The sequence below is a fragment of the Cydia strobilella genome, chromosome 26 (assembly GCF_947568885.1).
Source record: "Cydia strobilella chromosome 26, ilCydStro3.1, whole genome shotgun sequence".
NCBI lineage: Eukaryota > Metazoa > Arthropoda > Insecta > Lepidoptera > Tortricidae > Cydia > Cydia strobilella.
Window position 1 is genome coordinate 5,859,238 of NC_086066.1, and position 62,259 is coordinate 5,921,496.

General features: G+C 38.4%; 3 protein-coding genes across 4 annotated transcripts in view; 2 read left to right on the forward strand and 1 right to left on the reverse strand.

Annotated features, from left to right (window-relative positions):
* LOC134753303 (large ribosomal subunit protein uL4) overlaps positions 1 to 11,936 on the forward strand; it is a 20,284-nt gene extending 8,348 nt beyond the window's left edge. The window contains exons 5-11 of the mRNA XM_063689155.1: positions 69 to 193; positions 2,559 to 2,657; positions 4,405 to 4,540; positions 7,744 to 7,879; positions 8,934 to 9,093; positions 9,816 to 9,887; positions 11,785 to 11,936. Coding sequence (XP_063545225.1) covers positions 69 to 193; positions 2,559 to 2,657; positions 4,405 to 4,540; positions 7,744 to 7,879; positions 8,934 to 9,093; positions 9,816 to 9,887; positions 11,785 to 11,913 — 857 coding nt within the window. The 3' untranslated portion in view covers positions 11,914 to 11,936. The remainder of the gene's footprint in view (positions 1 to 68; positions 194 to 2,558; positions 2,658 to 4,404; positions 4,541 to 7,743; positions 7,880 to 8,933; positions 9,094 to 9,815; positions 9,888 to 11,784) is intronic.
* A 13,929-nt stretch (positions 11,937 to 25,865) lies between these two features.
* On the forward strand, positions 25,866 to 32,399 carry LOC134753315 (uncharacterized). Its single transcript, XM_063689166.1, has 2 exons — positions 25,866 to 26,000; positions 28,886 to 32,399. The coding sequence occupies exon 2, from the start codon at positions 28,892 to 28,894 to the stop codon at positions 32,024 to 32,026; it is 3,135 nt and encodes a 1,044-aa protein (XP_063545236.1). The 5' UTR covers positions 25,866 to 26,000; positions 28,886 to 28,891; the 3' UTR covers positions 32,027 to 32,399.
* Positions 32,400 to 39,103: 6,704 nt separating this feature from the next.
* LOC134753419 (adenylyltransferase and sulfurtransferase MOCS3) lies at positions 39,104 to 60,637 on the reverse strand. 2 transcript variants are annotated; one of them, XM_063689311.1, is made up of 11 exons: positions 60,455 to 60,637; positions 58,861 to 58,952; positions 58,181 to 58,314; positions 57,528 to 57,648; positions 55,437 to 55,587; positions 54,445 to 54,531; positions 53,581 to 53,692; positions 51,486 to 51,596; positions 50,760 to 50,866; positions 42,123 to 42,333; positions 39,104 to 39,710 (listed from the first exon to the last, which is right to left on the reverse strand). In XM_063689311.1, the coding sequence occupies exons 1-11, from the start codon at positions 60,554 to 60,556 to the stop codon at positions 39,559 to 39,561; spliced, it is 1,380 nt and encodes a 459-aa protein (XP_063545381.1). In that variant the 5' UTR covers positions 60,557 to 60,637; the 3' UTR covers positions 39,104 to 39,558. The 2 variants fall into 2 exon arrangements, with proteins under 2 accessions (XP_063545381.1, XP_063545380.1); XM_063689310.1 differs by lacking the exons at positions 39,104 to 39,710; positions 42,123 to 42,333 and adding exons at positions 47,508 to 48,326; positions 49,343 to 49,623.
* Between the last annotated feature and the right edge of the window lie 1,622 nt (positions 60,638 to 62,259).

Below are 62,259 nucleotides of genomic sequence, written 5' to 3' on the forward strand. Positions count from 1 at the left end.
GTGTATACCTAGTTCCACGGGTTCTCTTTATTATAAGATTTGATTGCTAAAACCGTTTTTGTTTGCAGGTCACATCATCGAGAAGGTCCCCGAGATGCCCCTGGTGGTCTCGGACAAGATCCAGGAGATCAACAAGACCAAGAACGCTGTAATCTTCCTCCGCCGCGTCAAGGCCTGGTCTGATGTCCTCAAGGTCAGTTCATCTTCTATCTACACTTTTCCATCTGTGATATTGGAGTAACAGAGATATGTGAATTGATTTTTGAAGTTCGTGGTAGACCTGGAACACATTACTGCTGTTGCAGAAAATGTGGAACACATTACTGCTGTTGCAGAAAATGGAACTGACTGGATAACTGACACTGGCTAGTTACCTATATTAAAATGAAAATGACCTGTCATCACTTAATAGGCATGTGGAGCTGTGGACCCGCCTAATGTATAATAAAGATAAAGATAAAAGATATTTATTCGTGACGATCACAACACAAGTAAGAACATGTACAGACAACAACAGCAAGAAAAGAAGAAATCATCAAGTGTGCATCACGAAATGGACCCAATGGTCTTCCGTAGGGCCCATTCGGAATGATGATAAATGACTGATGAAAATCTGAGACTATAACAGTCCTGAGTGCTGCATGATAGGTCATAAGAATGTAGTCATAGTTATAGGTAATACTTATTATTTCTATGCCTATTCAGGCAGGATGTGCTGATCAAAAATTGTTATATTACATCTTCATTCAAGAAATAAATAAATGATTATGATTATGAGCAAAGATAGATATAACTCCGTAATAGATGGATACAGTCTAAGGAAAAAACGTGCCCCAAAATTCAAGAAAATTTGATTCTCGTTCAGAGGGCGCTACTAGTTTTGGCCTACAGTCGTATAGATGGCGTTGACGGTTTCGTCTGTTATCTAACAATTTTAACGCATATCAGAGAAAGAACATGGGTCAAAATCATAAAAATAATTAATGCAAATAAAAAAAAATCATTTATCTATATTTAAATACATTCTATCTTATTTTTATAAATCTTCATTTTTAGTTTTAAAGTGTGTCGACAGATGGCAGTGAATTTACTAGGGTTACAAAATTTACTATGACAGTACCGCTCTAGTATAAGTTACTCTATGTTATGAGTGAAAATAATTTCAGCTATAGTCACTTAAAAGTTTTTTGTTTAAACTCATTGGAATGAAAGGCGCCATCCGGCAAGTTAGTATAGTATGTAATTATGTAGTCCCAACACTTTCCTCTCCCAGATCTATATGTATTTCTGGGAGCTCAAGATCGTTGGAAGATAAAACTTCTTTTGACAACAATCGGATTTGATTATTTCTTCTCTGACATAGACAATAGAAAACAATTCATTGTTATTAGCCGGGTCCACACAGACCGAGCTTACGCGCGACGCAATTTCCTCACGCACAAAACGGCCAGTGTAGACGTGCCTCGGCCGAGGCGCGCGTGTTGTATCGACATTTTTAGACGTGCCTCGCGCGCGCCGCCTCTGCCGAGGCACTGGCCGTTTTGTGCGCGAGGAAATTGCCGCATGCTCGCTCTGTGTGGACCCGGCTAAGGTGCAGTGCGTTCAGGTCCTTCACTAAACGCAGCTCGCCGAGCACTGAGCGGACGGCCGTGCGGGCGGGGATCGCTGATACCATTGTTATTATTAGTTATTTTTAACAAATTAAAAGTATTTAAATCATTCGCGTTTTGAACACATATTAAATAAGAAATCACATTTACAATCGGGTCTAATCATCATCATATATTTAAGTGTTACACTCTTGTCGGTGGAACGATTCCCATATGTGTCGGTCCTCTGCCTTCTCCTTGACAGCCTGATACGTCACGACGTTGTTTTTCCTTTACTTGATCTATGTTTCTCCTTGGTCTCCCCCTCCGTCTCCTTGTTGAGTTGAGCTCTCCCTTCAATTATGTTTCTGATAAATTCGTCGTGGCGTAGCAGGTGTCCAAGCATCTTTCCTCTTTTTTCTATGGTTCTGAACAAACTCCTCTCCTACCATGCGTAAAATCGTAATCACCACCAGGAGTGTGCGAGTGAGATAAAAAATCTAGTTTTTGTTGTGGGCTCTAAATGTGTGACTGAGACAGCATCATAACGAGTACTGCTGCCTTGTAAACTTTAAATTCGTCTTCGGTTGAAGCTCGAAGTATAATTACATTTAAAAATGGTAGTGGTGGTGGTAGTGGTTTAAAAATGTGATGTCTACCCCAAACTTTTTCATGCACTTTTCGTCGGGTAGTCACACAAATCTCTGTTTTGACATTTTGCTGGGACGTCAGTTAGCCGCGACCACGACCTGTGAAACCTGTGTCGAAACGTCGGTAAATAAAGGTAACAAAATAAATTCGCGTTAGACCCGATTATAAATGTGATAAATTAAAAGTAATGATTAATGATCAAAAATAACATTTTACGGATGAACCGATTTAAGTTCCGTTATTTTAATCATAGCCTTAAAATGATTGTTTAGTTATGTTTATATTTGGAATGATAATCAAGTGTACGTGTTTTGTCAGGTGTACAAGTCGCAGCGGCTGCGCGCCGGCAAGGGCAAGATGCGCAACCGCCGCCGCGTGCAGAAGCGCGGACCCCTCATCGTCTACCACAAGGACCAGGTACTACACTACACCCGACACCCGACACCCGACCCAAGTAGCCTAAAGGCTTGGCCAAACACAAGGCACGACGCAGCGCCGCGGCCCATGCTAACAGGTTAGCGTCGTCAAACAGACTGCGTCCCGCCGGCCCCTTGCGTCCACACCACGCTGCGTCAGCAGTGTGTTTGGCCAAGCCTTAAAGCTCTGGTGTCCTAGGAAAGCGGTGCCGGCATATAGCGGCCGTAATACAGCGGTGAATGACGTCACCAGAACGTTGTCTATGAAAATCAAACGGCGCGGTTTCCTAGAGGGCGGAGATTGACACCGTAACGTCAAGAAGCGGTGCCGCCATTTGCATGACGGCCGTCTTGACGGTGTCGATAGGTTCGTGAACGTTTTATTTGATAGCGGTGAAGCCATTTCTACTGAAATCTCAAATACGATTATTTTCCTCTTCTAATGATTTCGTTGTAGGTCACAAATAGGTCTACTTTATTGGGGACGTGACGCGTATGGCATGGCTTCATAACCTGCAGAAATCTGTATATACTTAACGTTTAATTTAAGGCTAAGTTTTCAAACGTTATTACGCCAATTATCGACTTCTTAGCTTTATCAGAAGTGTTAAAAAAATTGCGTCACGTACACGACACTGCTGGAATTTTATACCCCCTAAATGACAGTTCGAAAATTGACAATTGACTGCCTAATCCAACTGTTATATTTGGGCTTTTTTTGTCAGAGTGAGGGGCCATTTTAAGGCTATTGGCATTATGCCCAGTATGTCTAATAATGAAATACTGGGAACAAATTCTTTACACTTACCAAGTTGTGACTAAATATTTTTAAAATATCTGCATGTAAGCTTTCTCTCTTAGATTAATTCAATTTGAAGATATATTAAAATTGCAAAAGTAATCAGATCTCATTGTGGTATAACCAAGCCCTCGAAAGCCTTACTCTTCCCGCCAGTGCGGTTTGAGTTACGAATGTCGAGGGTAGAGTGATCTTCCCTTAGGAAACATCAACTCGGACTCCAGTCCGTTGGTGTGTCGACGTGTGGAAGACATTTTTGCTATAGCTACTCCCAAAAAGATTCAGTTTACTTTTTTATTTTATAGAAGAGCTGAATATCATTGTAATATGATTTAGGTATACAGCGGAAGCCCTGATAATAAGCATCCCTACATTCTGTCTGTCAGTTACCTCTTCACACTTAAACCGCTGAACCGATCAAGATAAAATTTGGGAGATAATTTGAGGCCCGAGGCAAGTTCCAAGATTTATGAATTATCATCATCAACCCACGCGGGGGGCAGAAGCTCAGTTACAAAATATAACTATAAATTAGTACCGATTATGGCTGCCACATAATTGCTTGACACCTTAGGGTCAAAAAATTCCTTGGTACATCAGTTCAGCATGAACTTGTCAGAAAATATTTAAAATTCGCAGTTAGGCTGGCTTCACGTCTCAGTACTTTCGTACACGTTCTCTATACCACAGGGCTGACACACTATACATCAAAAATCACTTGCGTTCCTATGTGTGAACGGCACGTCTATTCTGTACACGCGTCATGCGTCATTGTGTGAGTAAGTTGCTTGTTGCTTATAAACAGTACTGAGTGGCCGGCAAACGGCCATCAATCTGTTGTCGCGGGGCGAGGTAGTTCGAGTCGGGGCGGGGCGGTGCGTGGCCGTTCTGCATGATAATATAATGATAGCTTATTCTGTGTCTATACTAAAGCAATGTTTGTGTCCAGGGTCTGACCAAGGCCTTCCGTAACATCCCCGGCGTGGACCTGATCAACATCGACAAGCTGAACCTGCTGGCGCTGGCGCCCGGTGGCCACGTCGGCCGCTTCATCATCTGGACGCAGTCTGCCTTCGACCGTCTTGGTAAGTCGCAATATATCACAATAATTAACATAGACTGTGCTAGATAAAGAGTCCCCAGCAAGCTCGGCCGAATTGCACCTTCCCATATAAACGTAGTTCCGCTCGCATTTTAAAACTACGTGTTGTATTGTAATGAAACTTTGCACATACGATGAAATGAGGAATATCTAGGTCTGAAATTAGTTTATATAGCTCCAGTTTATAAAACAAATGAACTAGAGAAAAAACAAGTTGTATGGAAAAAATTAAATTCACTGTATTTTTTAACTATGGTATCTGAAGCTACATAAACTTATTACAGACATAGATATCCCTTATCCTATCAAAGTTTCAGAGCAATCTAGCTAGTCGTTTTAAAATGAGAGCGGAACTACGTTTGTATGGAGAACCGAGCTTGCCGGAGACCCTTAAGATATTTTGATGCCCTAAGCATTTTTATACAATGTCATTGTCATCTATACAAATACAAATAATTTATTAAAACAAGTGTTGTACAGTGGTTGCTCCTAAAAAATTGTTATTAGAAAAAAGTAGTTTACAAATGGCTCAACTAGGATTTCCTGCGTTTCAGGCAAAAAAGGACAATATGAATAATTTTTTAACTAGACTTATATTGGCGTCGAAATATCGGGAGCTCACAAATAATACAAAAGGTAATCACGGTCTATATCCCGGTCAATATAAGTCTAGTGAAACTAACCGTGAATCATTCAAAACTCTAATTTTTTAACTATTCACTTAATTGTAAATGATAAGTAGTACACAATAAAACTCTTATCATCTTAAACAAATAAGTAGGTTCTTAAGTATTATATATCAAAGTACAGTATCTATGAAATTCAATTGATTCCTGAGATCTTGGTGTCTGTCTGGACTTATGGCCTAAGCAACAACTGCTTACCTAGTCGGCTCATAAGTTCTGTCATATACATAGTATCATATAAAATCAAAAGTTTAAGTTTATTCCGTATAATTTGTACAGCGTTTGAAAGCTTATAAACTAGAGAATCTAAATGTATAACATTTATTCAAAATGACCGCCATAATTATCTACACAGGCTTGAAGTCTTCGTGGCCAGTCGTCAATGGATTCACGCACCACTTTCATGTCGATATTGGCCACTGCCGTAGCAAGAGATTTTTTCAGCGAGTCTAGATTTGCATGAGGTTTTGAGCACACCTTTTCCTCTAAATACTGCCATATTTTATAGTCTAAAGGATTAAGATCTGGGCTAGAGGAGGGCCAATCTTCATGCCGTATAAAGTCGATTTTATTGGAGGCGAGCCAGGCTTGTGTAGACTTTGCCTTATGGGCTGGAGCAGAGTCCTGCTGGAAAACCCAATGCTGGTTTAGAAACATCGTATGGGATAGTGGTTTCACAATATTAGTCAACACCGTGTCTTGGTACACTTTGGCACTAGTTTTTACTCCTTTCTCACAAAAATGCATACTAGTGACGCCCGCATAAGAAACTCCCAGCCAAACCATCACAGATGAAGGGTGATGACCTCTTTGAATACGGGGAATGCTATTAGACGCTTCTTTACTATTGCGAGCGTACACTCTATCATTTTGTTTATTACAGTTTTCTTCTATGTCAAAAAATTTCTCGTCCGAAAACAGTATACAACGGTGCTTATTTTTAGCGTACTTCTTCAATAAAGCTTTAGATCTTTTAAGCCTTAAAGCTTTAAGCCGACCATTGAGAAGATGGCCAGTTTTTCGTTTATAAGCACGAAGTCTCAGGTCTTGATTAAGCACTCTTTTCACCGTGTTTTTGCTCAAACCCATCTGGAGGGCCATAACTTTTTGTTTCCTAGCGGGATTTCTGGCAATGCGTGCCCTAATTGCTTGTACAACCGCTGGAGTCCTAGCTGTACGCGGACGACCGCTTCTTTTCTTGTCATTTAAACTAAAGACCTCACTGTATCTTTCTATGGTACGATACACAAATCTTAGAGAGAATTTTAAATTTTCAAGTAGCTTAAAAATTTTAGTCGGCGAGTGACCACAACGATATAGTGCAATTATTGCGGTACGGCTATCTTTAAGCGTCCACTCCATGTTGAAGAAAACAGAAAATTGCAAAATTATACTACTCAAATATTTAATAAAGATTCGAAATTCAAATGCAGAACGGTTTTTGTTTTAGGAGTTCCAAATTTAAATTTTAAAGGCCAGTGACAGAACTTATGAGCCGACTAGGTATATTGCTTATTGGGTTGGCCTAAAGCAAAGGCAGCGCGTCCGGGATGTTTGCGGACGCGAGCGTTGACGGTTTCCACGCCACGCTCCGCAAGCGTTGCGCCGCGATGCTCGGTAGGGTGCGTGACAGCCGCCACAGCCTCCTGGCCGTCGTGGCTAGCAGGTGGGACAGTGGCCTTCTGAAGCACTGGTCCGCCATGCACGTTAGCCTCATTAATAAATTGAATTTAATTTAATTTAAGATGTGTAATTTAATTTAATTTAATTGGTTCATTTTATCCAATAAATTTAAAAAAAATTAATTTAATTATTTATTTTAATTCTATTTTAATTGTAATTTTATATTTAAACAATGCTATAATTTTAATTCTAATTTTATATCTAAATTTTTTAAAGTTGATTGTATTTTAATTCTAATTTTAATTTTAATATTTTAATATTTGATATGTAAATTGTATATGGATTCCGAATTGTCCGAAATAAATGAATTTTATTTATTTATATTTTTAAAGGGGGTGCAAAAAAAAGACAAATTTTTTTTAGTAGGTACAATAACATGTCTGTTCTGGCGATCATCGCGGTCAACCTAACACACTCCTCCTCGCTTCGCTCGTCGTCGCACCTATCTTGTCTCTATTACTTAAATTTACTGTTCCAAATGATTGATTTTTATTTGTCAAGTAGTGGTTTCAACTTTCGGGTCAAATATCTCGGCCATTTTTGATTTTAGAATAAAGTTTTTACTACAAAACATGCTTATTTTAGCGTATTCTCTACGATAAAACAATAAAAAATAGGTGTCATAATAACATCACTCCGATGAAAATTTTTCTGTGTCGGCACCCCCTTTGCTTTAGTCCAACCGCTTATTGGTTAATAGGCAGATCCACACAGACCGAGCCGCGTCGCGAGGAAATTGCCGCGAGTAGCAGTTCAGACGTGCCTCGGCCGCCTTCTACATATCTATTTTGATTCTATTCTTAATCCATTTGTGCAGACGCCCTGTTCGGCTCATGGAAGACGCCTTCCAAGGAGAAGAAGAACTTCAACCTGCCGCAGCCCAAGATGGCCAACACCGATCTGTCCCGCCTGCTCAAGTCCGAGGAGATCCGCAAGGTGCTGCGCGCGCCCAAGTACGTATCTATGAATAACATCACGTTTAATATGATTCCTGCAATCCGTTTGGTTTCATACATTTCATGAACACTCTTTTCTGATTAGGCGGGCCCAGACTAAACGAGCCGCCTCGCGAGGAAATGAGGGCTACGGCGTTTAATTTCGCCGCTAGGGGCGCTGGTGTAGATGGAAAGACCTTCAAAATATCAAGTGCATAGAAGTTTGGGGGGTTTCAAGCTTTTATCTGGAATTTTCACTCCTTATTCATAATTGTGGTAAATTTTTGTCCATCTTTGATTAATCACGGTAAACAATAGATATAGCTCATTAAATGTTAGTGGTTAAAAAAAAGTGCCAACTAAAATATATGCAAAACGGAACAGGTTGAAAAAATGGCACATTTAGACGTTAAAATAACCTAATAATAACCTAATAATAATAGGTGTTAATAAGACCTTTGTGTTGATTTTATATAAATAAGCATAGAAGAATTTTGAGATCTGTTTTTCTACATTTTTTTACATAATCCCACTCTTGACATTTTCTCGCAATCAGAACCGAAATTCCTAGCCACAGCAGCCCGCTACCTAGAATCAATATCCACGCCCACAACTATTAATATTAATTAATTTAGTGATAAGCATATTATTTTAGTTTTAAGTACATATATGTTTATAACCCATAACTTGCATGTTTGGTTTAACTGTAAATGTAAAGTTGTTTAATAAATAAAATAAAATAAATAAAATAGACCTACATCTACAGTGGCGCCAACTGGTGAGCACAAAAACGGTAGCCCTCATTGCCAGCTCAGTCACGGACGTGCCTCGCCCGAGGCAATGGGCCGCGGCACTTTTACACAAACCTAGCTGCTTTTGTCAATTTCGTCGCGACGGGGCTCATTCTGTGTGAACCCGCCTAATAAACTCAAATGATGATACTCTCTTTCAGAGCATTGGGTTATGAGAACCATGATTACTCACACGTTGACAGTTTCTGATCAAACCTCGTATACCTCCCACCACCTTACACACCACCAACACTCGATTGTAACCCCCTATTCCCCCGCAGCAAGCGCGTGGTCCGCGCCACACGCAAGCTGAACCCGCTGACGAACACGCGCGCCATGCTGCGGCTCAACCCGTTCTCGGCGGTGCTGCGGCGGAAGGCGGTGCTCGACCAGCAGCGGCGCGCCAACCAGAGGGCGCTGTCGCTTGCTGAGAAGCGAGGCGTGAGTATCCCATACCATACAATACAATAGTCTGTTAGCAAATAGAAATAAAAACCGGCCAAGTGCCAGTCGGACTCACGCACCGAGGGTTCCGTACTTTTTAGTATTTGTTGTTATAGCGGCAACAGAAATACATCATCTGTGAAAATTTCAACTGTCTAGCTATCACGGTCAGATACAGCGTGGTGACAGACGGACAGCGGAGTCTTAGTAATAGGGTCTCGTTTTTACCCTTTGGATACGGAACCCTAAAAACTAAAAAGAAAGTCAAAAAAATTGTCTTATTTTTTAGGAATTTTTAACACAAGTTTTTTAAAATTATTAACCATAGTTTTAGCGTTTTAACCATAATTTATTACTGACAAGAGAAAGATTTCAAAATAGCTTTTTTATGGGGAATAACATTTTCAATATTCAGCAAAATGGAAAAGAAAAATTTCCGAGAACATGTTGCACATCTGTAAATGTTTTCTTGTTTCAAATTGTAACCAAATTAAAGTGTGTTTTCTTGCATAGATCAAACATGACTACTACTATTCTCTTTTACCTAAAACGAAATTCTAGTGGTTCTAGTACTTTTTAAAATGATGATACTCTCTTATCAGAGCATTGGGTTATGATATCCATGATTACTCAATCACGTTGACACTTCCTGATGATAATTCTATCATTATCATCGTGTAATGTTGATGAATCATTCTACAAGTATAGCTTGGTTTCAGATCAAGCTGCCCGCTGATGATGAGGCAGTCAAGGCACAAAAGCTGAGGGAGAAGAGGACGAAAGCTATCAAGGTGGGTCTCTTTCTAGCGTTTCGTTTCGCTTTAGAACCACTTCTCAATCTAAAAAGTCACAAACCTCACTGATAATTGCGTGTTATTTGCGATACATTGCCGGATACTGTGGTGCAATTCCATCGATTGATCAATGCCGCAATGTATCAAAAATCGCATGAGAAATCGGTGAGGTTATAGAGGCCCTAATCCCGAGGATTAGAAGTAGAAATTAAGGCCCCATTCGCACGAAAGCTTAAAAAGCGTTGCGTGTGGGACGCACCCATAGGTAAGAGCGAGAAAGCGATGTCTCTTTCTCGCTCTTACTTATGGGTGCATCATACACGTAACGCTTTTTAAGCTCTCGTACGAATGGGAACTTTAAAGAAAAGAGTAGGGTAAAAACTGACGGTCATGTCTCTTTAAAAAGAGGCTAAAATTAACCTATTCTCTAAGCTACATAAACGGAAATGGCCCAATGTCTTTTTGCGTCTCACATTTTGCTTAATAAGAGAGTGAGACACATTGCCATTGGACCAAGAAATGGGTACAGGTGGAATACCATCCTAAGGAATATCCCTCGAAAGCCTTACTCTTCCCGCCAGTGCGGTTTGAGTTACGAATGTCGAGGGTAGAGCGAACTTCCCTTAGGAAACATCAACTTAGACTCCAGTCCGTTGGTGTGTCGACGTGTGGAAGACAAATAATTTACATTTTTAGATTAATTACGTCACACGTCTAGGGGGGGAGGGGGGTCACGAAAATGTGACATGTTGTGACAAGGGGGAGGGGGAGTCACAAACTTGGGGGGGTTGCCAAATGTGACCAAGTGTGACAAGAAGGGGGAGGGGTCAAAAAACCTCGAAGTTCGTGTGACGTAATTAATGTATGAACCCCTAGTTAACAAATACTTGGTGTCCCTGTCGTCAGTTACTGAATTAAGTAAGGTGTGGGAAGAGTCCATCTAAGCTAACTAAACTGACTGTACAACAATAAAGTGTTTAAATACCCCTTTAAATATCATATTAGGCGGATCCACAGAATCCACACCGAACGGCAGCCTCCTAGTAGAAGTGCTTAGGGCGCATTGCCTCAGGCGAGGCACGTCTTCACCGACTGAGCTGCTTCGCGCGGCAATTTCCTCACGAGGCGGCTCGGTCTGTGTGGTTCCACTTAACTTGCGTCAAAAGTAAAAATATCTGTCGAACATTCTCTATCTCTCCCTTAAAAAGTATATATTACTCAGTTATCCTTTACTCTGTGGCTGACATGTTGCTGTCATATCCATACTATCCATACTAATATTATAAATGCGAAAGTCCGTCTGTCTGTGTGTTCCCTCTTCACGCCTAAACCGCTGAACCGATTTAGATGAAATTTGGCATAGAGATAGGTTGAGTCCCTGAGAAGGACATAGGATAGTTTTTATCCCGAAAATCATCCCTTAAGAAAGTAAAAAGCGGGGTGGAATTGAGATAATTAACGAAGTGCCTGCTAATTTGTGTGCATAAGATGCTCAAATTTAGATTGCTATGAGATTTTCTCCAGGCGCTATTCTTACTCTAGCTGCGGTTACTAAGTACCTATGTTAGACGTATGTCTACGTTATGGCAGACGAAGTCGCGGGCAAAAGCTAGTATATTATATTTTTAGTTTCTTTTATATATATTTATGTATGTCTATTTTAATTTTCTTATTTGTGTACGTTTATTTACTGTAATTGTGTGTATGAAAGTAGACTTCATAACGTTTTATGCAACACCTACTCTTCTTGACTAAATGATTTGTTTCCGCTACCCAAAGGTTGTCTGGAAGAGATCGCTCTTCAGCGATAAGACCGCCTGTTCCCTCTATCCTTAATCAATTGTTGTGGTGAGGTGTGCCAATAAAGAGTATTCTATCTATCTGTGTGTCTCAGGCCGCCGTAGCCAAGAAGCCCAAGAAGCCCGTGGCCAAGAAGACCGCGCCGCCGCCGCCCAAGAAGAAGGCCGCCAAGGACGACAAGAAAGCCAAGAAGCCCGCGGCCAAGCCGGCGCCTAAAAAGTGATTAAATGAAGATTTATAGACCTACACATGTGTTTCATTTTAAACAATTTTTGGGGTCCGTAGTCAACTAGGAATCCATGTCCGTCTGTCTGTCCGTCCGCATCCGTGATGGCAAAAATAGATATAACTCTGTAATAGATGGATACAGTCTTAAGGACTCTAAGGAAAAAACGTGGCTCGAAAATCAAGAAAATTTGATTCTCGATCAGATGGCGCCACTACCTTTGGCCTACTCTCGTATAGATGGCGTTGGCGGTTTCGTTTGTTATTTAACAATTTTAACGCATATCAGTGAAAGAACATGGGTCAAAATAAATATAAAAATAATTAATGCAAATAAAAAAAATCATTTATCCATATATAAAAATACATTTTTTGATATTTTTAGTTTTAATCGTGTGTCGATAGATGGCAGTGAATTTACTGTGCTCACGCCACACATCAGTTTTCTTACTGACTATTATTTTCGTAGTAGACATCTAGCGTCAAGTTACGGAATTATCAATACTGCTACTCGACACTAGATGTCACTTGTATCGGGGTTGGCAACTGTCGAATGTTTGCAGAGATGGCGCCATCATAGCTTGCCCCTTTTTCTATGAGATTTGGCAGGGCATCCAGGGCCATGGAGACTGTATAAAGGAGCCAAATCTCTATGTTATGTATGCTAAATACAATGTCTCATATAACTGGTAGGCAACGCACTTGTGACACCTTTGATATCACTAGCATTTACTTGGCATTAGATTGACAAGTCAGAGCAGTTAGAGCTTTAGTTACAGTTTTGCAATAACGAACTAAAGCTTTTTGAATTTAGAACGTTAAATACTGGGACCGTGAATATTGGAGAGTATGCCATATAGGGAGCGTGCATAAACTGTAGGGGACAGCACAGGAGACGTTAGATTTTTGGCGCAAGGCGTATATGTGTAGTTTATGCTTCCAAAGTAGCCCACAAGATGGCAGCACTTGCTTTGGCGTGAAGTGTCAATGTACATGTGATCATGGAGACTATATAAAGGAGCCAAATCTCTATGTATGAAAAGTGTCCATCAAAAAACAGTAATTAGGCGGCGCCAGCGCCACCATACACCGAAATACTACCAAAAACAACCTACGTAATTTGGTCGGGTTATTTGTTGCCTTATATGGTTCATGTTATACTTATGTCCCAGAGCCTAACTAGCGCCACCGGAGAGATTAGGAACTATTATTTAAAGCTTAACGCGGTCACTTTTACAACAATTCTGCCATAAGAGATTGCGATCCTTTCTATACCATCCATAATCCAGGGCATTAAAAAAACAAAAATTTGACACAATTCTACATAGACCTAGCATTACATAGACCAGCTATACGCGTGCGCCCGTAAGGGATAGACATAGATGACGTCATAAACGTGGGGATACCATATTGGTAAAAATTACCCCAATATTTGATATCACGTTGGGGCGATTACCCTGGAGGCAAAGTTAGCTTGTTTGACGGTAATAAAAAATTGTTAAATAAAATGTCAATGGGCCGTTCTTTTTAGGCGTATAAACAATAAAATACCTCCTATAATTCGCGCAGGTGGTACAAAACTAAACATGTTTAGTAAATAAAACGTAAAATAAAATGTATTATGGGTTTTAATTTAAAGAAATCACAAATCGCAATCACACAAATTAATGTACACCACGTTTAATCTTCACAACATTTGTTTATTTATTTTTTGGATTTAGAAGTAAGAAAAAACTTCGAGGTCAAAATTACCCATAAAATTATGATATTTTCATCTGGTATCCCTAACATGATTGTTATGCAGCTAAATTAAGAAGATGTTTAAATATGGCTGACCTCAGACTCTTACCTACCTACGTAATTTGGGCGGATAATTTTACAAATAATGTTTTGTTAATTTGCGTAAATAATTGTGATATTTTTATTGAAATCGTTTGATTCTACATTGCTTTGAGTGTAACGTAATTTTACGATGTTATTCTCACATATTGCGTTAAGGGCAAGGTGTAAAATACCGTACTTACGTGTGAAAGGTTATGATCTCATATTTTTGCTCAGAGCGGCTATTACAGCCGATTACAGAACAATTCACCAGTATTTTATCAAAGTTCAAGCATTCAAAACGCTAACCATCACTATATTTCATAAGAGAAAGCACAATTTCATACAAAACAACGATAATTAAACAAGCAACGAACAAACATGACATGTCACGTACTTATTTGTTTGCCACAACCTCGGTTGTGGCAGCGGTGGAAAAGTGAAACTATGACAAGGACAAACAATAACAGCGCTTTCTCTGCTACTCCTACTGAAAGATACATAAGACTATCCCGTTCGGTCATTTTCCCCCACTCCTCATGACCGATCCAGTTATACTAGATTCATGCAATTCTAGGATTGACAGGGCAAGCTATGCTGGCGCCACCTGCTAAACACTTCGACCGGCCAACCCCATTCTAGGGATTGACAGGGCAAGCTATGCTGGCGCCATCTACTAAATATTTCGACCGGCCAACCCCATTTACAATTAATATTATAAGCAGGAGTTGTCGCGACAGACGCGAATTTATAACGCCCAAGACGAATTTCCTTGCGGCAACACCTAACAGCGCCCTCTAGGTGGAATTGTGGTAAGTTAATCCGATGTGAAGGTTAAAGCAGTAAAAAGACAATATGGCGCGTGTGAATGAGCAAGGCGCGCGAGTTCTCGAAAGTGATATAAAGTGAGGAAGTCTACAGCTGTCCAGAATCATCTAAAGCTAAGTATTTTATCTGCTTAGTGGCTCGCAGTGGTGGTATGGTTTCTCTATACGATTATCTCCTTATTTGTTTCGGCTTGCCACGGTCTCCGCCGTGGAAGCAATAAGTTTGTGTGAGTACAACTTGCTACGGTCTCCGCCGTGGAAGTTGTGTGGAGCCCATCTTAGGTAAGGCGGACTAGGTAATTTATAGATTATGTAGGAGAGGGGTGGCTTCGGCTGCTGACGTCTCCTTTATCAATATGTAAGAGTGACCACAACGGTGGCCGACTCTAGAAGTTCTGTGGCCTTGGCTGCTAGGTTCTCCTTTATCCTGTGCAGGAGTGCAGAGATGACTACGGTCGCTTGGTATTCCATTATCAGCACGTATTATGCATGTACTGAGCACACACTTTGCGAAGGGCGGCTACATTGGTAGCTGATATATCCTACATCCGGCCGGGTAAGATGTGGCTCGCTAGTAAAGATGTTATATTTATGTGTGGGGTTAATTGTTAGGAGAATACCATGTTCATAGAGCAATTTCACCCACAGATCTCGGTGCGATAATACAGCCGCCATAAATTAAGCGAAGCAGAGACTGAGGCTCCTCTGGCCCTGGAGTAGAGCAGAGGTCCAGAGAGAGCGAGGATGAAGAATCCTTCATAGTATATGAAGGTATGTATGCTAAGCATTCTATAACTTTTACACCCATAGTAACATTATATTTGTTGCCGCCTTTCCCCTTTTTACGGTCTCATTTATATACCGTAGGCGGCTAGGGGAGAGGCGGCCACAATGGTGGTCAATGCTGGGATGCAGCAGATAAAGAACCAAGGCTTATATTATACATATAAAGAATGCAAAGCATACATCTTCACTATAGGCATACATTTACAATCGAAAATTATAGATGGCGCTACGAGTAGCGAAAGTTTTATATTTGATGTATACGTTTTAAGGTATTTTCTTACGATGTCTGGTTCGGCATTAATTTGGGCTCGATTAAATAAAGAGGCTGGCATTAATACTTACTAATTGAAGATAATTTGAGTAAAAAAGGTCATGTTTTTATTCGCGTAACCGGCAGAAAATAGACATTGTACGGACTGCCAACATGAAGAAATTGCATCATGGTGAACGGAAATGGCAGAAAGACGTTTCTATTAAAGATGTATTTATTTTCCAATTAGAAAGGAGAAGCTAACTAGCAAAAAGAATATACAGAGATAAAAATAAAATTTACTGAAGCATTTGTCTGTATTTATCAATTATGATACTTATTATTTTTATATTAAGTGATACTATTGAGTAATAGTACCTTAGAGTTACCAACATAATCGCAAGAATAGACTAGGCTAGACACCTAGGAAAGGCCCGAAGTCAGCGACAGGTGTTGCCACTTCAGGAAGACTACCCAAGAAGTCGGCGGAAATACATGGATCATCGGGACTATCAAGATAACTAAAGAAAAGGAAAAAATTTAGTTACTAAGTGGATTCGACTTTGAAAAGTTATGCGATAATTAATTACCAATTAGACGGTTAGGTAGTTACGTTGTAGCAAACTATACCTAGTGATAAAGAGGTAATATATTTAAGTTTATGAATTTAAGATAAATTGATTGTTTAATATTTTTAAAAGATTAGCACATTCAAAAGGAGTATGATAAGAAGGTAAAAAAGAATCATAATGACTAATTGGTATCTTATAAGAAATATACGCGTAGTAAATGAGAGTTTGTATACTCTTTATTTGCTTCGTGTATCATATTATACCTTTTATCTGGTTCCAAGAAATAGAGTCTATCATCATTTACAAGGAATTAGCTTAGAAAACGTGAGAATTTTCAACAAGAGTTCGAGATTCGTTCCGTATTTGATAAAAATTTAGGGAGAAGTTGAGTCGACTTTGGCAACATTGACTGCTGAACCTTACACTTTACTCGCTTCGCCATTTTAAATTGTTGGTGGCCGGTCCTGATACAGTCGCAAGCTTCCCCAAGAAGGCTCAAAATTTAAAGGTAATTATTGAGAATATTGTAATAAAAGGGGCTCCGACAACGGGGCAAGCGTGTATATATGTAGGATCTTCAAAAATGTGTACATTTACGTTCATAGGTACAGGGAATTCGCCGCCGCCAACCATACCGGACAAGACAACCTCGGATTTGACAAAAACCCCTGATTATACAAAGTTACTCGGACTAGACTATCTCGGTAAGTTTTTAAACATTTTCTTTGTAGTGATAGTACCTTATTCTAAAATATAGGTACAGGATCATCATTTACACCGGCGTGGTCGAGGACAACCATGCGGTGGCCATGATTATTTTAAGGTTAAAACAAAGAAAAGTATTAAATTTAATGAAGTTTCTTTCGTTATTGTGTGAATTACGGGTCTATTTCATCCTTTTATTGAATTGTTTTAACTTTCTAGAAATTTACGAGATGAAATAAGCTTATACGGTATGGTAATAAAGTTCAGTCGTAGAAACTTCTAGAACATGGCGGATCTTAATATTTTCACAAGTTACAGGACCTTTTAGAACATTCTCACGGGTTCTAAGATAGATAGTTCGGTATTTTTCCATTTCATTATACTCTTATTGGAAATTCAAAATACAGTTAACTTCCCTTCTAATTGATCTTATGAGTTCATAAGTAAAGTTTTATTTGAGGTTATTTTGAATAATCACAGATATGGAAAGATTTAGTACCTGTCATTTGAACTAAAATTACTTGAGGGAATTTATACCCAATTTATTTTACATAAATTAGCTACGAAAGGCCAGGTTATGTTATATTATATCATTCATAACAATTGTGCTGTGTATAGATATAAGCTGACACTTTCTTTGCAGGTATTATAATTATAATTATGTGTTCCTGGATTTATTGAATAAGTGTTTCTTTCAAGTGTTCAAATACCAATAAATAATCAAACAAGTGAAGCAAATAAAATAATAATAATTATTTCAAGAGTTCAAGTGGTAGCTAACGTTAACGGTAGATCTTGTATTGTGGTAACAGTGTACAAACGTCATAGTCACTTACTGATTTTAACAAGGCCTCAGGCTTGGCCTGGTGGAACCTATAAATGATATAAAAGAAAGATAGGTCGCCGAGCACATTCATATGTCAGTATGTATGTTATGTTGTTAATCACTTTTATTTTGTCTTCTTTCATGGTAATTTTGAAGGAAACTTTTATTCGATTAAGTCAATGATTTTAATTAGATAAAGTAAATTGGATTCAACTTTATCTCTTTAAGTTTCAAATTTGAAAGGCTTGTAAGGGTCTTTAGTTGAACCTTGATTTCAATATTTGATTTTATTAAAATAAATAATGAATGAAATTACTAAAAAATTAATAAAACTAAATTATTATAAAATAAAATTATTGAGTTAATATCATTAAAATTTTAGATTAAAGGAATTTAGGTTATATAGGTTTGTCTCTGTACTTTACAGGCTTAGACAAGACTAAAGCTTAAACAAAACATCAAAATGGACGACATTCTTTTAAGAAGGCTTAGGCTCATTAACGACAAACTCACTACGGACTTAGAAATAATTCCTGATATAGTAAATTCAGAAAACTTAATGCAGGCTCAAATTGCATACAGTAAATTGGAAGCGTCTCTGAAAAGGCTTGGCAGCGACCTGATAGAATATTTCAGACTAGCTTCGACTCCCGCGTCCGATGAAATCTGCTTAATAAGTGAAGTACAACTTCAAGCCGAGGAGACTTTAGCGGAGCTTAAGGTGAAGATCGACCAAGTGACTTCGACGAACAAACCTTCCGAGAAACTAACAGAACCGAACTCCTCGTGCCGACTTCCTAAACTTCAACTGCCGGTGTACAGCGGGGACGTACTAGCCTGGTGTGAATTCTGGGACGTCTTCAGAAGCAACATCGATTCAAGGAACCTGCCTGAAGTGGACATCATATCTTAAGACTTCAGTGGCAGGAGATGCCAAGAAAGCCATTGACGGACTGTCAACTACTAATGCCAACTATGATATCGCAGTTTCGATATTGAAAGAGCGGTTTGGCAAGACGTCTCATTTAATAGATGCACACTATGCTGCACTATATAAGGTTAAGATGGCAAAAGGCTCCGCTGAAGATTGCAGGAAGACATTCAACGAAATTGAGAAGCATCTTAAAATTTTAGAGTCGTTAGGTGAAGATATTAACCACAATCATCTACGATTCATGCTATTGGAGAAATTTCCTTCGGAACTAGTATACGAAATAAAACTAAAAGTTAATGATGAATCTATACAGGAACTCAGAGGCCAGTTAGATAGAATTATCACCGCTAAGGAGGATTCAGAAAGGATCTCGGGCAGGAAACGCCCTCATGAAACGGAAGATAGTACCGTTGGAACTCTTCATATAAACGCAAAACGTGCGAAATACGCAAACCAACCCCAACCACAACACAGTAACCAGAAGAAACAAAACCAACAAGGAGGCTTTGATAGAAGATCGGTGCAGATCAAGAAGTTTATTGGTTTTAAGAAACAGAATAAAGGGAACAGACCGAACCAAACTCAAACTTCAAATAAAGGTCAATCCGAACCTCAGCCAGGCCCCTCTGGAGAGAAGAAAGAATGGGTATGCGTCTTTTGCAAAGGGAATCACTTTAATGACAAATGCACTGAAGCTACTACCTTGGTAGAAAGAAAGAAACGACTAGGAAAACGATGCTTCCTATGTTTTAAGTTAAATCACTTTATGAAAGATTGCAAGATCGGTCGTAAGTGTACCGTTTGCCACGGTGAAGTACTGCATAACCGAGCTTTATGTCCTTTAAATTTTCAGAAGGAAGGCCCGGTGAAGAAACAGTTGTGACTGTCCTAGAAGAGGGTATTACAACGCTCCAAACAGCAATAGTTTATGCAAACCCCTTAGATGATAAAAATAAACAATATAAATATAGACTTCTTTTAGATCCCGGTTCTCAACGCTCCTATGTCACGTTTCAAACGGCCAAAGAATTGAAGCTTCCCGTCGAAGAAGAAAGTCATTTAGTAGTGTTCACCTTTGGTGATGATCCTCCTAAAGAAATACACAGCCCTATAGTCACTCTACAGTTGCTGTCAAGAACAAATAAGAAGATAGTTATACGGGTTAACTGCGTAGAACGTATTTCAAGAGGGTACATACCTAATGTCAAGATGAAGGACTTACCGGAGACATATGTACTAGCGGATGACGGTTCGTTAAGCGGACCAGTACAGATTCTGGTCGGAAACGAGTACTATTGTAACATAACCTATGAGAAGAAAGTACAATTGGACAGTAACCTGTTTCTGATCGACTCTGCCCTTGGTTGGATAATAAGTGGTAGAACAGAATCACAACTTAGTGACGAACCGTACGTAGTGACTTACACTCAGACTTGCATTGAAACGAAGCTTCATCAACCAGACCCACCTCTTTGTGATGCTGACATAAAGAGCCTTTGGGAACTAGAATGTATAGGTATCAGTGATTCCCCAAGAGCAACTAGAGAAGAAGAAGCGATCAAGTATTTCAACGATACTACAGTTAACCTAAATAATCGTTACACGGTAAGCTGGCCTTGGATAACTTATCCACCTGACTTACCTAACAATTTTGGAATGGCCTTTGGTCGCTTATCAAGCTTATTGAAGCGTATGGATCAAGACACGTTACTAGCGTATAGCGATACTCTTAAACAACAATTAGATAAAGGTATAATAGAAATAGTACCTACTTCAAGAATGTCAATGGGTAACCTCGTGCATTACTTACCTTTCCACGGAGTACATCATCGAGGGAAACCTATGAGGATAGTTTATGATGCTAGCTCTAAGAGTAGCAAGGATACGAAAAGTCTGAACGAATGTTTGTACAGAGGACCACTCATGTTAGAAGACCTCACTGGCTTACTTATAAAATTTAGAACCCATCAAATAGGTTTAACCTCAGATATTGAGAAAGCTTTTTTACAGATGGCGTTGCATGAAAAGGATCGTGATGTTACCAGATTCTTGTGGCTCAAAGATACCTCTAAACCGGTATCTCAGGACAACCTACTATACCTTAGATTTTGTAGAGTACCATTCGGCGTCATTTCTTCACCGTTTTTACTTAATGCAACTATCAAACACCACCTGTCCAAAGCGGAAGACCAACAAGTCAAACAGAAAGCGAATGACATATATGTAGATAACTTTGTATCGGGTTCCAACACTACGGATGAAGCGATGGAGCTCTACAGAAACCTAAAAGGGTCTTTTCAAGATATTTCAATGTCACTCAGGGATTGGAGTTCGAATTCTAAGGAATTCATGAAGAAGGTTTCTGATACATATAAAAAAGATAAAGTAAAGGTACTTGGGTTAGAATGGGACATCAAAAGGGATACTCTTCAGTTGAAGCCTAACTTGCAAGAGGAAGCGGTAACAAAAAGAGGAGTACTGAAGACTATCGCATCAATCTACGATCCATGTGGTTATGCTGCACCCTATACCCTAGCGTCTAAACTTTTTCTACAAAGACTTTGGAAGGCTGGAGTATTATGGGACTCACCGTTATCAAGCGAACTAACGGAAGAATGGAACATAATCCGACAGAATTTGAAAGCCATTGGAGAAGTGTCGGTGGACAGATGCTACATAAAGACACCAATGGAAAGGAACTACCAACTACACTGTTTCACAGATGCCTCTCTACAGGCTTATGCAGCATCAGTTTTTTTAGTTTGCGGTTCAAAGAGAAGTTTCATTATGGGAAAATCCCGTCTGATACCGGTAAAAGACCAGGAGAGTCTCAAGATACCCCGTCTGGAACTTTTAGGAGTACTGATTGGCAGTAGGCTAATAAAGTTCGTTCTTAAGTTTCTTCAGCAGAAGATAGTAAGGCAAGTCTTGTGGACCGACAGCCAGATTGTTGTAGAATGGTGCAAATCTGATAAACTGTTGCCACCCTTCGTTGCCAGGCGGGTAGAAGAAATCAGAAAGAATAAAGATCTGGAGATCAGATACCTTTCAACAGACCTGAATCCAGCAGACGTAGGCACCAGACCCACCTGTTCGAGAGAGGACAGAGAGAAATGGCTGACTGGTCCACAATTTATAGTAGAAGATCCTAAGACGTGGCCAACTACAACTAGCAGTGGACCAACCAGTTCTCTCTTGATTGGGGAGGGTCTTGGAATCCAAGAAGAAGAACCGATGGAAACAGTTGATCCAGACATACCCGATGTTAGTCTGATGGAAACGAGACATAGTGCAACCGCAAAAGAAGTAACCGCACAAGAAAATGATCAGACGCCAGATGATAAGTTTCTAAGGTTGAAAGAAATTCAAGCTGAATACTTTCCTCTAGAGGTAGAAGGAAAAGTAACTAGTTTAAGTTTGAATTTAGGCGTATTTAAAGACATAGATGACTTACTAAGATGTAAAGGTCGTATGAAACATGCAGACTGGTCATTTGATAAACGCTACCCTATACTTATACCGAAAAATTCAGACTTCACCAACGAAACTATAATGAAGATTCATCGAGAAAATATGCATGTTGGCGTGAGTCACACGTTAAGCAAGATAAGGGAAACTTACTGGATACCACAAGGAAGAAGCAAAGTTCAAAATATTTTGAGGAAATGTCCTGAATGTAAGAAACATGACGGAGGGCCATATAAACTACCGGAAACTCCTGCTTTACCGAAAGAGAGGGTTAATTATAGTTCTCCATTTACATACGTTGGCACAGACTACCTGGGACCACTTCTAGTTAACAATGGGAATGGCAGTTGCAAAAGGTGGATTAGCCTCTACACATGTTTAGCTGTAAGAGCCATTCATCTAGAAGTTGTAAAGGACCTAACGGCGGAAGAAGGTTTAATGGCCTTACGTAGAATGATCTCAACAAGAGGAGTACCTTCTTTGATAACGTCTGATAACGCGGCTCACTATAAGTTACTCTCAGAGATTCTTCAGATCCCATACTGCTTAGATAAGGAGATAAGATGGAAATTTATACCACAGTTAGCACCATGGCATGGAGGTTTCTACGAAAGATTGGTCGGTTTAGTTAAGAACTGTATGAAGAAAACTTTACAGAAACATCTATTGAACGACAGCCAGCTCGTTACAGCGGTAAAAGAAATTGAAGCAGTTCTGAACACAAGACCATTAACATACGTGGATTCAGAGCCTGATCATGTACTAAAACCATCAGACTTCCTTACCATGGGAAAGTGTATTACTATGGAAACGTCGAATAAGGATCCTACGTCACAAGGGACGGTGACTAAAGATAACCTAATTAAAGGTTGGAAGAAAGCACAGATAATTCTACGAGAGTTTAAAGAGATGTTTGAGAACAGGTACCTCCTAAATTTGAGAGAAAGATATTCCCACCACCCTAAAGAACCTAGGGTGACTTCAAAGTTAGAACCGAAGATAGGTCAAATCGTGCAGATTAAAGGTGACACGAGGAATAGGATCAACTGGAAAGTTGGGAAAATAGTATCTTTAAGGGAAAGCGCCGATGGATTATGTAGGGTTGCCACGGTACGAGTAGGAGATACCGAATACACAAGATCTATCACGCATCTCTACCCTTTAGAGATCGAAGAGGGAGAAGAACACTGTAAACAAACATCACCTTATAACGAAAGCGCAGAAGAACCTCTGCAGCTTCCTGACCTTCCACCTCCATCTTGCGGGAACGTTGACGTCCAAGACGTTGCTGAGTCTCCTTCTGAACAAAGATTCCCTCCAGTAACAGCTAGAGATGATCCAGAAGAAGAAGTTCTACCCTATGCCTCGCCAGTAGAGGAAAGGAGTTCCTTCAAACAAGTAGTAGAGTCTACATCTAGTAAGTTAAACGAGCCTAAGCCTAAGTCTATGTCCGAACCAGAACCACTCGCGGTCGTCGACCCCGAGTATTACGACCACACTGATCCCGAGCTACACCACTTGGAGGAAATTGCGCCAGAAGGACAAGAAGACGAATCAAGACCTAAAAGAGCCGCAGCTCTTCGGGCCCTTGAAAAGATTAAAGAATGGACCAGCAATCTAGTCGCTGTGCTTCTGCCTGAGGCGGGGAGTGTCGCGACAGACGCGAATTTATAACGCCCAAGACGAATTTCCTTGCGGCAACACCTAACAGCGCCCTCTAGGTGGAATTGTGGTAAGTTAATCCGATGTGAAGGTTAAAGCAGTAAAAAGACAATATGGCGCGTGTGAATGAGCAAGGCGCGCGAGTTCTCGAAAGTGATATAAAGTGAGGAAGTCTACAGCTGTCCAGAATCATCTAAAGCTAAGTATTTTATCTGCTTAGTGGCTCGCAGTGGTGGTATGGTTTCTCTATACGATTATCTCCTTATTTGTTTCGGCTTGCCACGGTCTCCGCCGTGGAAGCAATAAGTTTGTGTGAGTACAACTTGCTACGGTCTCCGCCGTGGAAGTTGTGTGGAGCCCATCTTAGGTAAGGCGGACTAGGTAATTTATAGATTATGTAGGAGAGGGGTGGCTTCGGCTGCTGACGTCTCCTTTATCAATATGTAAGAGTGACCACAACGGTGGCCGACTCTAGAAGTTCTGTGGCCTTGGCTGCTAGGTTCTCCTTTATCCTGTGCAGGAGTGCAGAGATGACTACGGTCGCTTGGTATTCCATTATCAGCACGTATTATGCATGTACTGAGCACACACTTTGCGAAGGGCGGCTACATTGGTAGCTGATATATCCTACATCCGGCCGGGTAAGATGTGGCTCGCTAGTAAAGATGTTATATTTATGTGTGGGGTTAATTGTTAGGAGAATACCATGTTCATAGAGCAATTTCACCCACAGATCTCGGTGCGATAATACAGCCGCCATAAATTAAGCGAAGCAGAGACTGAGGCTCCTCTGGCCCTGGAGTAGAGCAGAGGTCCAGAGAGAGCGAGGATGAAGAATCCTTCATAGTATATGAAGGTATGTATGCTAAGCATTCTATAACTTTTACACCCATAGTAACATTATATTTGTTGCCGCCTTTCCCCTTTTTACGGTCTCATTTATATACCGTAGGCGGCTAGGGGAGAGGCGGCCACAGGAGTTGAAAATAGAGTTCCGGTTAATCCACCAACACCAAAGTTCGTTTGTGGAAAGTTATATCCCATCAAAAACATTACATGTAAAGCTCGCTCCACACTACGCGGGGCGAAGCCGCGAACGCGAGTGTGGAGTCGATTTCGCTGATAAGCTAACTAGACTCCACACTCGCGTTCGCCGCTTCGCACCGTGATACGCGCATGAGTGTGGAGTCTCCTTAAAAAGATGCAAGTGGCCTGACACTCTTTGATAGAGAAAGATAGTCTTATTGCGATTCCTATAAGAGGAAAGAGAAAATAGTGCCGTGCTTTGTCTTTATCACCGACCGAGGCGATGGTGAAATACCGAAATATATAAGAGTGAAAGAGAAAACGGATTATGCTGCCATACCTGAAACTGTCAATACATGAATATGTCTTTCTCTTACCCCTGGTCGCTCGGTTTCATGTCTATAACTACTTGTATATATATACTATGTCTATGATTAAGCATGAGTAGTGGGGAGAACTGTCAGAACGGGATAGTCTTATGTATCTTTCAGTAGGAGTAGCAGAGAAAGCGTTATTATTGTTTGTGCTTGTTACAGTCTCACAATTATTTTTATTCCGCACCGTAAATTTGTATTGTTTATGGTGGGCTACAAATCTACTCGACCAATCATATTTTTTTATTTTTTATTCTTCAAGTCAGTTACAGAGCATTACAGTATTACTACCAAGGCACTGCGAACTACAAAACAAATAAAAATACAAAGATACAATACCCTACGAGAAAACACAAAAATTTAAGTATTTAAGATTTGGGCGACGACATAACAGCGTGGCTCCGTTGCGTCGTCTGACTTGGTGTAGAATTCGGCAAGTTGCCCCGGAACCGCCGAAACACCACACCCTTCGGCCAGAAGTCCGCGCTAGCGATGGTGTCCTGCAGCAGCCGCGGCACGCGCACCATATTGTCGCATTACGTATGTTCTGTCCCTCACGGGCGCACGCGGTAGGCCACTTCTATAGGATCCTACCTTCTATGTCATGGCGGCACTTCATGACGTTACTGTCAATCCAAGACATCCAAGTGTCATTCTGTTGTTCTGTCAGTCACAGTCACTTTTGACAACTTTTGACTTTCACTAGTTTCACTTCTTCTGTCATTTGGTTGGAAACTTTGTTTGGTATAAGGCGCTGTCGCTCTACGCACTAGTAAAATAAATGCATGGAAATATTATGTTGTGACCGGCTGACCGGTATCCAGATACCACAAGGTAATTCAAGTTTGCTTTACTGTATTGTAGTAATAAGACACCTAAAGCCTAAAATAAGGTGTCGTGAAATAGAATTGCGTAGTTAAAAAGTGTGTGCATGCCTGAAAAGATAACACAAACATTGTTGTTTTGTGTGGAACTCGGGAGTGGTGGGACGTGCAATCAACTGAATCAACCATTAGGAATAAAAATTGAAAACATTTTTCCTCATCTTTCTATTAATGTTCGATATTTGAGGTAATATTTTTTTTGTAGAATTATACAAAATTATACGCCGGATCTATGTAAAACAGTTCTTATGTGTTTAATTTTATTCGTATTTAGTCTATAAGACTTGTTGATATTTTCATATGTTGATATAGTTTGTTTGAAGGACTGTCTCATTTCAAACATAGACAAAGAAAATCATACTATCTTTGTCTTACACTAGTACTAGCACCCAAAAGAGAAGTATGAGTATAGTTTTTTTTTGTTCTTATTTGGTTTGACCAACTATATTTTCATACTTACCTACTGTAATTTATCACATATTGTCGTCTTGTTGGGACTTGGCCCAAGTCCCAACAAGACACTTGTCACTTGGGACTCATTTTAACTCAGTGAAGGCAGTATGGCTTAGAGCTTTAGCCTGTCCAGATGGACTAAAAAAAAACAAAAAAAAACTGAAGTTACTAAATAGATAGTGATGTGAAATCAATTCTGTACAATGTTAGTGAAGTACTTGCATACTGTTCAAGCATGAAGATATTTTTGATTCAGCCATTCTTATATAGTAACCCTTAATTCAACATCAAAATACTGGACTTTGACTGTAATGTACTGTATTTACCTCAGTGTATCATACGATGTAATGTATTTCCAACGATTCGCCAACACAAACATCACACGGTACGTCCGGCTCTGCTCACGGTACAATATCGACTGACCCTAACTGTCAGTGACGTCACCATGACGTAAGCGCTCGAAGCGTCAATACACTACATCCCTTCCTTTGTTTATTTTTCGAGAACTAAGTTAATCATCATCAGTATTTAACCGCCTCCCGGAATGCGTCAGAAATGCATCTTCCACCGCCGGTTTTAAATCTAGGCTAAACAAGTGGCTTCTTACTAATATGTTCTATGACTACAATAAATTTTTTGACATGCCACTTACCTTATAATATAATGATAAATTATGAATTTGAAATATATAAATCAATACATGAAACATATAAATAATTATAAATTCTAAATATAATATAGTTAGATGAATGTAACAAATAAACATATATGTGATTAATTGTAAATATAATTGTCATTAAGACTGTCTGCCTAAAAAACCTCAACTTTACCACGTGTATGTAGATTGTAGGTTTAATATGTATAACACATAATCAGACCTGTAACGATTGTTATTAATAAACTTTCATTTTCATTTACAATAGGATAAGGTATATCTAGTCCCGTAATTAGTTTATGTAGCTTCAGATACCGTAATTAAAAAAAAAACCATACAAAACTTGTTTTCGCTCTATTTCGTTTGTTTTATAAACTGGAGCTATATAAATTAATAACAGGACTAGATATACCTCATGTCATTGTATGTGCAGTTTCATTACAATCCAACACGTAGTTATAAAATGAGAACGTAACTCCGTTTGTATGCGAAGGTGAAATTCGGCCGAGCTTACTGGGGACTTAAGATTGTCTTTTTATTAACTTTTAGCAAACATAATTGGTGCAGTGTAGTAATAAGTCAAATACAACATCTTATCTAAACAGAAGAACCCTTATGTAACAGTGTTATTCATAATATAGGTCCTTGCTTAGATATTGAGAGATATCTCGCAGCATAAACTGATATGATGTACCTACCACTTTGAAATTTGAATCATACCTATATGCTTCAATTGTTGTAGTTTCAATATGTAAGTTTTTTTTTTAATTCAACACCTAATTGGGTGTAAAGGTTTTCAAAGGCATTCAAGTTTTAGATTGTTCCTTAGTGGGCCACTACAACATTAGGTATGTGATTTCACCCATCATATCAGTGTCCGTTTTCGAAATCATCCGTAACTCGGAAGTGATTCTGAACTACCCGAACAGATCAAAATGATAACATTGAATCTACAAATGAATATTGTGGGCTCTGGGCTCTTATCTATGGAACAGGAAGTAGGAGTAAATAACTGTCCTTGAAATCATTAAGTGCTGTTTGTTTAAGGATAGCATTTTATGTTATTCGAGTGTGGCTTGGTGTGTTGTACTTGTTATTACTTAATACGAACAAGGAGGCAAAAATGGCCGGGAATTTAATATTACTAAACAAAGTTAGCCATTTTATAATAAAACTATACCAGTTACATTAAATTTAACGGATTACGGTAAATGTTGTGTGTTTATTACGCATGATTTTCCAATGCGTCTAGTTTTTAACACTTGATTATTGTTTTTTAACACCCTTACCTCGCACGGTTGAGAGGGAAGCGGCATCAGTTCAGTGTCTAATCTCTGTGCGAATAAATTATCGACATTTACATCACGGATGTTTACTACATTGAAGCAGGTATTTTTAGAATTAGGTATCTAAATCTCTACCCTAAGCATATATGGTTAGGGTAGAGTAGATTGTTTATTCTATAGGATGGATGGCCTGATGAAGTGTGCATTTGGCGGCAGTGTGCACCGCGGCACACAAGTATTTTGACCTCACTTGTTGAAACTCACCACTCACCTGGGTCATAATCTTATCTTGTGACCGTTTTGGGGTCAACTGTAAGCCCGCAAGAGTTTTTTTTATAAATAATATAAAAAATAAATAAATATAATCCTCAACATTCAACAATGAGAATGAGAAGAGTTGAAGGATTTCGATACATAATATGATATTTTGTTTGTACACAGCTCAAGATGGGTGCGTCAATGGAAGTGGAGCCGTGCGTCAAAGGCTCCGTCGCGGGCCATGTCTTGATGGACGCCTTCGGTATGGTCCAGGGCTTGTCCCAACTGGCTAATTTACCTGACCCCCCAACAGACGCCATTCAGGTGCTCCTCTCCAGCGTCCAATTCGACCAAACTGACCAACCTGGGACAGCCAGTGGTCATGTCTCAGAACAACTAAATGGGAAACGTAAAACTCCGGAAAAAGGAAAGAATATTTGTGAACTTTGCTCTCGAACTTACGCCAATAAATGGGGTTTAAAAAGACACGTTGAAAAAGCACATCCGGTTAAACGTAAAAGGCTCGTGGAGACTGAAGTTTTTGAATGCGAAGAATGTGAATACATGTGCGCCTCCCATGCGGCACTTGAAACACATTGGAAAAGGCATAACTCTACAGAAAAAACAAAATCTCCGAGATCTAAGTGCGCTTTTTGCGACAAAGAATGCATAGCCATTTACGATCATTACATTACTAAACACAAGATTGAAAGTCCCGAGCAAATAATGTTTGACAACGGGAATGTACTGGTACATTCTTCTATAAACCCAGACAAAGGGAAGGCTCCGTGGTTTTTAAAAGAAAAAGAAAAAATGAATCGGTACACTGACGTCACCTGCCGATTATGCGAAGCGGAACCTTGGTTTGAAAATCGAGAGATTTTGGAAAGCCATTATGTGATGAACCATATGGTTGACCCGAATATGTTAGAGAACCTTAAACACGTGTTTAGGGCAAAGAAGGGGGCTCATTTGATCCATTTGCCTGCATCGCAGCCCCCGAAGCGCAGGCAGTCCGATATAAGAACTCCAATTAAAAAAAAAGTGTCTATTGCAGGGAATGAACATAAGCATGGCAGCAAAGTTAACTTTGAAAGAAATGACCAAGCGAGCGAACCCAAACGGAGTGGTGGATTTCCTTGTCAAGAATGCAATGAAGTGTACACCACGGAAGCGCTTTTAAATAAACATAGAAATGAAATTCATGTTCCTAAAACAGAAAACAAGACAAAACAGAAAAAGTATCAATGCTGTTTCTGTAACAAATATATTGTAGGCATTTATAAACACTACGGGAAAGTACACGACATTGATAATCCTGAGCAAATTCTGTTTAACAACGGAAACGTGCTAGTGCGTGCTGATATTGACACGAAATGTGGTCAGGCCCCGTGGTTTAAAACTCAAAAAGAAAAGGCGGAGAATAAATACACGCCGAGCACTTGCAGATTGTGTGAGGCTGATTTTTCGGGCGCTGGCGTAAGCCTGGATAGACATTACTTAAAAGGACATAAAGTTGATCAGGATGTGTTGAAAAGGCTTGATAATCTTCAGTGCATGTTCAGAGCTGACAATAGGGCGCATTTGGCTGATTTGCCCACCAGTACTACGAAGGCCAAGCCCCAGCGGAGAGCTTCATCGTTCCAAAGCACATCTCGCCCAGGAAACTTTGAAATCAAACTCAAATCTGGACCTAACGCTGAATGTGATTCGAAAGCAGGGGAGAGTGAGCAAAATGTGACTGGACTGATCATATATCAGTGCGCGGAATGCGGGGTAGCCGCGACCACTTGCGATGCCTCCATCGAGCACGCTCAGCTCCACCACTTTCCTCTCTACACGCCCATACCACAGACCTGCTCCGTCTGCCAATTCTCCTTCGAAGCTCAGTGCTTCGCTGATCACACATTGAACCATCTCAATAACAATGAGTACAAAATAGTAAAGTTCCATCCTTCTAAATTGCTGGACAATTGGTCTGACATGTTTGAAGGTTTGTCCGAAACTCACGCGGGCAGAATTCAGTCTTCCAGTACTTATCAGCACACTAGACGTGTTAAAATGAACTCGAATATGGCTTCAGGAATACCTCTGTATCAATGCGGCAAATGTGAGCAGTATGTTCGTCCGAAAGACGTTGAAGGGCACTGTTATAATAATATTTGTATGGAAAATCAGGATCCAGGCCATTTTTGCTCGGAGTGCGAGATATACTTCTTCACTTCCGTAGCTCTGACGGAACATGAGAAAGACCATAAAACTTATGGACCCGAATATTTTAGAACAGTTACTTTCAACTGTATGGAAGATGAACTTATAAACAGAGCTTTGCAAAACATCCAAAAGAAGTCAATTTCTAAGGAATCTTCTCGAGATAACACTGAAACACAGCAGATGAATAGAGGGAAGGAGATTACAATTCTCGAAAATTCTGTGGTCAGTGTCTTTTGTGATTATTGTAAAAAATCGATCATATATTCAGAGTTTGAGGCTCATGCAGCCACTCACAATCAAAGCGCAGATAGTTCGCAATGTGAAGAAAATCAGAGAACCGAAGAAGAACCAAATAGTGTAGAATCTAACGTTACAAGTCATAATTCTGGAGAAGTTATCCCTCAAACTGACGTTAACGATGAAGAGAATCAGGAGACCGAAGAAGCGTCACAAGAGCGAAATAATGTAGACTCTAACCTTGATGGGCATAATTCTGGAGAAGTTACCCCTCAAACTGACGTAAACGATACAGTGACCAACGGAGGAGGTACAGTGGAGCCATGGAATAGCGACACTGAGTCGTGCAGCCTCTTGGCCCCCGTGTCTTCCTTTGATGTTCGTGTAGAAGTTCATGTAGAGAAACAAGAAGATAACGATACCAATAATTATGAACTCCAAGATATTTTAGATGAATTTAGTGAAGAAATGGCAAATGATTTAAAACACGATATACAACTTCTGAGACTTAAGTTATTCGGCATGACTTATATACCAGATGAAAACATAAATAATGAAGAGTTGGTAGACGCGAAGAGTGAATCAACGGAACATGGAGAAACAAGTGACGATAATAAAGTTCAGAATATTAATGATAAAGATAAATTGATTGAAACAACTGAAAATGAATTAAATTCCAATGATACAACTAATACTGCAAATCAAAATGCAAACGATTCAAATGATGATAATGATATCATCATCGAAATAATTAATGATAGTGATAGTGATGATGAAATAGAATTTCAAGCTGAACATCGAAAATCAGGTGCTAAGCCATCGTCAAGGGACATTTTAACTAGAATGCTGTCCAGTCCGAAGAAAAATGTTTAATGGATGTGTTATTTGATGTTATACTGTGATTACTTTTGGATAAAGTGATGCAAAATTGTGGAATTTGGATTACAAATGGCGCAAAGGGACAAAAATATGTAAACACGAGCTTTTTTCTCAAGTGAGTAAAGTGTTGACCTGTTTTTGTCCCTTTGGTAACGAATATATATTTATGGCATTGCTTGGCAGTAAGTACATATATTTATAATGAAAAAAGTACTTATACCTAGTGCCTTTAAAGTATTTTTGTAAAAAAATATATAACCGGAAGGTTTATTTTATACTTTATACTCGTTATGCATAAGCGCTGGTGACCTAGCGGTAAGAGCGTGCGACTTACAATCCGGAGGTCGCGGGTTCAAACCCCGGGTCGTACAGTCGCCATCAGATATATCAGAGCGCCCGAGGTGCTCAAAATATCTGAACACGCACTCTAACGCCTTGACAATAGAGGCGTGTTCAGATATTTGTGAGCACCTCGGGCGCTCCGATATATCTGATGGCGACTGTACCAATGAGTTTTTCGGAACTTATGTACGAAATATAGTTATATTAGGTATTTCTATAGTTGTTTACTTATATTTGTTATGCATGCGGTGTTTACCTGTAAGTAATTGTGACACCACTCCTTACATGTTTTAGCTTAGTACATTATTAATGTATCGATGTCAACAATAGGGTATTTGACAACATTAAAAATATATAACGAATTGCTGTCATCCTGAAAGATAATAAACTAATAAAGTATATTTCACTATATTTGAATGTAAATTATGTTTAGTTTTTGGAAAATAAACGAAAGAAAATTAAATATTTTTTTGAAATTTCATCAGGGACGTGAACGCTCTGTGATTGGTCAACGCTCGGATGACGTCACACGCGGGTAAACATTCTCGATTGCCTTGAGTGTTTTAACTGTTTTATTTGTATTTAGTTAATTTTAGTTATTGTTCCACAGTTTTCTGATATATTCCGATTTATCCGTATATCTAGTAGCACAATATTCATAAGAATCTCAAAATGGAGCCGAAATATGTGAAAGCTGATAGCGCAACCTACCAGACTTAGACGCATTAATGGTTGCACTTTTCTTTAAAGATAATCCGGATTACTATGCTGCGGAACTTAGAAATGTAAAAACAGCTGTGTGAGTATACGTAGAAATTGTTTATTTACGAACATTTCGATTTCGATGATACGAATACGACGACGATATATATATAGAATACGATGACGAGAATAGTATCTCCATACTGCACTTTAGTTTGAAAGAAAAAGTATGCTACTAACTACCTACTAATGCTGAAAGAGCTATGTTATGAGGTTACGTAGTAATACATTAAATACCTAGATCTTGTTTCTTTAAATACAACAAAATCCGCTGCTTTAACTACCATATTTATTTACAGTTAAATATTACTTACAACGAAGTGGTCTTCACACATAAAAACATTTGTATGCGCTAAAATGCTCTTTGGGTCTCTTCGCGATAGTTTTAACCACATTTTTCTTTTTTTGGGATTCGTTGGAACGGAAACAAACAATTTGTCTGGATTTTTATAGTCGTACTTGAACATTGCGGCACTATACACCATTTATATACCATTTTACAGTGAAATAATCAATTCAATGCACATAAACCATAAGATTTACTAAGGTCATTGACTGAGTCTACTCGCGTGTGACGTCACACGTGTCACGTGATTAGCCCCTTTGCAAAAACAGCGTTTAAGGCGCGTTCAAAATAAATAAACTTTAACATTGGTTTTTTATATTTAATACAGTAAATTTCAAGGAAATATCAATGTAGTGTAATTATTAAGTCATAAACAATCAATTAAAACCATTTTCAAAAATTAGTCAAATAGCCTATTGTTGGTAAACCTTAAATAAATAAAATAAAATATTATTTAATATTTCAAAAGTGAAGAAAAAATGAAGGTGAAGGAAAACATCATAAGGAAACCGGACTAATCCCAACAAGGCCTAGTTTCCCCCCTGGGTTTAAAGGTCAGATGGCAGTTGCTTTCGTAATAACTAGTGACTACGCCAATTCTTGGGATTAGTTGCCAAGCGAACCCCAGGCTCCCATGAGCCGTGGCAAAAATGCCGGGACAACGCGAGGAAGATGATGATAATCGTTATGTATGCATTACAAGGCTTATACGGCGACCATCGAAAATCCAAGTCTCGTCTATTTGCCTCTATCGCTCAGTTGGAGCACGGAGCTTTGATTTTTGGTGATCGCCGGTATAGGCTCAGGGTGCCTAGGGTAGCGAACGATAGAAAGAAAGAAAGAAAGAAGAAAGAAAAAGCATTTATTAGCACAACATAACAAGACTAAAACTAGAAATAATTAAACAGAATGAGGTTGCGCTAAATGGTCCTTACTCAGCTTGGTGTCACGGTGTGAGCCAACATGGCACACTCCGCGACGCTGATTTTCAGTAAGGCCCAGTAGATGGACTAGTAAACACAATGTAAAAAATAAATAAGGGAAAGCTTAAATACAAATAAAAATCAAATTACTTAATTAAAATTAGCCTATACCTAAGTACGATACGCTAATGTCTCTCTGTCACACTAATATGAAAGAGTGATAGAGATTACCGTTTCGTTCGCTACGGCGCAAACGATTCGCATCTTGGCTAGGCCCTCAGGGGTCAGCAAACAAAGGCACGAAAATTATATAAAGTCATTAAATCCAAACGGAGATTCCTTTTAAATTCTTTGTTTTTGACCCCTGATTTAGAAATAGAATTTACTATTTTTAACATAGTATTTTTTGAAAGATATTCTATGTAATCTATTATTGTGGATTAAACAGGATGAAATTTTAATCACCAAACTCTGCTATATCTTATGGCTGTTTCATACATTCTGGCTGATATGGTGCCGCTGATTTATATGGGACAGTTTGTGGATTATACAGGGTGAAATTTTAATCACCAGCCAAACTCTGCTATATCTTATGGCTGTTTCATACATTCTGGCTGATATGGTGCCGCTGATTTATATGGGACAGTTTGTGGATTATACAGGGTGAAATTTTAATCACCAGCCAAACTCTGCTATATCTTATGGCTGTTTCATACATTCTGGCTGATATGGTGCCGCTGATTTATATGGGACAGTTTGTGGATTATACAGGGTGAAATTTTAATCACCAGCCAAACTCTGCTATATCTTATGGCTGTTTCATACATTCTGGCTGATATGGTGCCGCTGATTTATATGGGACAGTTTGTGGATTATACAGGGTGAAATTTTAATCACCAGCCAAACTCTGCTATATCTTATGGCTGTTTCATACATTCTGGCTGATATGGTGCCGCTGATTTATATGGGACAGTTTGTGGATTATACAGGGTGAAATTTTAATCACCAGCCAAACTCTGCTATAATATTATGGCTGTTTCATACATTCTGGCTGATATGGTGCCGCTGATTTATATGGGACAGTTTGTGGATTATACAGGGTGAAATTTTAATCACCAGCCAAACTCTGCTATATCTTATGGCTGTTTCATACATTCTGGCTGATATGGTGCCGCTGATTTATATGGGACAGTTATTAGGGTTCCGTACCCAAAGGGTTAAAACGGGACCCTATTACTAAGAATGCGCTGTCTGTCTGTCTGTCACCAGGCTGCATCTCATGGACAGTTGAAATTTTCACAGATGATGGAAAAATGTGAAACTGTGACAAGGACAAACAATAATAGCGCTTTCTCTGCTACCCCTACTGAAAGATACGTAAAGACTATCCCGTTCGGTCATTTCCCCCCACCCCTCATGACTGATCCAGAAAAAAGATTCATGGTTCATTATGACCCGTAAAGTCACTACGCACAGAGATGGCTGGTTATTAAAATGTCACCCTGTAATGTGTCACAATGTCAAACATAAGATATAACATGCATTTGCTAGACAATGCATTTATTTTAAATACCTATTTAATTAGATTAGAATATTAGAAATAAGTTTTTATCTTTACATCAGTATGATATTTAAAAAGCATATGAATCTTCGTACGAGAGTCTAATGGGGTTGGCCGGTCGAAATATTTAGCAGATGGCGTCAGCATAGCTTGCCGTGTCTGTCAATCCCTAGAATTGTCAAATTTTTGTTTTTTTAAAGGAATTTTATGCCCTTTAAGCCAAATCTCATAGAAAAACCGACCAAGTGCGAGTCGGACTCGCGCACGAAGGGTTCCGTACCATTACGGAAAAAAACAGCAAAAAAAATCACGTTTGTTGTATGGGAGCCCCATTTAAATATTTATATTATTCTGTTTTTAATATTTGTTGTTATAGCGGCAACAGAAATACATCATCTGTGAAAATTTCAACTGTCTAGCTATCACGGTTCATGAGATACAGCCTGGTGACAAACGGAAAGAACGGAAACGGAAGTCTTAGTAATAGGGTCTCGTTTTTACCTTTTGGGTACGGAACCCTAAAAAGGGGCAAGCTATGATGGCGCCATATATGCAAACCTTTGACAGTTGCCAAACCCATTGCCTTCTATGCTCTATCACTACTACCAAAGATAGATATAACTCCGTAATAGATGGATACAGTCTAAGGAAAAAACGTGCCTCGAAAATCAAGAAATTTTGATTCTCGTTCAGAGGGCGCTACTAGCTTTGGCCTACTGTCGTATAGATGGCGTTGACGGTTTCGTTTGTTATTTAACAATTTTAACGCATATCAGTGAAAGAACATGGGTCAAAATCATTAAAATAATTAATGCAAATAAAAAAAATCATTTATCCATATTTAAATACATTTTATCGTATTTTTATAAATTTTCCTTTTTAGTTTTAAAGTGTGTCAGTGAATTTACTGGGGTTAAAAAATTTACTATGTACCGCTCTTGTATAAGTTACTCTATGCTACTACTCAAACTCGGATGGTTGATGAAAAGTCAACCACTTAATACGATAAGATAAAAAGACATTTCATAAGATTTCCCGCGCAATACGCCATTTTACCATACTGGTCTATAAAGTCGTCCGTAACATCGCGCGTGTGCACGGAGCGGGCGAGCGGGAATAGCGGGATAACGAAAAATTGTATGAGCGCCGCTAACTGATGCGGCGCGTAGAGATGGGTAATATAGATATAAATAGTTATTTGTTATACAAGGGTGCAAAGTTGTATTTTACCCGCGAGTGTGGAATTGATACACGAGCAAGCGAAATGATTCTATAGTTGAACCACGAGCGTAGCGAGTGGTTCTAAAATAGAATCCTGAGCGTAGCGAGTGTTTCAACACACGAGAAGTAAAATACATTTGCACCCGTGTGTAACACAAAACTTTTCCCCTCACTATAGCGAGGAAAGTGCAACATCCACAGGCGTTAGATCATCTTCGTCACTGGAATCACTATTTTTTTTACGATAATACGATATTATAACAGAAAACTCTGGAAGTTGTGCATTTTTACGTGTCGGAGCCGGTGAGAAAATTTTTGTTGACAATGTTGACATTTCTGACGATGCGTTTTGAAATATGCAATTTCGAAACGACTCAACTTGTGCGTTCAGAATTACATTCAACATCATTTAAAAACAAATGTTTTTTATGGAATTTAAGGTTTATAACTTAAAATCATTAAATAAAGCCAAATTTGGTATTTTTTATTAAATTCTCAAACCATTTATTTAATGATAATTAATATCGAACGAACCATTATTATGAGCGTTTTACGTTTTGTTATCTGTCAAAAGCTACTTAAACCACAGAACTAGGATGACATAAGCATAAATTTTAGGACTGTGACTTAAACACGCTCCATCCAAGGTCAAATTACTTTCCCCACTAGTGGATAAAATGCGTTTTTCCCCGCTTGTTTTAAAGGATAAAAGACGGCTTTCCAAGCTAGTGAGGGGAAATAGTTATTTGTGCAACAAGAGAGGAAAGTTGTTTTTTCTTGCGAGTGTTTATTTTGAGTCCCGAGAAAGCGAAAGAAGCGAGCGAAGCGAGTGATTCTAAGTTAAAATCTTGAGCGTAGCGAGGGACTAAAAAACACGAGATGTAAAATAACTTTGCTCTCGTGTTGCACACATAATTTTTCACCTCAGTAGTGAGAACATATTAAAGGTTAAAATGTATTTCCAATTAAGTACACAGAATAATACAGAGAAAAAAAAATGGATTAAAAGTATGAAGTGGCGGTACATGGCCTTCACTAAATTAAAAAGCTACTTTGTTTCACTCTCTGGAGTGAGTAAAGTGCTACTTTCCTCACTCCAGGGAGTGACGAAAGTAGGCTTGTTCGAGCTGCTGAGGTGAAAATAGTTTGTCTTACCGCCAACACCGAAAAATCGAAAAATATTCTCTCTCACCAAAGAAAAATGTATTTTGGCTGTTTCATACATTTTGGCTGGTCCATTTTCTATGGGAGGGTAAAATCTTTTTTCGCGATTTCGTGGTTGGTCCCATAAAATATTAAAAGTTGCTCAGTATAATCCCAAAACCTCCCTGGCAACGGGAATGCACTTATTTTTTAGCCACCCTGTATATTTTGCATTGCTACGTTAGTCATAAAATTAATCTCTTTTTTAGCGGGGCCTATTAATTTGGCGCACAATGGGGTAACTTTGCACCCCTAAGTAAACTATAGGTCGGAGCAAAAATACCCCAAACAATGGCTCCTTATTCATAGCTTCGTTTTGCTTACAAACTAAATTTATGCATCGCCAAACTGTAACCAGTTTGTAAAACAACAGAATTGTTGTTGTTGTATAAAACAACATTCCATAAAATTGATTTTAGTAGGTACTGATAAAATATGTTACATAAGATGTTCTTCTTAATATTCAATTCGTCTGAATATTTAATAATGATGAAATAAACAGTTTAAAAACCGGCCAAGTGCGAGTCGGACTCGCGTTCCAAGGGTTCCGTATATTACACAATTTAAACAATGTATTTTTTATGTGAAACGTGAGTGAAATGTCTTTAATTAAAAAACCCGTAGGGGTCAGATCAAAAACTAAGTAATAAAGTCCGACTCACGCTTGACTGCAATGTCTAATAGGTTCAAAATTTTAGATCCAGTAGTTTCGGAGATAAAGGGGGGGGGGATGGTCATTTTTTGCCTATTTTCTTGAATAACTTCTAAATTGTTTGTCCTAAAATTATAAAAAAATTACATTTGTGATTCTCACAATGAGCTCTTTCATTTGATATAAAACACGATATAGTTTGAAAAACTTAATTTTTTAATTTTCTCATTTACCCCCCAAAAGTGGCCCCCATGTTTAAAATTCATTTGTTTGCGTTACATGTCCGTCTTTGGGTCGCAAACTTAATTGGTCCAGTAATTTCGGAGAAAATAGGCTGTGACAGATGGACAGACAGACAGACGCACGAGTGATCCTATAAGGTTTCCGTTTTTTCCTTTTGAGGTACGAAACCCTAAAAACTATTCAAAATTTCCTTAAAGTGGAGCAAAGTAGGTCCATTTCACGGTAGCAGACGTATGTTCTTAATAAAACTTAGTTTGTACTTTAGATAGCCGTTTAATAAACAGGGAAGTCGTGATCGACATGTTTAGCCCACGCGTGCAGACCGCCGACGACGTCACGGATGCGTCCAGCGTCGTCCGGCAGAGCGTCCAGCACCAACTTGGCTGCTATCTGTGAGTCGTTGCCGCGGCGGCAGATGAATGTCACTGGAAATAATTGTGCCATTTTCAACCAAAAGGGTACTTATTGTCGCTTGTCAGTAAGGCGCTATTTCCATATCTACCTTATCGACAAGCGACAATGTGGTACTTTTTGGTTGAAAACGTCACAATTGTATTCGTTTTAATTAATTACAGAAAAATACGGATCATTGTACATGTTTTATGTTGTTTCACCTGTCCCGTTGTCTGTCTTTGTGTCTGTATTCAAATCTTGAAAGTTAAATTTAACCCACTTTCCTGTTTCCAATGAAATGAAGCTGAAAATTTGCATGCATATGTAAGTTGGGTGACAATGCAATATTATGGTATACCATCGAGCTGATCTGCGGTGGCAGCATGGTTCCATTTTTATCGCCTGTCACTATGCCTGTCACTTTCGCACTTACATACTTGTTGGAACGTGACAGGCATGGTGACAGGTGATAAAAATGCGACCGTGCTACGGCTGCTGATGATGGAGACCATTGGAACTCTTTGATAAAACAACGGAACCTAATTGTGTTTGGGGTTGTTAGTATTGTCTCGATGAGTATTACTTGCCTGTGGAAAGAAAAGTAGTCAGCGATAAAAGCTTGTATCAAAAATGAAATTTTTGACGAAAAACTTATTCTTAAAAAATTAACATATTTGATTAGAGCATTTATTAATCAATATAAAATACAATACAATAGTACATTTCGATGCTAGTGCGGAAAGTATGTCATTACTTCACGAGTACCGAGATATCTTGCCACGAGCCGTAGGCGAGTGGCAAGACTTGGGACGAGTGAAGAATGACATTTCCGCACGTGTATCGAACGACGTTTTTTAATACAGTTGCGAAAAAATAAGAAAAGCAACAAGTAAGGAATGGAATTCGAAACTTTTATATTATCTATTCTGTGACACTGACATCATTGACATTATGAAGAGGTGTTTTTCTAGCTTTTATTCGACTAGAATAGATTTTGTTACTATAGCTGGTCAAGCAAATCTTGTCAGTAAATAGGAACAAAAAAAAACTATACTCATCCTTTTCTTTTGGGTGCTAGTACTAGTGTAAGACAAAGATAGCATGATTCTCTCTGTCTATGTTCGAAATGAGACAGTCCCTTGACAAACTATATTATTGAACCCACTTCAATGAAAGTTTTTTTTCAAATGCATGTTCTATAAGACAGAAACAATTGTGAACATTAAAACATTGTACTATTATTACCTAAATATCGTTATTTACGATTATTTGTGTATCGTATATTTATAAAAACAATATCGAATGTTGCCTTTGGAAACTTAAAAAATTCTTGCAGTAAGAAAATATGAGAGAAAATACGCCTCTTCTTTGACAGGCGTTCCGTTCCATTCAGACAACTTATTAAGAACGGTTTTTCAACATTAAAAAATAAACGTGTCATGATACTTATAATGATGAAGAGGTAAGTAATAAAATATGAAATATGCATATTTTTCGTATTCTTACATTAACAGTAGGTTTTTATGTTGATTACGACGTTTAAAGGAAACTAATATTAACACTCATCAATAAGTAGTCATGAATTGGAACAAGTAAAAATTTAAAAAAAATTGGAAAAGTAAAAAGCACTAGTTCGCGAAAACCAACTTTCCGCACGCTAAACAGCCACGAAAAGTAGCACTTTTTGAACAACTGTATTAAAAAAGGTATTAATAATAAATAACAATAATTAAAACTAATAATAAACTAAACGTCTAATATGCGCCTCCACCCTGCATCGTACCCGGCTCAAAAGTTCCCATGATGCCTGCAGCATTCCCTCGCTGCACTGCAATTGAGATCTGTTGAACCAGGTACGATCCAGAGCCGGCGGAACGCTGTCTATTTGACGTCGCTAACCTGTTAGCATGGGCGGCGGTCGCTCCGCGCGACCGCGGCGCTGCGTCGCGCCTTGTGTTTGGCCGAGCCTTAATACGGCAGAGTTATGACCGAAAAAGTAAAATTTGTGTCAACTCTCTTTGGTCTCCCCTATAGGTAACTCTGGGATTGTTATAATAAATAATAATAATTCAGCCTATACAATACGTCCCACTGCTGAGCACAGGCCACCTCTCATACGCGAGAGGGCTTGGGCTATAGTCCCCACGCTGGTCCAATGCGGGTTGGGGACTTCAGTGACCTTTGAATTTCTTCGCAGATGTATGGTTTTTTCACGATGTTTTCCTTCATCGAAAAGCTGGGATGGTTAACAATGACTTGGCTCTAACTCACATTGACCTTATGATTATATATGTGTCATTTTCAACCAAAAGGGTACTTATTGTCGCTTGTCGTAAGGCACTATTTCCATATAGCTTCAATTAGAAATTAACCTTATCGACAAGCGACAATGTGGTGTCTTTTGGTTGAAAACGTCACATATAAGTAGTATACTATAGGTTTACCTTGCCCATCTCTCTGCCGTATTTCTTCCAGTAACTTGTCCAATACATCCCCTCTAAGGGAATCTACAGGATAGTTAACAGCGCCATCTATATGGCACATCGAGAACTCTGAAGTGCTTCGCACGTCGATCAGGAGCGAGCGAGATAGAAGACAGGGCAGCTCGCTCGCTGAGATACGGTGCAAGGAAGGCAGGATCTTCAGGTCAAGGTCCTGTAAAGAAAAGAGAAAGGGTAATTGCTAACCAAACCAAAATTGGTATTGTTTTTTGTTATACGACATTTTTATACAAATTGACTAAGCCCCAAGGTAAGCTCAAGAAGGCTTGTGCTGTGGGTACTCAGCCAACGATGTATATAATATATAAATACTTTAAAAACAACCATGACTCAGGAATGAATCCTTTTTATTAGTCTCACACCCACCGCCGAACAGCTGCCAGGCGCCTGAATTAATTAATAATGAACAATGATATGGCACACTAACTAGATTTTGTTGCTCTATAAATTGCAAATCTATTTCCGTAGCTAGCTTTCCGTTTATACTTTGTTCTTCTTCGACCTAGCGTTCTTCCGGCCTAGCGCCAGGGTCCGCTTTCCTACTAAATCTTCTCCACTTTGCCCGGTCTTCAGCATCCTTATGAGTGAGATTGTTTTCTTCCATGTCCGCTAATACGACGTCCAGCCTGCGATCTAGGGCCTTGGCACAGTTTATATAATAGTTCTTACGACCAGATACTTATCTCTCAAAGAAAACGCAAATACCTACCGTTTTGATACCCACACAAAAATCCAATGGAGTGACCTTCAACGCGCCGCTCCCCGCACCGCGCGCACCGGCACAACGCTAGGGTTGCCGACGCTTCTTTCAAATACTTAGGTGTCTTAGGTAGATACCTAGCTATAAATGTGTCGTAAAAAACATGACCTGCATCTTTAAAACAATTTAATAGTACCATAGAGTAACTTATACTAGGGCGGTACTGTCATAGTAAATTTTGTAACCCCAGTAAATTCACTGCCATCTGTCGATACACTTTAAAACTAAAAATGAAGATTTATAAAAATACGATAGAATGTATTTAAATATAGATAAATGATTTTTTTTATTTGCATTAATTATTTTTATGATTTTGACCCATGTTCTTTCACTGATATGCGTTAAAATTGTTAAATAACAAATGAAACAGTCAACGCCATCTATACGACAGTGGGCCAAAACTAGTGGCGCCCTCTGAACGAGAATCAAATTTTCATGATTTTCGAGGCACGTTTTTTCTTTAGACTGTAAACATCTATTACGGAGTTATATCTATCTTTGATAGTACCTACTACCTACGTAGCTTGTAACTATCGTAAAAATAATAACAGTAGGTATATTGAGAATGTCTACTTACTTCCCTCATCCGTCGAAAGAGGAAAAAACTATATTTTTTTATTTGTTTTGTTGTTTCTGCATCCATCCACACTACAAGCTGTGTTATTTGTTCGTGACAAAGTCATTTCTTTGGCATAGCGCGCGGTGACGTGCGTGCGTGAGCGCGTGTGGCAACCAACTGACTAGCTTGAGTCCCGCCGGCGGGAAGCGAGTCGTAGGTATAAATCCGAACTCGCGCGGAGAGTTCCATAGGCCTGGCCTTGGACAGTGAGGTTGAGGCATCTGTTTCCAACGTAGTCCATCGGTCTGCGGCTTATATGGCCATACCACCGGAGACGACTTTCCTGCAGCTTATCCGCTACGTCACGGATTCCGAGGGTGCAACGGATGTGTTCGTTACGTATGCGATCTAGTCGCGTAACGCCATACATCCATCGCAACGTCTTCATCTCCGTGACGTGAAGCTGCTGGACATGTCTTCCGAGGACAGGCCTGGTCTATTCTTTGTTACTAGTTTTTTAGGGTTCCGTACCCAAAGGGTAAATCGGGACCCTATTACTAAGACTCCGCTGTCCTTCTGTCACCAAGCTGTATCATCGTGATCTGTGATAGCTAGACAGCTGAAATTTTCACAGATGATGTATTTCGGTTGCCGCTATAACAACAAATACTAAAAACAGAATAAAATATATATTTAAGTGGGGCTCCCATACAACAAACGTGATTTTTGACCGAAGTTAAGTAACGTCGGGCGGGGTCAGTACTTGGATGGGTGACCGTTTTTATAGTTAATGGTACGGAACCCTTCGTGTGCGAGTCCGATTCGCTCTTTGCCTGTTTTTTTGTACTTTTCTGTGATTGAAAAATATCAATCAATAGGTGACCTAGTCTAATAATAGGTTTATATTAGCAACTTAGGGAACAATATTCTTATCGAATGTTTTGATTTGGATTTTTTAAGTAGTCACACTACTATAAATAAATTATAAACTGTTATAGATGGCCTATACTAAAGAAAAAGTGACGAAGCTCCAGTGAAAGCCGAATTCAATTAGCTAGTTTAATTAAATTTGTATGCCAGTTTGTAGGCACAATGTGGAGATCCTATGTAATTACATATTGTAAATAGTTTTAAGACCTCTGTAACCCATATTGACAAATAAATTATTAATCAATCAATCAAAGCTAAACGAATGTACTTCTCGATCTTGGACGAGAAACGAGTCTCCGCCCGGTGAACTCAATGATTTTTATTATTCTCAATATTTTAAAATAAAACTACATATCATCACAGTCATTTATATAATTTATATAAAATTAAATACAATACAAATATATTAATCAACAATAGTGTCAAAAACATTTTGAGTTGCAATATTGTCCCGTGACCCAAGAGACAACATAAAAACGGTTTTTTCGAAAAAATAAATAAATAAATCTAAAGATATATAATTGTTCAAAATAAATATTAATTACCTTAAAGTACTTAACGTATATTACGTTTTACTGGCAAGCTTTTTTAACAATTTGTGGTGGCGCCCTCTATTGAGTTTAAAATCTTCAATCATTTCACATCTTTGGTATTAAAATTTAAAATCTCGTTAAAGGAAGGACGCTTATCACGAACAATTTCGTACATGGACCCGCCTGTTCCTATTTCTATTGCACGCGCATAATTATATTGCTGTCTCGCTTGCACATTGTCACCATTGGCCGTCGTGGACATTGGCGGGGGCGGGACAGCCATATAATTACAGGCGCGCCCTTTCTGTAGTCACATTTATACTTTAGTCGTTTTTAGGGTTCCGTACAAAAAGGGTAAAAACGGGACCCTATTACTAAGACTCCACTGTCCGTGTGTCCGTCTGTTTGTCTGTCACCAGGCTGTATCTCATGAACCGTGATAGCTAGACAGTTGAAATTTTTACAAATGATGCATTTCTGTTGCCGCTATAACAACAAATACTAAAAAGTACGGAACCCTCGGTGCGCGAGTCCGACTCGCACTTGGCCGGTTTTTTAGCACTTATTTCTATCTAGAACGCCGATATCGATTTCATAATGACATTCAAATTTCCAACATCTCCGAAAAAGAAAGTGATTCGATCTCATTTCTATCAGTCGATAACTCTTTACCTATTTGAAATTAAATGTTAATTACAAACAGTTTGACTCAATGCCGCAACGTCGTTTAATCATAGAGAGCTTATACATAATTATAGTCTGTATCTTTAGGTATTTAAAAGAATGTAAACAAACCACAATTAGGTATTTTATTAGGAAAGTAAATTCTAAAAGTTAATTAATTTAACTCGATGTGCGGCACAGGATCGGTCGGAGTGGCGAGCCTTGGGGGAGGCCTATGTCCAGCAGTGGACGTCTATCGGCTGACATGATGATGATGATGATGATATTACTTACTCAACGTAACAACGAAGCTGCTTTAATCATGCTATTTTGTTAATAGGAATATATTGGGATGATTTGATTAATCAATAGTAATTTCGTTTTGTAATATATGATATTACTTCGCCCTAGTAAAGAACCTAACAGGAGAATATTTAGCCATTTGAAAGTAGATGAAAACATTACACGATTAAATGAAAAAGGTCAAAGCCAGAACGATGAGGAACAGATCCAGGCAGTTTTATATTTGGTTGGTTAACTGATAAATATATCTAGTATCCGAAAATGTAAAAACAGATTGTTTACATTTATTTAACTAGGTACGTACCTAAAGATACAGACTATAGGCATTGAAACACTCGTGTGATGGTTTTAAACTAGCTCTTTAGTTTATGTGACTGCTAAATTATTCCTTTCATTATGTAGCAATCACATAAACTACTATATTGTTTCACCATTGCAAATAAAAGGGAAACACATATAAGAGAGCAATCAGACCAGCTTTAATGTATGGATCCGAATGCTGGGCCACGCGAAAATCAGATGAACAAAAACTCCACGTCACAGAAATGAAGATGCTGCGGTGGTCTGGTGGTGTAACTTTGAAAGATAGAGTCAGAAACGAATACATAAGGGGAACATTTAAAGTTGCGTGTATTACTGACAAGCTTCAAGAAAATCGCTTACGGTGGTACGGTCACGTCATGAGGCGAAACAAAGATGTTGTGGTCAAATATAAAGAAGAAAATATAGAACACGTAAATGAAATTAAATTTCTTGGCATTCAAATAGATAGTAATGTGGTATGGAGAGGGCACATATGTAATCTGTGTAAAAAAATAAACCAGTATGTCTATGTCATAAGAAGACTGACAGAAACGGTTTCGCAGCAGTCAGCTCTCACTGCTTATCACGCTTATGTATCCTCTAATCTCAGATACGGAATTATACACTGGGGCAATGCTGCTGATTGTGATATCATGCCTTTATTTAAAGCCCAAAAGAAAATTGTACGAGCTATGTTTAAAGTTAACCAAATGACAAGCTGTAGACCTTTGTTTAAGAAATTAGGCCTGTTACCACTCCATTCTATGTATATTTACGAAGCATGTGTATTTGTAAAACAATATATGGACCGATTCACTGTACATGTAAATACTCATCCTCGCCCAGCTACAAATACGCTAAAAATTCTTCCCCCAGGAAATTGTATTTCAAAAACAAGCTTTTATACAAATACCATCTACACAATGGCCCCTAAATTGTTTAACAAATTACCGGATCTGCTCAGAAATGAACAGCTGTCGACATTTAAGATTAGGTTAAAAAAAATATTAAAAGATAAATGTTATTACAATATTGATGAATTTCTGATGGACACTTTGACAAATGAATGATCGACTTATATAATTACCCATTAATCATTATTTATTTTAAATTATTAATTACAACTTATTGATTATTTTTATTTTAAATAAAGTGACATTTCTAATAATATTGCATGCGCTAGGTAACCAAAATCATTGTACGTCGCAAGACATATTACAGAGAACAAATTGTTTATAACACCTGTATTCATTACCTGTAATGCACAATTGATGAATAAATGAGTCTAAATGAGTCTAAAGAGCATATGACAAGAGCCGTAATGGAAATAGAACAACCTAAGAATGGCCCAGGACGCCGACCGACTACCTGGATGGGGATCATTTCCAAAGACATGAAGACGACGGATTTAAAACCAGAGATGACACAATAACGCCCAGAGTGGCGTTTACGGACTAGGAGGGCCGACCCCAAGAGACATGGGAAATAGGCTCAGGAGAAGAAGATTGTTTCACCATTGCGTAGTATAACTAATATTCATAACACTCTGTCCCAAATCCAAATTCAAAGTGTCCAACTGATAACTACTGTTCATCACATTATGTTGACTCACTATATCACACACATCACTCTCATTTTTAGGCTTAAAAATCTTCAAATTCTTAGCCAGAAACACTTTTGAAAACGTCTTCCTGGACGCCGGAACCAACCCTTTTGATTTCATATCTTTTACGTAGTGATTATATAATTGGTACTGATTTTTAACGCTACTTACATCTAAGTATAATAAATGACTGTACATGGGTGTAGATTTGCAATATGGACATTTGATTTCGATTTTAGGTAAACTATCTATGTATGTTTCTACGTTTAAAGCTTTTAGAGGCTTTTTAGGTTCTTTAGGTTTATCTTCTTTGACGAGCCAGCATCTGACCATGGCTTCTTTGACTCCTAGAGTGTTAAGGAAGGTTGTTCTGCAGACGGGCAGTTTCTGCTCATTGTATATAAGGTGGTATAGCTTCGAATCGCCTTTTCTGGATATTTCGCCTTTGTGTTTCAGTCTTCTTCGTTTTGCGGGTATATTGTCCACTAGAGATCTGGAAAAGGTTATTCTATTATACCAAAGATAGATATAACTCCGTAATAGATGGATACAGTGTAAAGAAAAAACGTGCCTCGAAAATCAAGAAAATTTGATTCTCGATCAGATGTCGATCTTCATTTTTAGGGTTCCGTACCCAAAGGGTAAAAACGGGACCCTATTACTAAGACTCCGCTGTCCGTCTGTCCGTCCGTCTGTCTGTCTGTCTGTCACCAGGATGTATCTCATGAACAATTGAAATTTTCACAGATGTATTTCTGTTGCCGCTATAACAACAAATACTAAAAACAGAATAACATAAATATTTAAATGGGGCTCACGTACAACAAACGTGATTTTTTTGCTGTTTTTTTCCATAATGGTACGGAACCCTTCGTGCGCGAGTCCGACTCGCACTTGGCCAGTCGATAGATGGCAGTGAATTTACTGTGGTTACAAAATTTACTATGACAGTACCGCTCTATCTTATTATATCCTCTTTGATTATACGAAATACAATGTCTCAAATAACTGGTAGGCAACGCACTTGTGACACCTTTGATATCACTAGCACTCACTTGGCATTAGATTGACAAGTCAGAGCAGTTAGAGCTTTAGTTACAGTTTTGCAATAACTTTAAATAAACTACAGGGTTTTTGAATTTAGAAGGTTAAATACTGGGACCGTAGACGTCGGAGTGTATGCCATATTCTGGCTTAACCTTTTGGACGCCAATGACCGATATATACGCACCGTAGGTTCAACGCCAAATACCGATTAATCGGTCATACACCACAGAGCAACATAGACCTACGTCCACATCAGTTTCAGTTTTGACACTTCGGTGACGTGGCGTCTGGATGACTGCTTTTGTGTTTGACACGGCGTCGAAAAGGTTAAATACGAAACAGTTGCATTCATACTTCGCGCCAATTAATATAGGTTTCCTATGCTGTCACCTATAGCTTACACACGCTACCTTTTAAACAATGTAATCACAATTTAAATAATTATAACATGTATATACTAACCGTACAAAACTCTTCTTCCCCGCCCAATCCAACTCATTCCAAAAATAATCAAATATCTTGATCCTAACATCCTCGCTTAAGCTCGGGCACTTTCTCGCCGTCCCTTTCTTACAGAACGGTGCCGAGCAGGACGGGCCCATCTTTCTCTCCTGTTTCAACACGTCCTGGACCCATTTCGCTCCGTCCCTGTCTTTTCGGAAGCCGTAGTAGCTTTGGCCGGACATGCGTTTTTCTTTTTCTTCTTTTCTACGTTGCGATTTAATTTTGGCGTCGGCTTTTTTCTAAAAAAATAAACAGAATAGAATAAATTACGTGACAGTAGTAGAAAAAATATTATTAATTTTTTGAACTTGCAATAATGATGTCCCCTGGGTGACATGATTAATTGAAAAACAAAAACCATAAAAATAATTATAATAATGACATATAATATAAAATATAAATTACTTATATTAGAAAACAACCATAACATAGAATATACTTTTGTTCATTAAAAAAATGTGCCTGAATCGCTTAAACTGTGTTTAATATATTAATTGTACTCTTGGGTCACGGAATAAAAAAGAACAACAAACTAGTGGAACATAGTCTTTGATAATACACAAACAATTATATAGAAACAGGAAATTCAATACCGCGAATGTGATATTACGAAATACTATCAAATTATTATTTTTTAATATAGAAACTTAGCTTACCTTTGACATTCGCGATTTTGAACATCTGCTTTACACACACACACACACACATTAAATTTATTATATTTACATGGTAAAATTAATATTTTTGTCTGTTTTTATATGATGTGCCATTTTAACTTAAAAACCGCCGATTTGTAAAATATTTTTGCTGCGAGTTAACCGAAATATTCTCTAATAAAATCACAAGCGTATGGAATGTCTTAACTTAGAATTTTGAATCTGCGAATTTTGAAAAACTAAGCAAGTTACACTTCATTCATTCACCATGATAAAAATTTCAACAATATACATTCACAATAGGGTCTTTGACTGTATTTAAAATAATTTGCATGAAATAAAGTACCAAAAGATTAATAGAGAAACGTAGACAGCAGTTATTTCTAGACACAATTTCTATTTTAAAACCCGTATAAAACTATAAAGAGTAGGTAATTTGATTGTGACGTCACATGCTAGTGTTTCACATAAATTCCATAGTAGCAAACACTCGCAAAAAAAACCAACTTTCCTCTCTTGTTGCACAAATAACTATTTTAGCCGGAATGCGAATCCGCGTACGAGGAAACTATTTGAAAAATATAATTGCGGCACATGAGAGGTTAGTTTTTTTTACATTGCTTCTACAAGTAAATTGCAGTAAAGCTTGCAGTGTATTCATACGAACTTAAGTTTGCCAACTTCTGCGAACTCGAGGGAGACAGTGTAATATAAACTACCTTATCAGACGCCTTCGCCTTGCAGAAGGCCTCGTAGTCCATCAACCGAGTGATGGTCGGGGTGGCCGAGCAGGCGGCGCATTCCGCGTTGCGCGGACGGAGTTTCACTGCACATATAAAATAGAACATTTGTGGTATTTTCTATAAAAAGGGACCTTAATGTCGATGGCGCTTACGCCATTATAAACGATGCTCGGATATAAATACAATGCCGCGCGACGCTGTGCGGCGTAAGCGCCATCGACAATAAGGTCCCTTTTCATAGGAAATGCCCCATTTATTCGTCAGAGCTATAAGCGTATTAACTTATACTTGTATTTTCGTACACATTTTACTTTTTATGATTTCAAGTAACTTTCATTTATTTAATCTTTATTGCACAATACATGATGGTACAAATGGCGGACTTAAGGCATTCTCTACCAGTCAACCAATGGGTTAAACCAGAAAAATTAAGTAGGTGCAGTGTCTTTTAAAGTAAATAAATTTATAACCAAGACAATAATATATGAATATAAACTACATTGATATACTTACATATATACTTAATACAAATAAACATACATACATTCATATATTTCCATATATACCTAGTGTGAATGTGAATTAATAAGTTGATGAAGAAGAATTTACGTGGATTTCAGCATGACGTTTTAAAATGTGAGAGTACCTTCGATTGTATGGCGGCGGCATATTCGTGTGACTCGTTAAGGAATAAAAACTTACCATTTCTGAAGGTACAGTCATCGCCATCGAAGACAAGCATACGCTCCACTAACATCTTATTGTGAGGATAACTCACTATAAGCTTAATGGCCTCCAGCGCTTGTAGCACGCCTGAAACAAAGCAATGGTATAGGGTATTTGACTGCATCCTCCTTCCTCCTCCTGCATACTCCTTTCTTCCACTAGTTCGTTGTTCTTTTTTATTCCGTGACCCAAGAGTACAATTAATATATTGAACACAGTTTTAGCGATTCAGGCACATTTTTTTAATGAACAAAGAATATTCTGTTTTATTTGTCTTAATTATAATTATTTTTTATGGTTTTTGTTTTTCAATTATTTTCATGTCACCCAGGGGACATCATTATTGCAAGTTCAATAAATTATTTTACACCATGCATGAAATAAAGCACCAGAAGATTAATAGAGAAACGTAGACAGCCGTTATTTTAAGACACAATTACTATTTTAAAACCCGTATAAAACTATAAAGAGCAGGTAATTTGATCGTGACGTCACGTGCTAGTGTTTCATATAAATTCCATAGTAGCAAAATCGTTTTGACAGTTCGAAAAAAAAATTTGATTTGACTAGTAGTCAAATACCCTATAGGAATAATGGCATTATGCATTTTAGAACATAATCATACATGTCGAATATTAGCAATAAAATAAATAAAAAAAATTCGTTTTTTTTTTCGGTTTTTTTTCCGGTTCTATTTAGAAAAATTAAATACGTCGCACACAATGCCACTGATGAGTTATGACAGTGTCAATGCCATAAACAAACACATTAGACATGCAACCCTAACCTACCTGTTTAAATTCCTAATTAAGCATATTGAAAAATATATTGTTTTTTTTCCAAAGAAACTTGAAAAAAACGAGCAATTTTCCCGGTTATTTCAACGCTAAGCACGGGCCCCGGTACGCCTAGCGCACGTATTACCAAAGACTAACTCCGTATAAAATGAATACAGTCTAAGGAAAAAACGTGACTCGGAAATCGAGAAAATTTGATTCTCGCGCAGAAGGCGCTTTAACAATACCAAAGATAGTATTTGTTGTTATAGCGGCAACAGAAATACATCATCTGTGAAAATTTCAACTGTCTAGCTATCACGGTTCATGAGATACAGCCTGGTGACAAACGGAAAGAACGGAAACGGAAGTCTTAGTAATAGGGTCCCGTTTTTACCCTTTGGGTACGGAACCCTAAAAAGGGGCAAGCTATGATGGCGCCATATATGCAAACCTTTGACAGTTGCCAAACCCATTGCCTTCTATGCTCTATCACTACTACCAAAGATAGATATAACTCCGTAATAGATGGATACAGTCTAAGGAAAAAACGTGCCTCGAAAATCACGAAAATTTGATTCTCGATCAGAGGGCGCCACTAGTTTTGGCCTACACTCGTATAGAGAGCGTTGACGGTTTCGTTTGTTATTTATAATTTTAACGCATATCAGTGAAAGAACATGGGTCAAAATCATAAAAATAATTAATGCAAATTAAAAAAATCATTTATCCATATTTAAATACATTTTATCGTATTTTTATAAATATTTATTTTTAGTTTTAAAGTGTGTCGACAGATGGCAGTGAATTTACTGGGGTTACAAAATTTACTATGACAGTACCGCTCTAGTATAAGTTACTCTATGACAATACCAACCTTTGGCCTATTCTCGGCTAGATGGCGTTGACGGTTTCGTTTGTTATTAAACAATTTTAAGACATATCAGTGAAAAAACATGGGTCAAAATAATATAAAAATAATAAACAGAAAAAAATAAACATTTATCCATATACGTGTACATTTTTTATATTTTTATTTTTAGTTTTAATGGTGTCGATAGATGGCAGTAAATTTACTGTGACTACAAAATTTACAATTTTTTTTTTTTTTTTTTTATTGAAAACACATTTACATGACATTACAGTATAAAACTAATGCGCCATGAAAGTTAATTACATTTAAATTACAACTAGTACTATGGTATATTTACAATACTAAATTACTATGACAGTACCCGTCTATCCTATATATTCTCTTTGGTATTACTAAAGGGTATACACTGTATGTAGCTCACCTATTAGTCCGGGTACGGGACCTGCCACCCCATTTGCGGAGCAACTGCCGACCGTTTCGGGGGGTGGGGGGGATGGGAACAGGCATCTATAGCACGGACCCTGGTACCCCTCCTGACAAAAAACAATACAAAATTATTATTTTTATAATATAAAAGGCAAATGATCAAATGTATCGCCTGATGGTAAGCAATGACTGTCGTCCATGAACAACTGCAACACCAGAGGGGTTACAAGTGCATTGCCGAGCTTTAAGGTGGGAGTAAATACATTTAAGGTTTGAAGGCTGTATCGGTCTGGAAACTCATTTTAACTTACCATAAGTAGAATAATACACAAAATGTAAGGAAATTTAGATAAATTAAGAAATAACAGGCGGACTTAGGTATTGCTGATGAGTAATGGCTCCCAGACAACCTTTGTGTATTGCGTACTGTACGCGTGAACGCTGCTCGCACTATTAGTGCTTGAGAAAGGAGACCTGGGCTCTCCGAAACATGTCGCGCAAGTGACTAAAACAAGCGAGTCTAAACCGTGAAATTATTTAATGTATGTCAGACGACCGGTCTGGCCTAGTGGGTAGTGACACTGCCTGTAAAGCCGATGGTCCTGGGTTCGAATCCCGGTAAGGGCATTTATTATTTGTGTGATGAGCACATATTTGTTCCTGAGTTATGGGTGTTTTCTATGTATTTAAGTATTTATATATTATATATATCGTTGTCTGAGTACCCATAACACAAGCCTCCTTGGGCTTACCGTGGGACTTAGTCAATCTGTGTAAGAATGTCCTATAAAATTTATAAAAAATTATTATTTATTTATTAATTTATCTGATGTTACGTTATTTTACACTGAAATATTACCTTTTCGTTGGGATCCTTCGGTCCTCGATAACCATATATCGTGAGCTGACCCTCCATTTTTAAGGCACTTCCGGATATGAGGGGCAACTGCCAATAAAATCAAAGCTAAGTTATTGATTTACATTTTTTTATTTTATTATATTTGCACATATGAAGGGGGCTTTAATTAACTCGGCTAATAGATGAAACTACCCAATAGTCGGCCCTTTAAAAGTACTACTTTTTTGTAGAAAAGTCAAAATGACGAAATCAGGTTGAAAAGGGAAATCAATCAGCTGGAATTGTTGGGTAATTTTATACAAAATTAGAATAAAGATCGGTAGATCGGTAGTATCTGGGCATTTTCGATTTTCTTTCATCAGTTTTTGATAAAAATTAGTGGAGAGATAGCCTCAGAATAAGCTACCTTCTTCTTCAAACCAAATTTTATCAAAACCTGACGAAAAAAATTCATTCAAAATATTGCCCCTCTGGGATATAAAGGATATAAAAACATTGAGTATACAGGATGTCCTTAGCCATTGGACAAAGCCGACATGTACATATGCATTAGGGTATTTAGAATCAGTATACAAAGTATCATAACAACCGGTGTAGCGGTTACGAAGAAATTAACAAATTAGGATTTTTTACTTTGGAGCAGCCTGTATGTGTTAATAGCTCCTGAGGTAATAAATAGTATGAAACCTTCTTCGACCTTTTCGATTATCTTTTTTATTTATGTCACTAATACGATTCTGACTTTTGACTAATGTCATCATTGCCGCACATTTTCGGACAAATTGTCAAAAACACTGCCAATGATTAATACAGTATGTTTCTTTTTGTTGTCGATCATTTTGGAATTAATTTTTGTTTGAATAACATTTTCTTTTTCTTTTGTTCTAATAAAAAAAAATATCGTTAGAGCATTCCTGAGAAGTAACCCTACGTGGGATTTCAGGGTTTGTCCAATGGCTAAGGTCACCCTGTATACTTTATTAGGTTCATACCTTAGTAAGAGAGCAGGCGTCGTTCAAAAGGTACCTAGTTGGTACATTGTCTGAACAGTCTAGTACCATATGGTACCGGCCCACAATACTTAGAGCGTTGGTAGAGGATAGCTGCGTTTGGTGTGTGGTCACCGTTATGTTAGAGTTTATCCTGCGAGAAACATCTAAGTATAGTAAACAACCCTATAATAAGACGTAAGTCCAAAAAAGGGGCTAAACTGAAAACCAGCGCTGGACTTCAGTCTAGCACATGCTGAGCTTGGTACCCATGGCCAACATGTATTGCAAAATTTGATTATCTATTAGATTAGACAATAAGTTAGTATTTAACCTAGAATAAGTTAATATTAAATCACCCAAACCCAAACACACCACTGTGCCCGCCTACAACGATAGCGCAAGACCTCTGATGGTTCCGGACACCATATCTAGTTTAGTTTTAATTGTTGTTTTTTTTAGAAATATTCTATATATCGTAAAATGGAATACATTGATTAGCGACAGTAGGTAGGGTAGTTTTCGAATATTTTTGACGTTTATGAAAAGCCAGTTGAAGGTAGATCGATTCGATGGCCGCTCATTCTCGTAGGCGCAAGCTCGTTCATCGCGATAAACCAAAAACGTATTAAATCTGTCGATTTGTGTGCTAAAAACCCTCACAGCAGCCACTACAGCATCAACTCGCCGTTGGAGAGTGTCGGTACCGACCAGCCGTTCGACATGCAGACACGGGGTGAGTTGGCTTTTGATTGATTCGCTTTCACTGGCATAGATCGTTTAATTTCTCTCGAAAAACAATTGTCCTACTCGAGGGCGATTGTACAACCTCCCCCAACCGGTTTTCTCGGCGCGCGGCAGCGGCAGTACGCAACACACGGTCGTCGTGAACGCTGCTCGCACTATTAGTGCTTGAGAAAGGAGACCTAGGCTTTCCGAAACATGTCGCGCGAGTGACTAAAACAAGTGAGTCTAAACCGTAAAATGATTTAATATTAGTATGTCTCACAACAGTTTAAATTCGAGAATAAGTTAACACTATACTTAAACTAGAACTTTTGTATTGTATTGTTGTATTGCTATTTTTTGTACTATCATGTTTTGGCAATAAAGTGATTTGAATTTGATTTGATTTGATTTGTAAGGACGATGTGGTAGAGAAGGTCTTCTAACTGGTTTTCGGTTCTCCATACAAACGTAGTTACGCTCTCATTTTAAAACGACTAGCTAGATTGCTCTGAAACTTTGTACTTACAATAGGATAAGGTATATATATGTCTGTAATTAGTTTATGTAGCTTCAGATACCGTAGTTAAAAAAATACAGCGAATTTAAGTTTTTCATACAAAACTTGTTTTTGCTCTATTTCGTTTGCTTTATATACTAGAGCTATATAAACTACTTACAGACCTAGATATACCTTATGTCATTGTATGTGCAAAGTTTCATTACAATGCAACACGTAGTTTTAAAATGAGAACGAAACTCCGTTTGTATGGGAAGGTGAAATTGCGCTGAGCTTGCCGGGGACTGAATTGTTACTAACCATTATGGGCCATATGGAAATAGTCACACGACTTTTCGTAGCATCCGTCCTCCCGATAGGTAATTTTTAGGGTTCCGTACCCAAAGGGTGAAAACGGGACCCTATTACTAAGACTCCGCTGTCTGTCTGTCTGTCACCAGGTTGTATCTCACGAACCGTGATAGCTGGACAGTTGAAATTTAAACAGATGATGTATTTCTGTTGCCGCTATAACAAGAAATACTAAAAACAGAATAAAATAAATATTTAAGTGGGGCTCCCATACAGCAAACATGTTTTTTTGCCGTTTTTTGCTTAATGGTACGGAACCCTTCGTGCGCGAGCTCGACTAGGACTTGGCCGGTTTTTACTTTTCGTTTGGCGTTGGTCGATGTACAGCCGCCATCAGATATATCGGAGCGCCCGAGGTGCTCACAAATATCCTCTATTGTCAAGGTGTTAGAGTGCGTGTTCAGATATTTTGAGCACCTCGGGCGCTCTGATATATCTGATGGCGACTGTACGATTGTCATGATGGCTAGGATTCTGTGAACCCGCCTTTAACGTACCTCCTTAAAGCGGCAGCGGCTGACTGCACTTTGCTGACGCCCTGATCTCCTTCCCCGTGTAAGAGTTGCCGGTGTATGTTGGTCACATCCACTGTGTCGTAGTCCACGAGGCCTATTTCACCTGCAAATAATAAATAAATAAATACAATTATAGACAAATCTTACGCCGTACAAGGACCGAGGCTCGACCCCAGATAGAACTGGGACTAAGGGAAGGAATAAGAAGAAGAAGAATTTAACACAAATCGACCTAAAGTTTTTTTTTTTCATTTATTCATGGCAAACTATATTTTATACAAACATATTACAATAAAAGTATATTTAAAACATAGAGTATATAGTTTACCACGAAATGGTCCCGCGGGTCCCGCCTCAGCATAGTGCTAACCCTAAAGTCAGCGCTGGTCCTCCAGTAAACTCATTCAGGCTTGTGTTGTGGGTATAACATATTTTAGAACTTTGAAAAGTGCAAAATAAAATACATGTGCTCGATATACACACATCAGCTCCAACAGCTGCCAGTGTATCAAATAAATAATAAATAAATAAACATGCAGGCAGTCAAAGCCCCACCCACCGACCAGGAGCACCTTAGCAGCTAACAGCGCCTGACCCTCCATCAGGGTCTGTCTGTACCTGTACACCATACGTACCAACACCAGCCCCTGCTAGATACGCGGCAGCAGGGCATCCAAGCCCGCCAGCTCCGACCAGGAGCACCTTAGCAGCCAGCAGCGCAGTCTGACCTTCTACACCAATCTCGGGCAGCAGAATTTGTCGGCTGTACCTGTATACATTATGGAAAATTACATTACAATCAAGACGTCTGGGTCTCTAGGTTCTAGTCTAGGCACTCTAGGTTAATTTTGTATTAAGCAGGAATGTATAGGATACCAGCATATCACTCTAGCAACTGAGGTACCGAGACCTAGCCGTTGACAGCAAACATTTCCATCTAATCTTTCCTAGATGCTGCCCCTAAAGTGCATTATGAAGGACATGTTGGATATATTCACTGTCAACAGGAAAGTCTCCATAGCTCTGTTGGTAGAGCAGAGGCCAGTATCCCGTAGTATTATTTATTTATTTTGTATTGTATTGCGAGTAGCCTCCAACCTTGACGCTGGCAAAACTGTCCCATTAGACATACACCATTAGTTGTCAAGCAGACCCCAGGCTCCCATGAGCCGTGGCGAAATGCCAGGATAACGCGAGGAAGAAGAGAGAGAGAGATACACCATTTAATTTTAAAATTTGAACTTAACATGGACAATATTGCGAGTTGCGAGCAAAGGCTACATTTAGTAAAGATGAAAAATGTGCCCCAATTTACCTTTCTATTGCCCATCGGGGCAGACGTTCTACATGGGCTTGGCCATGAAACCCATTGGGGTTGGCTTGCATCTGATTCTCTAATTGGGGCTTCTGCAATGCAAAAAAAAATCGGTCAAGTGCGAGTTGGACTCGCGCACCGAGGGTTCCGTACTTTTTAGTATTTGTTGTTATAGCGGCAACAGAAATACATCATCTGTGAAAATTTCAACTGTCTAGCTATCACGGATCATGAGATACAGCCTGGTGACAGACAGACGGATAGACGGACAGCGGAGTCTTAGTAACAGGGTCCCGTTTTTACCCTTTAGGTACGGAACCCTAAAAAGCATATTTTAATCAAAAGTAGCAGTAGTATGTAGCTATCCTTTCAAGTGGTAGTCTGTCTCCCAACAGATAATGTCATTTTCTGAAATTAGTCATAATAAAATAAATAAAATACAATAGCCTTTATTTACAACACAAAGAACAGTTTCACATTAACTCTACATATTTTATTTATTATCTCCCATTTTTACTTTTTTCTATTCTTTGTTTGCTTGCCCTTCGGCAAAGGCCTCCTCCAACCTTCTTCGTTGTTTTTACTTTGTTGCGTTTATTTTGATTATATAGTGGTGGAGGGTTATGGTCTGACTGAAAATTAGTCATAATTCTGAAAACGTTAACTTCAGGATTTTCCTCGGTATCCTATAGATAGGTTAGGTAGACACCCAAAAAAAATACATCAAAATCCGTTGCGTAGTTTTAAAGATCTAACCATACATAGGGACAGACATACAGACAGCGGAAAGCGACTTTGTTTTAAACTATGTAGTGATTGTTTGTTTATGCTATGATATTCCATTCATCAAATAAGAGAAATAAAGGCCTTTGTATCACGTAGAACTGATGCTAAATGTTTGCAGCATGTTCTGCATTATGATACTTATTCAGTTTGATGCTATTTAAATCCTATTCAATTGGATTAGAGTTGAATTTCTTTTGTTTAGTTCAAACAGAACAAAATTAACTATTCCCTACTCTATAGGTTCAAATTTCAGTAGCAAATTATGGATTATTCGTTTATACGGCTGGCCCTATAGGTTTTCGCGGGCTTGGTTTCCGCAACTCGACGTCATATAATGCGCCTATTTTGCGTGACGGCTGGCCCTAATGAAGCTAGCAACAATAACACATACAATGCCTAGTTCCTTTAAAGGTTTGTATCTCCGCAATCTTAATTTATCTTTTACTACAAGTGTTGCGGCAAGCAAGAAAGCATACTCAATTTCATGGTAGATGGCGCTGCGCTGCACACATCGCGCGCTACGGGTTTCCTGCGACCTATATAAGCGCGGCCATTGTCAAGCTTTTTTTTTTTTGCAATATCCTTCAAAGAAATAACATGTCATGTATACGCGTCTAATTTATTAATAATATAATTGTGTTGCAAATCGGCGTTTCAATTCTTATTTCACGTTATGAGGAACTAGAGTCTACAACAAGTAAATGAGTAGAGTAAAGAAATTCTCATAATTTTCATTACAACAGCACCATTGGTTAGCAAAACTTTAATTGTAGTGCTTACTAATACGCAAAAAGGAAACAGTACGAACCGATAACCATTTCTTCTTAATTTCGAACAGTTCGTTCTCTTTCACGGCTAAAGTCTTGCGCAAGTCGGCTATTTCCCGCTCTAATATGCTTATACACTCCATTATGTGATCAAATTAAGCTTAAAATTAATAAATTTAATAAATAATAAACAAATTATTCTAAAATCCGCACGAGTTTGTTGCCAATAGTTTGACAGGTGTCAATACTATCAATTTGAATTTGACACTCATTTTTTAAATCATCAGGGTCTCTACAAACCCTTCTAGACCTGTACCAATAACTTCTGAGGTTATAAGAATATTAATGTTGCTTATTTTTTATATATAGTTTCCAGACCATATACTAAACCTAAAAATAATATTTTGTGTCATCCTAGGTATTTGCTTAGGTAGAAATTTAGGTATTTCTTTTTTCAATCAGCATTCTGTAAAAAAAATATTCGAGACGAAATTCTTTGTTTCCCTGTAAAGGCAAAGTGGCTTCCGACGTACACACGCATTTTGTGTCATTTTCATCCACGGGTATAATGGCATTTAATAAATACCTAATATTGATCCTAAAACGCCTAAAAAAATATTAGAGTCGGTAAGTGAAGTGTTGTACTTTACAGAACATTGTTATATGTTATTCAAACAAATCTGTGTCAAATTCATCCACCGCTTTTATTTAAAAAAAAATTTTTTCTAATTAACACCCTGTATCTGCCACAAAAAAAAATTAATGTTATTAAGTTTACGTCTACAATATTATAATACCACATTGAGACATCATTCATAATTTGGGTCATTTTGATCCACGGTTTTTTTACTATCTGGCAAAATAAAACTCAATTGAACAAGAAGGGCGTGCGCGGGGAAGGGTACCTACGCGGGTGGGGTGCTTATTATACTTGCCGCAATATCAGCTGGCGACTGAGATCTTAATACTATCTCCTTTACCCTTGTTAAGACCAACCAAGAGATGGCATTATGAGCTGTCTCGCCACTTAGTTTTGCGATACAGTGTATTTATTTCATTCGGAGGCATAATTACATTGCCTTATCAATCTTACCGTAGTAGGTATATAAATATAATTAAAAATAAACTGTAGGCTGCACTCCTCATACTGACCAACATTTGTGACGTTCCTAATGAAAAGGTACCACTTTCTCTGACAGGTTATTTGTATAAAGATATAATCAAATTTCGTCTTTATGGTAAACGACAAAGTGGTACCTACCTTTTGATTGAGAATGTCACAACAGCGACTTAAAAATTACTTTTGTTTCGATTTTTAGTAGATTTTTTAAGTTTATTTTAAGACGCAATTTATTGTGATTTTTGTTATGTTTAAGCGTGGCAAGCAACATTAATTACATTGATGATGATGTTCATTAAATACAATATTTTTTCATACTATACTGAACTGTCACCCTATACATGAGAATGAACAGCGCCCTCTTGACAATGATCATATATTACTGGTCAGGCTTTAATATGTGTCATAATTTAGTAAAGTCCCCTTTGTGGATTCTAAGTTTCCGAGTTACAGCAGTTTAGTGAAAGCGTTTTTTTTTAATATAAATTAAGGGTTGAATAAAGAGGAAAGAAAATTTGATTATTTTTGCGCTACGACGCACGGTTTAGGAGATACAGCCCTATAAAGTTTTTTTTATTGTTTTTTTCTTTTTTACATTGTGTTTTTTGTATATTACTTTGGGGTTTCATAAAGGGGAACGAAAATTTAATTATTTTTGCGCTACGACGCATGGTTTAGGAGATCAAGCCCTATAAAAAAACTCTTTTTTTTTGCGTTTTTTTTTTT

Coding starts and splice junctions, on each gene's coding strand:
- LOC134753315 (XM_063689166.1), top strand. CDS start 28,892: ATGGGTGCGTCAATGGAAGTGGAGCCGTGCGTCAAAGGCTCCGTCGCG.
- LOC134753419 (XM_063689310.1), bottom strand. CDS start 60,556: ATGGAGTGTATAAGCATATTAGAGCGGGAAATAGCCGACTTGCGCAAG. Junction 54,532..55,436: donor ACGCCTGCTCTCTTACTAAG/GTATGAACCTAA, acceptor TTTTATTGGCAG/TTGCCCCTCATATCCGGAAG. Junction 53,693..54,444: donor CGAAGGATCCCAACGAAAAG/GTAATATTTCAG, acceptor GTTTTTTGTCAG/GAGGGGTACCAGGGTCCGTG.